The sequence below is a fragment of the Prunus dulcis genome, chromosome 2 (genome assembly GCF_902201215.1).
Source record: "Prunus dulcis chromosome 2, ALMONDv2, whole genome shotgun sequence".
Taxonomy (NCBI): Eukaryota; Viridiplantae; Streptophyta; class Magnoliopsida; order Rosales; family Rosaceae; genus Prunus; species Prunus dulcis.
In genome coordinates this window covers 21,664,761-21,720,192 of record NC_047651.1, presented here as the reverse complement: position 1 = coordinate 21,720,192, position 55,432 = coordinate 21,664,761, and the positions used below count along the sequence as shown (strand labels likewise).

Here is a 55,432-nt window from a genome sequence, read left to right as displayed (position 1 = left end):
TTTATGTGTGATTTTATAATTAATTAGTTTACTTTTAAACCAAGTAACCTTGGTGTTCAAGTCTTATAAAGCCTAATAAGGAGAGTGGATGTAATAGTTGTAGGGGAGTAGATGTTGATGATTAATGAAATAGTTTATTTGTGGCATTAATTTGCTATGATATATGTGAGTTTGCATTATCCCTAGATTTTGATGCTCGTATATATGGTTGGTGACTTGTGTTGTGTCCGAACTCCGATCCCCATCACTTATACTTAAAATAATAATACTAACTGTACGGATTATTTCAATAGAGGGGTATATTCACATTGGTTGAGGGAATATGATTTCCGATGTAAGAGTAAATGTTTTTGACTGCTTGAACCACGAGTTCTCTTAACATTACACAATCGGACACAAGGTGATTTTCATCCCTCCAATCAAAGTTAGAGCCATTCAAAGGCCAGTCCAATGTCTACTTCCACTACATGATTTGTAATAGCTTGTTCAAGCATTTGAATGACCTCAGCTGCCCAAGTGTATATTATCCATGTCATACCGTACGTCATAGATTCATAGCAGCCCTAAGTTTACAATACTTGAGCTCGTACTTTAACTTTTGTTAGAATTCAATTCAGTAGTCCAATTACGACCCTCGCACTAGCAAATAATTGGCAATGCAAAACCAATAATACAATATGAAAGATACCCTTTGTCTTCAATTCTATATCATTAGGATCAAACTTAATTTAGTCTTTTTCCTCACAACTTGTGCTAATTAATTTTGATTTTATCTATGCAATAACTATGCATGCGGCATGAATTTGGTGCGAGAATAAACGCTCACATACAATATATGTATTCACATGCATCAACGGCTCACATATATTAATTTTTACTTACACAATTATGAATAAAGAGTCTATTATATTATTGAATTAATGACATTTAATACAACTTTTGGGACTTCATTAAAACCGACCACAATCATTTTTAGTATGAAACACAAAGAACATGTGGGTTTGAAAATGGGTGGCAGCAAAAGATTCAAACAAAAAGCCAATTGCATGTCAATAAGATCCCCATTGTCTCCAACCAAACCACGAATGCATCCACACGTATTTGGCACACCGAAAGTAGATAAAGCATACACCACCACAATGTTTAGCCTTCCAAAATGGTCAAGAAAATTTAATGAATGTTGCACCTGGGCAACTACCATTTGCTTTGCTCTCATGGCATGGGACTTTCCGACCTTGTTTGGTGGGCATTGACACTTGCACATCTCAATATTCTTTATTCTTTGTCTTTGTTTTTCCATTAACTTGTTTTTCATCCGAAATAAAAACAAAAAACTTTATATATTATTTAAAACTACATAAATAAAACGAAAAATTGAAGAAAAAACAAAGAGGTTTGCAGCATGCGCGATAGTGCTCCATCATAAACTATATGTATAAACATGTGAAACAAACGTGTGTGTTTTATTTAATCCAAAAACAGAGGGAAAGTTTCTGCTGCTGATGCTGTACCAGAAAATGGACGTATCAAACAAACAGGGTTTTGTGGTGTCGTATTAATATAGTTGTCTTCTGTTGTAATGTAATATTTAAGGTGTCATAATGCAGTTCGACCTGGACAAATTGAGTTCAGCTTATATGCATTGTATGCCAAGCCATTATTATTCCACCATCCATAATCATTTAGAAAAAATACTTAAGATAATGGCTTATATGTGTTGGTTCAGATTGTCCAAGGGTTTTTGGTAATTGATAGGATTTTTAAAACCTGTGCAAATAGGGTTAAAATCACATAAAATACTTGCAAGAATACAAGGCTATTGTAGTATAGATGCTCATGCAAGGTCGTTCTCCTCAAGGACTATTTAGCAATTTATGTAAAAATAATTTTCAATTTACTACCTACAATTAAAAGTTGAGAAAGATGATTATGAAATTGATTGATACTAAAAATAGATTTTAAACAAAGACAAATACGATTGACGGAAAGAGTTTTAAATACCAATTTATAAAAGCACTAGGGTTTCACCATCACCTAGCAATCCTATGAATTTTTACCAATTACTTATGATTTGCACATGCCACTTTGAAGGTTAGGTTTTCCTAATTTATATTCTACTTGGAACCTCCAACATAGAACGTATATCCAACATGCAACCCGTCCAGACGTTTGGATCAAATCTGAACATGAAAGACTCATTAAGTTTTGTGAAAACCCTTTGAAAAACCATGCAACCCTTAAGACGTGATGTTCATCTTAAGTGAAATTACAATTATTAATCACAAGAAGTCAATGTCAATTTCAGGGAACCTTACGACCAAAATTGCATCCAATTACTTTTCTAAAGATCTTAATGGTGATCAGGCATTAAGACAATTAGATAGTTTAAAACAGTAATTAACAATTCAAAGTATGCATGCACTCAATCATAAGCAATTAAATAAAAATTACATATTCATGCTAAGGTTCAAGGCTTCATCCTAGGAAAAGAAAATAGCATATTCATAATTGAAATCCAAGAAAATATCATTGAGAAGAAAAGAATGAAAACACCTTAAAGTTGCAAAAACCCAAAACTCAAGCAATTGCTCTCCACGTTCAAGAGCCAAAAAGAAGTCCCTCAAAATTCATGTGAGAAAGAGCTTAAATACCCCTTAAAACTTAGCTTCCAGATTGAATTAGGAGAATCTGCCCAAGATAGCTTGTTTTAAAGATAAAAATATTCTGAACACTTCTCTAGAAGGCCACGAACCCATCCGAGGTCATCTTGAGCTCCAAAAACACAATAAAAGCCCAAAACGTCACTATTCCAACACCGCGCTACTCATTTATTTTATTGCCAGAAAATAACTGCTTGGTAGAAAATTTTGAAATTTTGATACGATCAAGCTAAGTGACTCACGTACGTCCTCCAACTGGAATCACTCCAAAAGTCGTCCATTTGATTATGTTTTGCTCCAGAGAAAATCAAAAGTCCTATATTGGAAATATAATACAAAGTATCAAAATTCTTCCAAAATATACTAAGAATGAGGTTAAATATATAATATAAAATATACCCATCAGTAATTGTGAAACGTCTTCTTACATTTCATATAGGAACACTCTTATGTGAATTATAAAAATTCACCATAAATACTATTATTATCCTGCATCGTGCGAACACCATATATTTTCTATTATCTTTTCTTTTTAAAAAAAATAATATACAGACATCAGAGAATATATATACATCATGTCTCCATGCACCCTAGGTTTCAATGGATATACTGGTGGACTTTATGTCCATCTTAATTCTTCAACTTAGTCACCATGACAAAGTTAACTTTGTGTTTTCACCACCAATGCTAGTGAGTAATGATGCATTTTTTTACGGATAATGCTAGGTGGGTTTGGACTTTAGGAAAAATTATTTGGATAACTCAACGTCAACGGTAAATAAAAGACATTCTATATTCAAATTCTTATAAATCCAAAAGAAACAAATGGAATTTTCCTGATATTATATATGCATTGTGTGCATGATTACAATTTACATGTATTGGGATGTATTTTGTGCATGATTAGATGTTTGTGGAAATTACCTTAAAAGTCGATTTTGTGGGTGGAGTTGGAAAAGGAAAAGGAAAGAAAATGGAAGTTGTGGAAAGTGAACCGACCTAACAAGTAACAACCATATGTGGTTTCAAAGAACCAAAGTTGGTGGTTGAGGCTCAAATGGCCTAGTGGTAAAATAGATTCAATCCTAATCAGTTATCTCATATGAAATACAACCCCGACATCCCCATATCATCTGCTTCTTTCTCTTTCCTTCCTCCACAACCAGCCAGAGCAACGCACTAAACAACTAGAAAATATGAAAAACAATTTCATATACACCGACACCTTAACCTAGCTAATCCAGCATAATAGCACTGGAACTCCATTTCCATCTGGTTCACAAACTCCGTTTCTCTCCCCTCTGTCAACTTATGGCATATCAAAGACTCATACTTTTCTTGGTTTTTCTCCTTTTCCTCACAAACCCAGTAAAATCTCAGCTTGATGAAGAGCTCCACTTCAATGGGTTCAATGGCGTTGGCAGCAACATGAGCTTAAATGGGGTCGCAGAGATCGAGCCCAATGGCATGCTAAAGCTCACAAACGACACTCTAAGAGTCTTGGGTCACGCTTTCTATTCATCTCCAATCAAATTCAAGAACTCAACTGATGGAAAAGCTTTCTCCTTTTCCACCGCTTTTGCTTTCACTATAGTCCCAGAGTACCCCAAGCTCGGCGGCCATGGCCTCGCCTTCATAATCTCACCTTCAAAGGAGCTTCCTGGGTCTCTTCCAAGCCAGTACCTTGGTATTCTCAACGCCACAGTTGTCGGCAACTTCTCAAACCACATCTTTGCTGTTGAATTTGACACTGTGCAGGACTTCGAATTTGGCGACATCAATGACAACCATGTTGGCATCGATATAAACAGCTTGGCCTCCAACAGATCAACTCCAGCTGGGTATTTCACCAGTCAAAATTCAACAAAACAGAGCCTCAACCTCAAAAGTGGTCACGTAATCCAGGCCTGGGTGGATTACGATTCAGTGAAAAACCAAGTAACTGTTAAGCTTTCCCCTAATTCTATCAAACCCACATCTCCAATTTTAACCTTCGATGTGGATCTCTCTCCAATTTTTCAAGATTTTATGTACGTTGGCTTCTCTGCCTCAACTGGGTTGCTAGCCAGCTCGCACTATGTCTCTGGTTGGAGCTTCAAAATGAATGGAGATGCCAAATCTCTCTCTTTGGATGCTCTGCCTAAACTCCCTGGGCCCAAAAAAACACACAGAGGTGTAATTGTGGGTGTTTCTGTTTCTGCTCTTCTGGTCTTGATCTTAGGCATTGGGTTGGCTTTCTACATCATTCACAGAATCAAGAACGCTGAGGTGATTGAAGCTTGGGAGCTTGACATTGGTCCTCACAGATTCACATACCAGGAGCTGAAGCATGCCACAAGAGGCTTCAGAGACAAAGAGGTAATTGGGTTTGGTGGGTTTGGTAAAGTTTATAAGGGAACTTTGCCAAACTCAAATACCCAAGTTGCTGTTAAGAGAATATCCAATGAATCAAAACAGGGTCTTCAAGAATTTGTGTCTGAAATTGCTAGCATTGGTCGTCTTCGCCATAGAAATTTAGTTCAATTATTGGGTTGGTGTCGTAGGCGTGGTGATTTGTTGCTTGTATATGATTTTATGCCTAATGGGAGCTTGGACAAGTACCTGTTTGAAAACCCCAAAGCAATTTTGAGCTGGGAGCAGAGGTTCAGGATTGTCAAAGGTGTAGCTTCAGGGCTATTGTATTTACATGAAGGTTGGGAGCAAACTGTGATTCATAGAGACATTAAAGCAGGAAATGTGTTGTTGGATTCTGAGCTAAATGGAAGGCTTGGTGACTTTGGTCTTGCTAAGCTGTATGAGCATGGCTCAAACCCAACAACAACCAGGGTGGTTGGCACACTGGGTTACCTCGCTCCTGAGTTGACTCGGACTGGAAAACCTACTCCCAGCTCAGATGTGTTTGCTCTGGGAGCTCTTTTGCTTGAGGTGGTTTGTGGGAGGAGACCCATTGAGGCCAAAGCCATGCCTGAGGAGCTCATTTTGGTGGACTGGGTTTGGGACAAATGGAGAGATGGTACAATTCTTGATGTTGTGGACCCAAGATTGGAGGGTGAGTTTGATGAGCTTGAGGCTGTTGTGGTGCTTAAACTTGGTATAATGTGTTCCAATAATACCCCCAAGGCAAGACCTACAATGAGACAGGTGGTGAGGTACTTGGAGGGTGAGGTGGCACTGCCTGAGGTGGTTTTGTCTCCTGGGGCGTATGATGGGAGAAAGGACAGTGAGCGTGGTGCTGAGTTTGAGGATTATGTGCATTCGTATCCAACATCTTCATATTTTGAGAAGGCAAGTGCATGGTCATGTGATGATGCAGATGTTGATTTTGAAGCTGCTTCTTCAAGCTCACCTCTCTCAGTATCTGGTAGAAATGGTGCTAGCTGCCCAAGATAGTATCAATTTCCTGTCTCTGTCTCTCTCTCTCTCTCTCTCTCTCTCTCTCTCTGTCTTTCTTTTTTCTTTTGGGTTTTGTTTCTCTTTTTTGGTATAATTATAGCTATGCTAGTATTTTTTTTGTTTCCATGTAAATTTGATTATTATGACACCCATTTTGGGTTGTAAATGTTCTGGTGTACATGATGTTTCTGTTCTTTAATCTGCAGTTATAGTGAGGCTTCCTCTTTCATCTTATAGGAGTATTTACATTATTGCTTCTGTTTTTCCCATGTGAAAGACAAAATTTGTGTCTCTGTTTGAATCCACATGTGGTGTTCAAGAACATCATGTTTTAAACTTTTTTGGGTGCTCGCATGTACAGATTCATTGAATCAAAATTCCCGAAGGTTCTCTGTGGAAATATTTCTGTGTAGTTAAAGTAGTGCAGAGAAAGACCAAGTGATGCTGATAGCTACGCGAGATTAGTTTATTTAGTGTAACTAATGAAGGGTTAGTTGCAAAGAGCCAACAACCAACAGTGACTTTTTATCGTACTTAACAACCTTGCAATCAAAGTCTTGAAAAGGAAGATTCAAGTCCAAAAGGCAGCTCTTCTTCAGCTAGCAATTAGCTTATCGAACGTAACCAATTAGATTTTTGTACCCAAACAATTAGATTCTCGAACCTTAGCGATTAAATTCTCAAACCTTAGCAATTAAATTGTTGCAGTGTTTACTCTGCAAAGGGAGCTATAAACACTCTTTATCTTCCGTTTGGATAAAGGAATTGAAAATTACATAGAATTCTAAAATGACGGAATTTAGATTTCCATCATTTCAATTTTCGGCAATTGTAGATTTCAGTGTTTGGATTTATGTATGTCGAATTTTGTAAACGATAGAATTTTGTTAATGGCACTATGAAAATTGTGAAATGACACATATTTTGGTGAAAATTAAACTCGGAAATTTGATGCCTTAATTTCCAAGATTTTTTCTGCTCGTCATTTAATAAATTTCGCGCTTAAGTTGCCAAATAAGGGAATTGTCAATTTCTCCTCTTAAATTCCCGACTTTTAGCTAAATTCCGAGTTATTTTCCCTCATCCAAAAGGATATCATGAAACAAAACCAGCTTCATACTCAATTCATCTGTGATAAAAGGTGTCGCTGGATGAGGACAAGATGGGAATAAACAACAATCTAGATTTCATTTTTCTAACGGTTCGAATGTGTAAATCTACAAACAGATGAGACGTATTAGAATAAACAACATTTTAACTGCTACAACTATATGCTTCTAATTATCAGCTACAATGCACTATTCTCTAAATTGAAAACTGTCTTGGACGCTTCAAAATTTTGCCAGACACCACGTGCACATCTACTTCTCTACATCTTCCTCTGCTTGATTGCAGAGAACAAGGTGACAATTCGTAACCGTGGGTTCTTGAGATACAGAACTGCCTCATGCACAAGGTTCTAATGATTTTCTACATTGTCTTCAACATTTTCCTCTTCAGAGTCTTTCCCCCTACCAAAAATCTCATAATCGTAAAACCCTGCATATAGACCAAGATAATTAGTGTACTGTGTAATTAAGAACAAAGTTTATTCAGTATTAAGCAACTCTCCACATCCAAGTATTATAATTACCGGAGCCCAATTCCTCAGCATCATCATTTGAGGGCCCTAAAAGCATTGTGCTAGCAGAGGGTGAATCCAGTGTCATCCAATCTGAACTTCCCTGGTCCTCTAAGCACATGTCCTTCCCTGAAACCCAGTCTTCAATAATGCTAATGCTGTCAAATGATATGGGATCCATAAAATCCTGTTCAGTGTTCTTACCAACCCTGCGGGAAAAACATGTATATTATTAGCAAAAAGAAAGCAACTTTTCTCCCTTGAAATTTTCGACCACCATTCCTAAATCCATACAGGGTCAATTACTTTCTGCTTACATTTGTCTTAGTCGTAAGTTGTACTGAACAAAGACAAGGTCACTGAGACGTTGACGCTCAAGGGAGTTTCTTATGTTGTGTACTTTCTCAAAAGGAATCTGATTTTGCCTACACCCAATCGAACAGCAAGTCTGACTGAGAATACGGATTGCCAAGCGTGCCAAATTTGGGCAACCTCCTCCATATGTTGACCACCATTCAGCTAAGACAAGTATATTACAGAAAAAATTAGCTAAATGTGTGAAAGAGGTTAAAATAATATGAGAAACAGAACACTTGCAATATGTGCCTGGAAGGTTTTGCCTTGGTGTCATGGTTACACTAAATACACCCAAAAGATCAAAGAGCTTCAATCTTTACCAGGACTAAACGTAATCGAAGACTTATTAAATTTGGAAGTAAAGCACTCAGTGATCTAATACGTAAAAATGCTTATATGCTACTTGAATTGAAAAGGCAATGTCATCTCACTTAGCATGCACGAAAGCATATCGAGCAGTTTCTTCAAAAGTGCTAATAAATAAACCATTGTGAGGTAAGTCATGATACATCAGCTAGAAATAACAATCAAATCTAATACAATGGGCACTCACCAGGAAGCAGAGTGTCTCTAGCTCTAATTGCCATCTTCCTCCGAAAATCTCCAGCAGCACTCTTGTACAAATTTATCTCTTTGATGATTTTATCTTGGATTTTGGTATCAGGAACCAATCTCTCTATGCAATCAAACATCCCTGAGAGGATATCATTATGCATATCTCCTTCAATACTGTAAAATATTTTGGGGTTAAGGTAGAAGCCTGCAGCATGAAGAGGAAAATGCCACTGCTGTTCCCATCTTTGATCTATAATGTTCCAATATACCATGTACTCCTCCCTCTTAACGAGTTCTTTTTTAATTGTTTCTTTTGCTCGATACATTCCAGCATAAATATATCCCATCGCAGGCCTCTTCTCACTACCAACCATTCTCAAAACTCGCAAGAGGGGATTTGTCAGACGAACAATCAGGACGCATGAGGACCAAAATGACTGATTGCTAATAAGATCTAACATCTCCAATCCCTCCGGTTCCTTTGAGTATGGGGAGTCCATCCACTCCTGTGAAGTAACCATGACCTGCAAACAGTGTTTCAGATCAACCAGTCGTTTTAATGTTGTAAAGTTTGTAGCATAGCGAGTAACTCCTGGTTCTACTATGTCATTCCCAAAAGTAGACCTTCTAACCATATTCAACACTACACTATGATTGTACACAAACTTTGTAAGAGATCTAGCTTGTTTGATTACTGCATTTATCCACTCAATGCTACCAAAATCCTCAAGTATTAAATCTAGGCACCGAGCTGCACATGGATTCCAATATAGAGTAGGGAAAGTATCAGTCAGCCTTCTCCCTGCAACCATATATTGCTCTTCGTTACTCGTAATCACTTGCAGCACATCTTTTACTCCAACATCTTCTACCACTCTCCTAAGCAATCCGTAAAGAGCATCGGAGGAATTTATAATGTCTGATGCATCCACGGATTCCAAAAATACTGTTCCTTCAGGACAGTACACCAAAAAACTTAGCAAAACCTTACCTGACTCCGTGTTCCACTGATCAACCAAAACTGAACAACCAGTTCTTCCCCACATGGCCCTATATTTATCAGTATTATTCCTCACTTCGTCAACCGAATTCTTCAATATCCAACTTCGAAGATCATGGTACGTGGGAGGCTCAACCACGGAACCTCCTGAAGCAATTGCATCAATCATCGGTTGGAAATAAGCAGAGTTTGCCGCATCTGGAGGTGCCCCAATATCATACAAAAACCGTCCAATTGCCTCGTGAACATAATTGTTCACTTTTCTAGAACCTAATGCAGCACTATTAGTAACACCAAAAGCACCATGGCCTGAGAAAGAATGTTTACCTCTCCCCCTTTTCCTTCTATCCAGACTCCTCTCACTTGTCATGCCCTCTTGATTCACTAACAACTCCAAATTGGGTTCAAGCGTCACGGGAGCTCCAATCAACTGAATCCCATTACTCACATCACTGTGAAGGGCAAGTGAGTCTACCTCACCATGAGGTGATGGAGTAATATTAGTAATCTCTTCATCAAGCTTTTGCCTATTTCTCTTCTTCACCACAACCCCATCTAAACTCTGTTGCATTAAAGCCCGAACATCGGGTGGAACCAGTAGACAAGTAGATGCATTACCCTTCTGACCAGCAAGGTGTTCTTTAATCCTATGAATCCCACCACCCTTAAACAATTTGCTACAATATATACACTTGAGTTGAACCCTCTCCCCATTCTTGAACATTTGACAATGTTTCCATGCAGGGTCGTGTTTTTGTGATGTAATCGGTACAGGCTCCATTACCAGACCCGAAGCCATATCCACAACCTCCAAAAACTCAACTTATTTGCAAAAAAGGCCAAAACCCATTACAACAAGACAATCACTTTCTTCTTCAATTCAAAGTTAAACCAAGTAATTCAACAGAAACCCATCAATCCCAGCATCAATATGGTGCATATACTTCACTCAATAAAATTAAACACATAAAAATTGAGGTTGAGAGAGGAAAAAGAGAGAGCTTACTTGTTTATGGTTCTTTGAATACTTCTGATAAACAGAGAGAAGTCTATTTGGGAAACAGAACCGAGTTGGGGTGGTTAAAATGGGGATTATAAACCGTGGGTGAGCGACCGGATGGACCGGTTAGGGTTTGGGCTCAACCGCTTATACTGACCATTATTTCTTTATTTATATTGGGCTTAACGGTTGATGATCTGGTCAGAGTGACATTCGTTTAAACGGTTTTGGAAAACGAGAAACCGAACCTTCCGGTTTCCTCGCTAACGAGCCGTGACTCAACTTGAAACTCGGACAGGCCGGCGCCCGGCAAAATCAAATGAACCGGCGATTCGCGGTAGTTACACTTCAGGTCTGGGTCTGGTTTCTTTTTCGGTCTGTCTTAAACTTTAAAATTCAATTTCTTGTTTCTAAAAACATATAAAGGTTCTTTTAATTAAGTATATAAAAAGCTTCTTCGATTGGATTCAGAGGCTATGGCATTTTATTGTTTTGGAGGAAGGTTTTTTTTTCTTCAGACACAAATGATTATCCTTCAAAAAAATTTAACTAGCTGAATAATTTACCAAAAAGAAACCCACATTTTCTATTTAAATATAGTTTCAACAGACCAATGTTTCTACTTGAATTTACCTATAAAAATAGAATTTTGACAGATAATTTGTATGATGAAAGTGACAGACACATAAAGACATTTTTATAATGAAAGTGATAGACGCATAAAATCGTATACATCCATCATAATACTTGACACATGTATGTGTTTTTTTAGAAGAGAATTTTATTCATAAGCCAAAACGGCATACAAAGACTTACACATGTATGTTACTAGCTAAGGAAATGATATAAAATGTGAGTGTGCATCAACCTACAACCTTCAAAGTCTAATGGACATTAACGGATGAAGATTAATAATTGTAGGTGAAAATGAGATTTAACATTGAAGCTGCAAATCCATTGGTAAATTTGAGGTTTGCTCCATACCACTTGCATCTTTGGAAAATCTAAAAAGTAAAGTCTTTCATTAATTTTTAATATAGATCCAATCCACAACAAAATTGCTATTATAATGGGACTGTGGTAGCAATAAGAAAAAGGGATGGAATCTTATGATGAAAGTGGGACTAAAGTGAGAGGCATCATGGGGTACTTTGAAATTTGAATTACTTCTCTTTTGTTTGAATTCTATATCTAAAGAAGTTTTTTAAAAAAAAAAATTATTTATAACGGGAATAATACTGTTTTGCTATTCACGGCCAATAACATAATAATATGTGGAAAAGTTATTCTACGTGTCATTGCTTTACATGATAGTTTCTCCCCTAAAGAAGAATAATAAAAAACCATCTTGGGCATGCCTCTTTGCACTGCAACAAATTAGATAATCCAAGAGGATTATAGAGTAAAACCGGGAAAAAAAAAACAGAGAGAGAGGACATGCAAATGAAAGTTAAACCCTAAACTTGAGCTTAGGGTTTACTTTGCCTAATGTCTGTGATGTAGGAAGCTGTCAATCCAAACTTGAGCTTTTACTTGTAAGTGGGTTCCTTGTAGTTTTTAAAATGAGTGTTTAAAAAGTAGCCTATATCTTTTCTGCAAACTTTGTATAAATATAAATTTACGAGTCTTGAACTTTGCAAACCGTTATTACATGTGCAGTTGTTCTTAAAGTTACCACTCCTTCCATGTTGGCGACAAAGCAGGAAATTCCTTTTCTCTTTTTTCCACACGTAGTAGAATCATAAACACACAGAGAAATAGCAGCACATCCCAGCCATCTCCATCATTCATATCAATTTCAGATGCCAATCTCACAAGTCTTCATCTTCCTCTGCTTTCTCATCTCCCTGTCCTTCACAGGTACTCCCTCTTTTTCACTCATAGAATCTGTGGTTTTCTAAGACTTAGATTAACAACATTTATATCTCTGTTGCAGATGGAACTCAACTTATTATAGTGAACAACTGCAAGGAGAGCATATGGCCCGGGATCCTTGGCACTGCAGGCTACCCAACTCCTCAAAGCGGCGGCTTCCATCTCCACAGCGGGGAACAGCAAGTCCTTGACGTGCCAGAAAACTGGTCAGGAAGACTATGGGGCAGGCAAGGCTGCTGCTTTGATGAACAAACGGGAAAAGGCTCATGCCAAACAGGGGATTGCGCCGGGCTCTTACAATGCAGGGGACTTGGTGGAGTGCCTCCAGCCACACTAGTTGAAATGACACTTGGGACCTCCAAATCAGACTTGCATTACTATGATGTGAGTTTGGTTGATGGGTTCAACGTTCCGGTTTCGATGAGGCCAATAGGTGGTAGGATGGGGTGTGGGGTTGCTGCTTGTGAGGCTGACTTGAATGTTTGCTGCCCATCTGCATTGGTGGTTATGAAACAAGGGAAGGTTGTAGGCTGCAAGAGCGCTTGTTTGGCTGCAAATTCAGACAGGTATTGCTGCAGAGGGGAGTTTGCAGATCCAAAGAGTTGCAAGCCAACTGTTTTTGGTTATCTTTTTAAGGCTATTTGTCCCAGGGCTTATAGTTATGCCTTTGATGATTGTACAGGGCTCAAGACTTGTAAAGCTCCTCGCTATGTCATTACATTTTGCCCTCCTAACTATGGATGATCTATTTGAGCAGAGACCATGCCCAAGGCAAAATGCTGGGTAATTTGGGGGTTCTTTTGTATTGTTGGCAACTTGGCACTAAATTTTGGTGCTATGTATCACTGGGTTTTTTGGTACAATGGTTCCAGTTTTCCTCTTTTTTCCACTTTTTTTTTTTTTTTTGGGTTGCAGTTTCTTTCCAGTTTAATTCAAAGATTCAACTAAAGAAAAAAAGTAAACTCAAAGTTATACAAGCCTAGTATTTTAGGGAAAAAGAACAGGTCCTGTTGCCCCTCATTGAGCCTCAATTAAAGCCTTTGGGAGAAGAGAGATTAAGCCCAAGAATAATTCATAATGCCATTTCAGGCAGGAGGAACAATCACAAATTGGAGCTTCAAAACCCCAAGTTTGGCCTCAAACATAACAAATTTGCCATGAAATTTTCTTTCCTTCCAACATATCAGATCAAAATATCAAGAAAATCAGCATGGAAAAGCATTAAATTTCGTGCAACAGCATGGCATAATAAATCTGGAAATAGAATCTCAGCTTGCTACTTTTTGGGGAAAAAAAGTTCCTTAATTAGAAAATCAATGCCATACATCAAAAAAAATTTATGGAGGACTCCACCTGGTAACATTTGTACAGTCACGACCACAAATTCTACTACCGCCTTGCTTTTTACACCCTTAAAACTTGTACACTAAATTTATCTCCTCTGCAGGGGCCTCAGGTGTGTTCACCGTCTGGGCCGCGACTACTCTAAGGTATATCCTCAAACTAACAATGTACAGTTTTAAGTACAACCAACAATCTTTATTTTCATTGCGCCTTATCCATCTCAATACATAGACTTTACTAGACATAAAGAAAGAGAGGGGCTCATATTATCCTCAGTTAGCTGTACAACTTCATTCTCGTGACCCATCTAAGCAGCAGAAGCATGCGGAGCCAGAATGCTAATCCTCCTCTCTGCAAAAGATTGAGCACCTTGTTAGCTAATTAAGACAGTCGGGATTCAAATGTCTGTAGCATAAGAGCCAAAGATTTGAAGAGGGAATGGCATTTACATATTATGCTAGAAAATTACATTGTTCATTCTTTAGCATGTCAATGAGAAACAACAATCAACTTCTTGCATTGGGGGAAAACCCAAATGAGGATTCATAAGTATTTTTCATGTATCGTGTGTTCAAGCATCGCTGAGATGTAGGATTGATATCAAATGTCACTTCTATTCCAAATGCTATTTCATGAAAGTCAAGATATTCTAAGGCAAATAGTGAATCCTACACTGAATAGGAAACAAACGTGTCTACTTCAACACCTAAATGACAATAAATATGTACAGGTATGGTTTTTAGAGTTTGATATTAAATTATATTTTTTTTAAACAAAAAGTTTCTATGAAGTTTGGATGTGTCATAAATTCTTTGTCTCTTATTAGTGTTCAGTAGAGCACTTTTACTTAAGGCACCCTAATATCAATCCATCAGGTGCACATTGATGTTTAATCAATTGATAAACATACTCTAATATGAAGCTGAGGAAAATTTAGAGAATCAACGATCTGCAAGTGATGCACTAATTTATGTATAAGCAAAGGTAAAGAAAAGAAAAGGAGACCAAGAAAAAAGACAAAAGGAGAAAGTGAGGGAAAAAGTACCTCCAGCAGCAACAAGTTTCTCTACACGTGCAACTATATGCTTCCCATAAGTATACTTCTTCAGAGCATTCAGATGAACCTTAATTCGGTTAAGGATTAGTTCAAGTTGCTGATCGTCACAAGTTTCCAGCACTTTCTGTACAACATAGTTTGCAAACTGGTCCTTCATCATTGCCTAAATTCAAACCACAAAAAAAAAAAAAAAAAAAAAAAAAAAAAAAAAAAAAAAAAAAAAAAAAAAAATCAGAAACTAGTATGAGACTATGCATATACACCCGTTTACAAAACCAAAGCCTGGCAAATCATTTTCCCAAAACCACATAGTATTCAAAAGATTTTACAATAACAAAGAGAAGAAGCTTAATGCTCTAAAAAGTTGTGTGTAAACCAGTCAGCCACTCCATTCATTTGAAAAGTAGTCAATGTTAACCAAAAAACAGATGGGCACTAAAACAACTCAATCTTTGAATAGTCATACTATCATTTTTGTGCTTTTATTATATACTAGGGCTACAATTCAAATACTTTGGCAATACAGCTAGATCCAAAAGTAATTGACTGGGATGAGGCCAATCGTCACTGAGAATGTTAGATATAATAGTTATAACTTTTATCTGCCATGTGATATAACACACATGATAGCTATTGATCAGAGAACTAAAGATAATAGCTGGAAGAAAGCCCAACGAGTTCACTAATATTCCAATGAATTCACAAGGTCATTTTAAGAGACCACCATTTCAGGTAAACAGATAAGCATAAATAGTAAACATAAGAGCTTGAAAATTGTACAGAAATGTTACTTCACAATGTAACAGTATTATCATAAAAGCACCAAAAGTTAGAGACGATTGCATGTTGAGGAAACCCATTCTTAAGATGCAAACTTGGCCAGAGTATATTTGAAGATTGCAAGTTGAGACAAGAAAAGAGTTAAAGAATCAAAAATAAAGAAAGCTATACAACAATAAAAGAATACATTCACCAATGCACACTGAAATTTAGAGAGACAAAATGCACATAGATCAGTAGCAAACCTGAAGGGGCTCGTTTTCATCAGTGGTACCGAGCATCTCAGTTACAAGGGCCTGGCGTTCAGCAAGAGTTCCAAAACTTAAACACTTTTCTATGACATTTGACGCAAATTTTTGCTGGCTCATTTGAACAATCTGGCCAGTTAGTTCCTTAATGATAGCTGATCGTTCATGTGGTTTTCCATGTTCCAGCACATGCTGTAAAATTAATCACAATCAATTAACTGAGTTCAATGTAAAAGAAGAATAAAACAGGCATTTTAGCATATACAGCATGATAGGGGCTATAAATGATTATTCCCAAACTAAACAATTTATAGTCACCACATTGGTTCTGTTGTAGTCACAGCTTATTTGTTTTTACAGTTAAGAGTGAGTTAGTTAACATACTCTGAAATGTAAAGAAAGTAAAATTGGGGCAAAATCAGAGACAGGCAGGTCTACCATATAAAGCTAATAAATTACATCACGAAACAATTAGGTAAGGGTGCATCAACTCATCCAATATGCCAAGTAAGGTATATAACAGAACTCAAAGCAAAGAAATATGAAAACACTAAATTGGTAGGGAGAGGGGAGTGGAGCTGAAATCATATTATTCCTCAGTTCCATTCAATCCCTCCATTTAATGGACAGATACCGTCCCGTTATAAGTATGAAACTTTAAGTTCAACAATGGATTTAAGTGAAGTCGCAAATGCATGAAGAGGCAAAAAAAAATTGGGCTTAAGATAAGACCTGGATGTCTAGAGAGAAATCAAATTGAACCTTTATACTACATTAAATAAGTATCAAGTTAGCATCTAACGAAGAAACTTAGTAGATTAAGTGAAGGTCCATTTGATACTTAAACAACAGATTGTATCTAACCACGGTGGGATTATTTTCTTTGACAATAAGAAACTGGAGTGAAAAAAGTTTCTCAGAAATGTGACAAACCTGTACAACATAATTTCCATATTGGTCTTGCGCCAAAGTGCAAACAGACTGCAGAATCTCATCCATCATTATTTGCTGCGTTCTGGGGTCATGGCAGTGCTCCAAAACTCTCTGTTACATCAAAGTTATTATACCATTCAGAATCGCAACAGTTGCATTGATAATGATTCATCTTCAACCTATCCAACTGATATGATTAGTAGATGCGCAAACATGAACATGTTTCAGAAAATGGAGCGGTTCTTAACCTGTATGACACGACAACCATATGGATGAGTTGACAGTGTCACGACTTGATCATAAAAAGTTGAAACAACAAACTGGATGGCATCTTCAGGTACACATTCAATACACTTCTGGACGACATGGTTCCCATTTTGATCACGTACACAACGCATAACATGGCCATCCAGTTCACCTACCATTTTAGTCTGCTGGTCCAGCTCAACAACTTCTATAGCCTGAACAGTAAAATGGAAGCACATGAAAACTGAATTCAATGCAATATGATGGATATCTGTACCTGTCAATGGTGTACAATTTCATTTACATTTTCCCCAAAAACTACGGAAAAAAAAAAATCTGTATAATTATGGAAGTAATGTTTTTCTTTCAACTTATACGATTTATATCTATTAAGCTGTATTCCACTTCCCTGGAAGTACAAGAGCAATGAGTTCATCCATTGTGACTCATGAAATTCAAACTTGAGAAAATAATTTTCCCAGAGTAAAACCCAAAAGTTTTGTTTCTCACAAATAATTTCTAAGAAGACCCCCGAACATATTAGATAACATAATTAGCCGGTCTCCCATAACACGTTATGATACAAAAATGTAGAAGGTAACCCTCCTGCTTTTGTAGGAAAGCCAGAAAGTAAAACATGCAGGAAATATCAATATGACAGGTTACTGTCAGAACTTTGGTCAACTAACTGAACATACCTTCTGGATCACTCGACAGCCATACATTTGAAGGCTAAGGGTCAGCACATGCCCAGTGAGCTGGTCAGCAAGTTCTCTTATTTGTGATGCAGTTCCATGCTCAAAAAACTGAACTCAAAGTGAAAAATTCAGTCATAGGGAAGAAATATTCCACATTTTTTATCAACCACTTAACCAAAGCATATTATGAACATGCTGATACAAAAGAACACATGGAATTGGCACATAAAGCCAAATCAATATAAACAGGAAAAAGTACCTTCTGAATCACATAATTACCAAACACATCGGTCATTAGAGAAAGGGCTTGGGGCATTATTTCATCAAAGACCATGTTCTTTTCTTCAGCTGTGGCAGTTTCAAGTTTCTGTTGAATAAACCGACTTCCATACTGGTCGGCACTGTTCAAGGAAATATGAGCGACTTAATCCCTGGAGATCTGGATAGGTAAAAGACATAAGTTTTTAAAGAAACAGCAACAAATATATACCTGAACTCAACAACATGCCCTGCAATCTCTGAAAGTTCAAAACATTTAGTCTTATTGCTTTTGAACTCATCTAGTAAAGTGGAAGCAAAATTTTCATCAAAATTTCCACCAGTTTCAGAGTGCCAAGCTCCCATGAGACCTCCACCCATGTTCCTCATCCCAGAAGAAAAACGCAAGTTCCGATCACTGTGCCTGGCAGGACTACCTGGTCCAACAGGAGAGTTTGGAAGAAGGGGGCCACCCAATGCTGTTCCAGAATAAGACATGCCAAGCCCATATGCTGGATTTCCGTAGTAACCATGATTCAAGCTACCAGACTTACCAATGTAGGGAACACCAAATTGTGATTTTTGAGGCGAAAGCAATTGCCCCAGATAAGCTTTTTGCAAACCCAGTAAATCCATATACATATTACCCATGCCTTCCCTATCTTTTGTGGGGTCATTCAAGGCTGCAACCTGGGCAGCAGCATATTCATTTGATCTCAAGTACTGCAGATACAATGGGTCCATCATGGGCACCTGGACAGCACTCCCAGCAGTGTGATTTCCAAGCCTGTTCATATTCTGCAATTCAGCAGCTGCTGCCAACAAATTTGGTCCTAGAGACATACCTCCTCCAAATGCTCCAGAATCCAAGCCACCCATTGCAGATGCAGCAGCAGCATTTTCAAATAAGGGTGGTAAACTACCATTACCAAGTGGATTTCCCATCATGGATGGAGACGAAGGACTAACAGAATACCCACCTAAGCCATAGTTAGGAAACGAGGTACTGTCTACATTCTGATACTGGGAGAATGAGCTTCCTCGGCCATTAAGACCTGGCACAGGTCCCCTTAAGTATGAGTTAGCAGATGCAGGGGGATTATTAATTTCAACTGGATCATCAGACATATATGAAGGGTGGTTCAGATCCCTCCCAAATCCACTGCCTCTCCCCATATTCTGATAAGAGTTTTTAGAAGATTGGGAAACAGAATGCAAATGAAAATTCCCAGAATCAGGCTTATTCAAATACGAATTTTGTTTCATATGGCTCCGATCACCTTGAATATCAAAAAGGTTATGGTGATTATCAATTTCATGTTGAAGTTGTGAGCGTGCATGATTCTCTTCATCTATCCTGCCGTTTGCCGACAGGTTCATACCAGATAAAGCAGCTGCTAGATCTGCAGACTCATTCACATTGGGTGAGGCACCATTGAATGAGTTTTGACCATTGGCAATTTTTTTATCCATGGAGGAAGCCCTTCCTCCACCAACAGGTGGAATCCGAGGACTAGGAGCCCTAGCTATAAGCTGAGGGTCTGGGGTCGTGCTTCTCGACAATGAAGCACCCAGAGCAGAAGCATATGTATGAGAACCCGATGAGCCGACATTCTGGACAGCAGACATTCCCTGCTTATTTCCACCAGAACGCAAAGCATCTATAGATGCCAAATCACGATGCAGATGAGCAAACTGGGTTTCTGAAGTTTCAACACCATCATCAAATGCATTCCGGCTAGCTGGACGAGAAGGGTGTCTTGAGACATTTGTATTATGTATATCATCCTGCATTGAAATACCAAACGTTTTACACAGCAGCTTTGTGCTAAAAAAGTAATACAAACTCAATTTATTTTACAAAAATTGTAGCAGACAATCAAACTTGACCAGGAAAGGAAGTATACAACAAAAAGACCATTAGAGCAGATCTACCAACAAACCAAAATAAGGGAAGGTTTAAATCAACTCTAATCATGAAAAACACAAGTAAAAATAACCAGAAAATGTAATAAAATGCAATTTATATATAGTTATAACTTGTAACCGCTTTCACATTCTACATGCTAATATAAAGTTTCAAATATGCATCTACATATGCAAGACAAAGTGTAGAGCGAGAAGCAAACATCAATCACCTAAACTAGATCCAAATACCTCCAGCATTCCACATAAGCAGCAACAGTTTCCATTCCAATTAAGTTTACATTCTATTGGTGAGACATTTATGCAAAGAATGAAAACTATACTTAAGAAGCAAGATTATAGCATGACTGAAAACCCAATATCAATGTCAACAACATAAAGGCTAATAATTTAAGAAAACTGAGCTAGTGTCAGAAGAACTAGTTCAATTCCTCATCCCAATGAGCACCTCCATCTCATGGAATTATTCAGCTGACAATTGAGAGAAACCACTGTCAAAGGCACTAATTCATGGACTCCTTCCACTTCATGGGTATGACCAAAAGGCGCACCCTGCTTAGAGGAGCTGAACCAGATATCGAGTAAATCATCTAATGAATGAACATAAAGACTTAGCCCATGTAAAACACATAAATTAGAGATGAAAAATAATCACTTGAAACCAGTAGGCAAAACTTATCACACTATCATTACAAACAGAAACACTTACAGGAGTGCATCTAATTTTTCCAATAGCAAACAACATTCAAGATAAAAAGTTTATTATATAAACCAGTTAAAGCAACAAACTTCACTAACAATTCACCTGAATGATCTCTGCAATACTCTTCTGCCTACTCCCAAGTCCCAACCCCGGCAACCCAATCAACCCATCACCGCCCCACTCCGCCGGAGCCTTCCTCCCGGCCACCCCATTCTCCTCCTTCCCTCCAACCCCTGGCTGCACCGAGAAAAGTGACCTGTTCACATCCCCACCTTCGCCACCACTCCTACCTCCTATCCTCCTATCTCCAATGCCTCCAACAGCCGAACCTCCACCTCCACCTCCACCGCCCCCGCCTTGGAACCGCTGCGCAAAACGCCAGTCCTCCTTCGAAACCAGCGGCGGCGGAAGCCGCGGATTGAGATTCACATTGGAATAGTAGTAAGTCACATAAGCTGGATCGGCACGAAGCTCCTCTTCGGTCGCAAAGCCTTTGCTGCCGTTTTTCGTGAAACCCGACAGCGCCGAGTCCTCGAACAAGCCCCCAACCGCGTTTAACGAGCCTTCGACTGTGGGTGGGGCCGACCCACTTCTGTACAGATTGAGCTCCTCCTTTTCTCGCTCACTTGCTTCGTGTTGACGCCTCTGTTCGCGAATCAACATACTCAAATCTTCGCCGTTCTTCAACATGGAACGCATTGACATCTCGGACATCATCTTCGAGTAAGTATCGGTGACCATGTCATATATCACAATAAAAAATCATCAAAATATTCAATATAAACAGTGAAACTGAAGAAAAATCAAAACTTTCAGCTTGGGTTTAGCTTAAAACTGCTAAAAACCAAATGGGATTGTTCCTAAAGCTTCGGATAAAACGATTTTTCTGATCAAAAACTACGAACCCATATCTCAAAATTTTGCACTGAAAGTAAAAAGATTGGTTTTTTAACGCCGAGTATGGATTCTATACTCAGTAAGACGAGGATCGGATTGTGCTGAGATGATCAAATATGGATTCAGCCATTTTTACAAAGAGAGAAAAGAAAGAGGGAGGGAGACAGTGAAGTGAGGAAGAGGGCAATGATAAGCACAAGCAGTGGGAAATTCTGAGCCGTAGGATATGAGAAGTGACGGTCAGGATATGTTCATACAAAGATGTCTTTTAGGGTTCTATTTCATCGTCTAACTGCTGCGGTGCTACCCCGTTTGCATTGGATTAAATTTTTTTTATAATTGAATGCAAAGGTTTTTTCTTTCTTTGATTTGATTGGGTTGAGTTAAAGGTTTTAATACGCCCGTTATTTATTTATTTTTGTGTTGGTGTCTTGTATTTGGAAGGAAATGTCAAATCTGCAGTAGAGATCTAGACTTATACGTATGTATAAATCATATCATAAATTCTCTTTGGACCCAAAAAAATAATAAATAATAATTCTCAGTTTTTGCATTCTGCATTTAATTCGTTTTTTTTAGGAATGATAATCTGTATCTGCATCGTTATGGAAATCTCTTCATTGTGAGAATTAGGTTTTCAGAAGAAGAAGAAAAATAAGATGTGGGAATCAATATATGTTACATTTTTTTTTTTACAAATATATATTTTGTTATACTTTTAAATATTTAAAAAGTCTTTAAAGAATTTGTCAAGAATTTGAAACCAAAAAAATAGGAAGGTAATTGTGATTAGATCCAAAAAGAAAGTCAATATCAACTTTCCATGTGGATTAAATTGATAGGTTATTCTCTAAATTGTGTTGGGATGCTGGTTAATATCCACATGGTACTAAAAACAATGAGTAAGGTGAAGAATTTATACAAAATTTACCAAACATATAGTTTCCAAATCATAATTTTGAACTTATAAAAAAAAAATCATAATTTTGATGTAATTAATATATTGGAATTTAAATAAATAAACAAACAACAAGATAATAAAATAAAATAAAATAAAAAACTAGACCATCTTAAATGGGAGATCCTCTCCGCAATATAAGAAGTAAAATTAAGTATATGTGAGATTTTGATTTTCCTTTGGTAATTCATTCCTAATTAGTTTATCACGCATATAATTAATGACATAATACATCGAATTACTTAATTTAAGGGCGAAAATATATAATAATAGTGGCAACAAGCAAGAAAACAAAAAGTAACCACCTAACCACATTGAGTATATTATTATTAGAATTTCACTTTGACTGGCTTATGAAACCCTAATTTGATTTTTCAGACAACAAAAAAAAGTGAAATGTATGAATCTGTTTTTTTTTTTTTTTTTTTAAAGAATGTGATCTTTACAAAACCTAGAACTGCAAAAGACAAAATGTTGTATGTCACATAAAAGATTGGATTGGTTGGCATCCGTAAGTTTAAACTCGGCGTCAATTTAGTACATGTGACACTTTAAAAAGTGTATAAAACGAGATTTTTTTTTACATTTTGTGATTGTGCCCAACATATGTATACTTTGTCTCACAAGCTTAAACTCGGCGCTTCTTATATCAAATTAGTATATATAATAGTGTATTTAAATCGTAGAAAAGAAGATCCTTTCACGTTTTTAACTGCATTTAACATATATGTGGACAATTTTATCTCACACACTTAAACTCGACACATGTTAAATCAAATTATTACATTTTACGTATTTAAAATGTAAAAAATAAAATTCGTTGACACTTTATAATTGCGCCTTAAATATAGACACTTTTATCGCACACTAAACAACAAACACAACAACATATTTGACACAATCCATAGCTTGTGAAGAACATGTGGTGGAACACAGATACAAGTTATACAACTTACATCTGGCTTGGAATTTGTGTAGAAAGCTTAAAATAAGTACATGCGTTTGATACTAAGTTTAATCTAGTTGATTTTTGACAAGCACAACAATACTATGCGTAGAGACAATATTGAAATTCAAGGTTACGTACGGTACAGGTAGAGAGGAGAGGACTATAAGCAGTAACTTTTTCCTCTGTTCCTGCAAAAGTTTAACCTAATTTTAATACACAGACACAAAAGAGCATGTAATTACAATGATTGGGTACAAAATAGTTTCACTTAAAAATATATATATATATATATATATATTGCAAAAGACCCACTAGTGTAGTGGTTGGAGTAATTGCTCCTCCATGCAAGGTTGGGTTCGAGTCGTTCGCTTGTAGCATCCATGTAATGTGTGTGAGTTTAATATATTATTGTCTCTCTCAACAGAAAATGTCCACACAAACAAAAAGTTGGAGATTTTTTGAATGGTGCATTTAAGCTTGGGGCTTCCTTACCAAACCATCTCAACCACAGTAATGAGGCAAGTACTTGTTCTGAAATGAATGAAAATGTTTGGCACATTCATAATGGTGGGTAAGATTTTAGTTAGGCAACAAATTAATAAGAACAATTGATTATTTGGTGAGGAAAACTAACAGCCATCAAGATGTAAAGGCACTAATCACCCAAAGCTTGTATATAAGCTTCCCCAAGAACTCTTCAGTTATATACACACTAGTATTTGATTGGCTTAAAACTTTTGCTAATCTAGTTTTAGACAACCTTTTTAACAAAAACATCGAAAGATTGTTATTCGAAACCACATCGATGTCACTCTAATGGTCATTTTGATGCCTTAGAAGATTTATTTTTTTTGTAACACCTAAGGAAGATCGAGTTATGAACATGTACTAAAAGTAACTCATTACCTCACCATCCCTCACAACTTCAACCAACCCTAAATAAAACCGATCTCAACAACTGCCCTGGTGGAATATAAAAATTAAACTAAACTTTTGCATAAATAAAATTTATAATAGAATGATGATTAGCTTATTTAAAACTTTGGCTAATACTGCCACCCACTATAATTAGAAGCTAACAGAATAAACTCCAGTGAATGCGGCTGAAACCAGCTACCACACAGACACCCCAAACCACGGGCAAAGAAGATGCCTTTTCTTTTTGCTTCTTTTAATATAATACAGAAAGCATGTATTTATATAATGGTGACAATGTTCGTTTTGTGATTATGTCAGCCGCAATTTGTTTACAATTTGTTTACATGTTTTGTAGAAACCAGTGGATAACGATGATTTTGCAGACATGTGCTGTGTGGCCTCTCAGTCACGTGACTTGTCTGTGCTTTGCCTCTACATGAATCATAAATATATGCAGTCCACGTACGTTGTTATCAAATAAAACTATTAATCTGTCTGCAGTTTCTGGATTAAACCCAAGAACCTTAATTGTGCTTAAGCATGCCCCCCAAAAGAAAATTATATTTGGGTGTTTTTTTATAAAATTTTGACTGCCAAAAAGAAAAAGAAAATATCCCCTTTTATTTAGAACGCTGTTAAACGAACTCTAAAATTAACTGAATACACAATACTACCAAACTATTTATTGAATTACTAATTTATCCTAATATACAATGACCATAAATGATATATTGAATTGTGAAACAAATAAAATTTTAATAAGTACACTTTACTCACTATGTTCAACCCTTATCAGACATAGAAAAGTCTTCATATTGCTTGGTGCTCACGAATAACGTAGCGAGTACTAGTTTAGGATTGGTATTACGAAATTAAAGATTTTGATGAAACCCAAAATCTGAAAATAGGGCACAGATTCATGTAAAAAGAGAAACCTAGTTTAGAATTGGTATTAGAGTGTTGTACTAGGGCTATTTTTGGTAATTAAATAGGGTGTAATTGGTTAATTTTATATTTTGATTAAAATATTAAAATAAACTTAGATTATAGAGTGTACTCAATTAATTTTAAGATCCATTTAGTAGCACTCTTTATTTATGTTATCTTTTATTCCGATATTTCAGTGTCAACTCGTATACAGATAATTTATATTTTAAACAAATAGAGGAACAGATAAATCATAAAAATATAAATAAAATGAATAGATGAGAGGTGAGGCATAACCTCGAAATTTGGCAAGCGCAATTCATGGCTGATGTGCATGTATGTTTCCCATAAATATATTATCCTTGTTGTGGTAAATATATAAGGTTAGGTAAATCATTATTTTGATTGCTACTGTTGTTGCTGACTGTTAGGTTTGTTTTCTTTCCCTTCTCAACTGTTCTTTCTCGAACCGTAATTAAAAATAATCCAATTATAATAAATTTAAAATAATTTTTTTGAAGTGTCAATAATATATATATATATATATTTTTTTTAATTTCGGTTTCAATAACTATGATGAAATGGCACTGTTATCAACTTCTGCTATGTAATGTGATGAATTTGTCCACCATCATAACTATATTTAGCACCTTCTGAATTATTTTGTTCTATTGTATGTCAGCTTGCTTTAGGCCATCCATTGTGTCAACTTGCACACTTGCACCATTGCACCATTGCACGTCAGGAAAGATCATGATCATACCTACAGTAGGTCAAGTTGGATTATTGGGCGAAAAAACTTTCCTCTTTCAAGGCCCGGCCGGCCTGTCTTTGTTAGGCCAATTTTGGGATTTAAGAATTTGAACCAATCGAACATTGCTTCTGCTAACACCTTCTTAATTTGGGGTTCATCTTGCAAACAACGTTTGTGTTTTCATCTTCAAACCAACCTTACCTAACCTGTAGCAGAAGTTTTCCGTGTGAATCTGATAAAGCAAAAGAAAATTAACCAGCGGTTTGTTTGGTAGAATTTGCGTATAAATAATTAAACAGAAGCGTGTGATATTACCGGAGAGGTTGAGCAACATACATACCAAGACCAAGGCAGGAGGAAGGAAAGCTGGAGATGGCAAATGGCTAGGTTTTCTAACCTATTTTGAATTCCTCTTGCAAGCTTTGCCAATGCCAAAAAGTCACCACATCACATGCATGCAGCTTGTTTTGAGATTCAGTATGACAGATTGCCCAAATCATTTTTAAGACTCACGTGATTTTGAAAACTTGCCAAAGTGAAAGATACATTACGTACCATTGATATAAACAAAATCCCAAAAGATTGCTTATGATCAGAAAGGATATCGTAATCGAAAGCACCTCGTATCCGATTGTTACTTGATTTCTAACCTTAAACTATGCATGAAAATCTTTAATTTATTTTTTTTCATTATTTATGCACCTCGCATACCTAGTTTACACAAAAAATGAGTAGAAAAGGAAATTCGTACGATGTCATATTCTTATCCTTAATCTCCATAATGGGAAAAGCAGAAACTCCATTTATCTATTAAGAACAAGGAAAAACGTATCCATAAAGAACTATATATAGCAAAAGCTAAAACGTGGCAAGACCCAATCAAAACCGAAATTTCCCAGAAATTTCCTAATCAGGCAGCCAGCCAGGCAGCTGATCTTAAACCCCATGCAACACTAAACAGATCACAGAAACTTTTTGCAAAACCTTATATAGGAAGATTTAATCGAACAACATGTTTGCTCCTCACGTTATGAGCGAAAAGTCAGTGGCCTAAAGGCCCAAGTTTAGACCAACTTTTTAGGTGTGTACAAATGGACTTTGTGTCGCAAAAAGGTCCACATCACCGTAAGTTGTTGGGGTTAAGTCATCGATCTTTTGTGTGTGTATTTAATTACGTGGCGTATTGAACTTTTTTCTTTGCAGATACATCTACTCAAAACCCAAAACGGATCGACTATTTAGAGGGAGATAGACTGATCAGAGAGTAATTATATAAAGCAGGGTTAGTTGTAAACAGATAAACTAATTCATTCCTACATTCTAACCCAGACCAATTTACAAAATCCTGAGCCAAATATAGTACTTATAGCCAGATATAAGTCTACGGCATAATATCCCAAACCGAAAAAACCTGGACAAAATGCAAACAAGTAGCCTAATGGAGACTGTGGCTTCTGAGCTCGAAGGAACACTTCTCAAGGACCCCGACCCTTTCTCCTACTTCATGTTGGTGGCATTTGAGGCATCGGGTTTGATCCGGTTTGCTTTGTTGTTGATGGTGTGGCCGATTATTCGGTTTCTTGAGATGATTGGTATGGAGGAAGCTGGGCTTAAGCTTATGATTTTTGTTGCTGTTTGTGGTGTTCCTGAATCGGAGATTGAATCGGTGGCCAGAGCAGTTTTGCCAAAGTTTTACATGGATGATTTGGATATGGAGGCTTGGAAAGTGTTTAGCTTATATGATCGGAGGGTTGTGGTGACTAAGATGCCGAGGGTTATGGTGGAGAGGTTTGTGAAGGAGCACTTGAGAGCTGAAGTTATTGGCAGTGAGCTTGTTGTGAGCCGATTTGGGTTTGCCACAGGCTTTGTTAAAAGTCAAGTTTGTTCCAAGAATATATATGACCGAGTGGCAAAGGTGTTCATAGATGAGGAACCAACGTTAGGGTTGGGAAGGCCTTCGTCATCAAGTTCTTCATTTCTATCACTATGCAAGGTAAGTAGATAATATGGCAGCCATATTAGCGCAACTTTTTATTACTAACTGATGTGGCACATAACATAAACTTTTGATTACTAATTATGTGACACATAAAATTAACAATTATTTAATTTGTCTTTCAAGTTGTTTTAAACGTACACAATTCACTCTTATTAGTTAAGTAAATCATGCATATGCATGTCTTGTCACTACAGGAACAAATGCACCCACCATTTACCATGACCAACCAAAAGCATGAGCAGCAAGTCCTCAGACCACTTCCGGTGATCTTCCACGACGGCCGATTAGTCAAGCGCCCGACGCCCTCAACCGCCCTTCTAATCCTACTATGGATGCCCCTAGGCATCTTACTCGCCTTCATTCGGATAGTCTTGGGGTTGATATTGCCAATGACGCTTATTCCCTACATATCCCAACTATTTGGCGGCAAAATAATTGTGAAAGGGAAAACCCCACCGCCCTTCTCTGGTGGCAACTCCGGCGTGCTCTTCGTCTGCACTCATCGAACACTAATGGACCCCGTTATCCTCTCAAGCGTACTCAAACGTAAAATTCCAGCAGTCACATACTCAATCTCTCGATTATCGGAGATGTTAGCACCAATCCCCACCGTTCGGTTAACCCGAGTTCGACACGTGGATGCAGAAAGAATCAAGCTTGAACTATCCAAAGGGGACTTGGTGGTTTGTCCTGAAGGAACAACATGTCGTGAACCTTTTCTCTTGAGGTTCAGTGCACTCTTTGCTGAGCTTACGAACCGAATTGTTCCTGTGGCCATGAACTACAGGGTAGGGTTTTTCCACGCAACCACGGCGAAAGGTTGGAAAGCTTTGGACCCCATATTCTTCTTCATGAACCCTAGGCCTGTTTATGAAGTTACGTTCTTGAACCAGTTGCCTATGGAAGCCACGTGTTCGTCCGGAAAAAGCCCTCATGAAGTTGCAAATTACGTGCAGAGGATTTTGGCCTCCACATTAGGGTTTGAGTGCACTAACTTCACTAGGAAGGACAAGTACAAAGTGCTTGCTGGGAATGATGGAACCGTTCCGTATATTTCATTCGTTGATCAACTTAAGAAGATGGTGAGCATCTTTAACCTTAAGACCACGAAAGAATAAGATTTCTTTGTTTGGTGGCCCGCCGTCGATGCATAAATACGTTAATTTCTTTGGGGGTTTTTGTTTTTGGGCATTAGATTCGGTGGGGTTAATTTGTGTTTTTGGTTTCTTTTTTTTTTTGGTTAATTAATTATTATTTTGTTTTACGACATTCTCATACCACCTTATGTGGCAGATGAGGTACAATCACATCAATTAAAAAGTGTCAATAAATTATAAAAGAAAATAAAATAATAAATTAGTTTGAATAATGCTACACTTACTGCATTTTTATCATACATTTCTATATCACATGATGTGACATGTCTATATCATATGCTACATCAATTATATGAATGAAATGTATTTTAATAAATAAAATTAGAAAAATAAAAACTAATATTTTACATGATGTGGCATGTATACATTAGCTGCCACATCATGTGATATAAAAATTAGTATTATTCATTTTTCAATAAAGTACCATTGTAGTCGATGTTGATCATTTTGCTTGTAAATGATTTAGGGACTTGGATTGGAATGAAGTATATAGGATTTTGTCTTGGTGTAGCTAACCTCTCTATCTAAGGTGTGTTAGTTGCTGTTTCTATTTCCTATGACATTGAAAAACTAAAAAAGAGAGATAAGGAGAAAGAAAACTATGCTCGGAACATGCCGTCTCATCTCATCGGCACACAAGAAGACATTTAAGTGTAAACGATGTTGCATTTTGGGAGAGTTTTTTGAAGGGTTAAAAGTACTTTTGACAGTATTTGATAGAAAAATTTAGAAGCGATTTTGGGTTATAAAAATGCTTTCTAAAGAAGCACCTGCTATGTGCTGAATATGTATTTTAAGTGCCTTTTCAAGAAGCACTTGGATTAATTTTTATGAAAATTCAAAATTTTTATAATAAAAACATTTTTATTAAAAACACTTATGAACATAAATAAATACTTCCTATAAAAGCAATTCCAAACAAACACGTAAATTGCCTTGCCCTTGTGTTGTTCTTCTGCACAAAGAAAGCGACAGAAATATATCATTCGTCCTGGGCCTAAATCTGTACGGCATGTGGAATGTTTAGCTGTTATTTGTAAGTATATTCGTAGCATTTTTCTAGTGAATTTGCTTGTGTCATGTCAATAAGGCCCAGATAATATTCGTTTTATCATTTTAGGCCCACTAGCGTTGCCTGTGTGAATAGCACTATGCCGGCCCGAAGTTTTATAAGTTAATAACTCCATTGATTTGGATTTTGGTTGGGGTAGATGTTAGGTTTCATTATATTAGTCAAAATACTTAAGTGCACCCTAGCTTAAATTTGTAAAAAATTAAAAAAATTGGAAATAGTTTAATGCCTTGTATTTATCAACTACTTTCATCACGATGATGTTAACTGTTACTCAAATTACCAATTTATTCAATACTAGTCTCATTACACGCGCTTTCGTGCCTACAAGAGATTTTTTATTTATTTAAAAATTCTAATTTTTTTTAGAATTAAAAAAAGATAATGGGTAGTTATATTCCATAAAAATATGATCTATTATCTTATTTTTCTTTTTTTTTAATTTTTTTAATATGAACAAATGTTAATTTATCATATTATTTTTATTTAATTAATAATTTCAATTTGTAATGTTTGCATTATAATCAAGTGCATTTTCTGGTATTTTAAATGTTTTACCATTCTCAGCTTTTGCTTTATATATAGATATACAAAAATAATCTCTAATTTAATTTATTTTTTATTATAGATGATTTATAAAACGAACGTATAATTAAATAAGCTCATCCTTAGTCCCGGCTTCGACTAATTTACAAATATATATATGATTCAAGTCTAAATTTTGGTCAAAGCCACAAATGAAAGAGATGATGCTGCTATTCGTTTCTTCTTCTTTATTTTCCCGGTTGGGTTTCCATAGAGATAATGGAATGAAGAATATGAGTGGGGTAATATATATGCTTTTTTACACGTAAAGTGGTAAAGTGGTAAAGCAGAAGACATTCATGTCGCGTTCAAGAATAGGTACGACTTGGAAAAAATCTTATTTACCAAAACCTGCGTATGTGCTGAGCTTCACATGCAGATGCAGTCAACTTTTCTGCTTTCCAATGCAATTGCATGCTAAAAGCACACCCAAAGAAAAAGAAGAGAGCGCCGTATCAGCTGTAAAATTAATCAAATACTTATATATTAAACAATGTATTAATTATAATTAGTAAGACAAATGGAATTCAGATGCAAAGTTAGATCCCAATAATTTCGTCATTGCAGATGGATTGTTTAACATCATAGTTTGTCAAGAAAGCAAACTTGGTTAATATCTTATGACTAGTTGATCATGCCGAGATTATTTTATTTATATATAAAAAACATCAGAAAAATTGTAAATAATCATAATCCAGAAATGAATGGTCGGTTTGCCCAACATTTACTAATTAATAAAAGGCAAATAATTACTAGTTGCATGCACTTTCAACTGAAATCATAATAAGAAATTAAAATTCTTATTTTGTCGCAAAGGTTCTGAGTTCGAATCATAGTATTCAGATAGTATGTATGAATTTAGTATGCTATATCGGTCCTCTCAATATAAAACATCCTCAAAAAATTATTATTTTGTTTTGAACCCTCATTGTGAGTTTATTTAGAAATTAATATATTTGTACCTAACGTATGACCCTTCACAAATACATTGGACTTGTTCAAGAGAAACCAATAAAACCTTTTCTTTGATTAGAATTGAAAAAAAAAAAAAATATATATATATATATATATATATATACTGTGAATAAATACAAAATGAATGTTTGAACTTCGAAACATAAGGAAACGCAGCATTCAATGAAAAGAAGACAAAGAAGCATGCGCTGTGTTGGGAAATGATGATGATGACGTGTTGGACAGCGAACTGGTTGTTCTCTCTAAAATCATGACTCAGCTCGCGAGGCGTGCCACGTCACTACCCCCAGCCGAGCCGCTTCTCACCTGTAGCTGTAGGTCCCTCAGTTGGATAGCAATGCCTTTTTCAAATAAATAGATATATAATCGAGTAATAAAAAGGAGGAACATAAAATATCAGAACGTGCAATGTACAGCCGCGGGTGAGCCCAAAAGTCAAAACCCTTTTTTTAGGTGATACCAACATAGAAACGATGACAAATTTTAATTTGTGACCGTCACACGTGATGTGATGTAGTACCATTAATTCATACATTACAATATAGTTAAATAATATGGTTAATTTGTTAAATTAGAGATCTCAAATTTAAATTCTCACGACATCATTATTTTGTATGTGAAAGAAATTTTCATCTTTTAGTTTAGATTATCGCTTATAATTCCTAAAATAAAAAAGTATAATACTAATATGTAAATGTAAGTTTTATAACATAAATGAATTGATAACACCACATAATGGTATGAACAACTCACCATCATTGAGAAATTAAAAACTAGGTGTTTTATAAAGATTTCACGTAAGACGAGTAATTTTGGATTATAGCATGAAAATATTTATTTTTAAATACTCTAATCTATGTACTGAAATAGAAATAACACTTGTACATCCTTTATTTTACATAATAGTAGATGGAGCCCAAACACCACGAATAGTTTATGTGGACATTTCTGATCTTATCTATCTTAAAAAAATGTTGTTTTTGTTAATATTTCTTTAATGTTTAAGTTTATTTTTAATTATTATTTAATATTTTTGGTTTCTTAAATTGCCATCAGTTTATTTTATATATATATATATATATATATATTTTTTTGGAGTCAAAGTTCATTACAATCTGTTAACTTGTTGTTTTGAAGTTTGGCATAGGGTCATAGTTAGAACTTTTGGAAAAATAGTTGACAGAGTCTCTTTTCCAAATAATAGTAAAATCCTCTCAGTTAAGAAACGAATATTGCCACGTCATCCTGCATAGAATATTCCTCTAAACTCTTCGCGCCGGCTCGCGAAGCTCAAATTGAAAACGGCGCAGCCCTCCCTTCCTTCCCGGGGCTTTTCTAAGATATTCCGTTCCGTTGCCATTGCCAACTCCAAAGCGCACCGTCTCATCTCCGCTTCCCGCTTCCTCCAAAACCAACCGACCCTCACAAATCTCTCATCTCTAACTCTAACGCTCACTAAACGTCGTTATGCGCTTCGCCCAATCAAGCTTCACCACGTGGGCAAAAGTTCCGAGCGTTCTCGCCACGCTAAGTCGCTAATAACAAACGCGGTTTTGCTGTTAATTACACCACAAACCTTTCTGTCTTCAGTTTTTAACACGCAATTAACAAATTTGACAACCAGAAGAAACCCTTTTGTAGTTTTTTCTCTCGGGGTTTTATTCATTTTCCCATCTCCCAAACAGGACTTTTACCGTTGGGAATTGTCATTTCTCGGATCGAATTCAATTGATTTGGACTGCTAGAGGCGTTTTTTTTGTTTCGGATCCGCAGTATTGATTGGCCTTCCATGTCCGCAGCGACGCCATCTTACTGGTGCTACAGATGTAGCCGCTTCGTCAGGGTTTTAAACGACGTCGCCGTCTCCTCCTCAGTGCTGTGCCCGGACTGCGGCAGTGGCTTCGTCGAGGATATCGACAACCCGACCGGCTCCGACTCGCGCCGCGTTAGGAGGATTCCAGCTGCCGCGATGTACATGATTGGCGCCAACAACCGTTCTGACTCCAATCCGGATCACACCGCTCCAAGCCCCTCGGGGCCCCGAAGACCTCGCCGGAACCACGGCGACCGCTCGCCGTTCAACCCGGTCATCGTCCTCCGCGGGCCAACCTCCGAAGGTGCTACTTCGAACGAAGAAGGTCGCGGATTCGAGCTGTTCTACGATGACGGTGTAGGGTCGGGGCTCCGACCCTTACCTACAAGCATGTCCGAGTTTCTACTCGGGTCGGGTTTTGACCGCCTTCTCGAACAGCTGTCCCAGATCGAAATCAACGGAATCGGACGGTACGAGCAGAGACCCGCATCAAAATCTGCGGTGGAATCGATGCCGACGATCGAGCTCGACGAGTCTCACATAGCGGCGGAGCATCACTGCGCGGTGTGCAAAGAAGCGTTCGAAGTAGGAACCGAAGTTCGGGAAATGCCCTGCAAGCATATATACCACTCGGATTGTATACTCCCGTGGCTCTCCCTCCGAAACTCGTGTCCGGTATGCCGGCATGAACTGCCGGCCGATTCGGAGGCCGAGACGGGTCAGGAGGAGGACGAGAACGCGGGTCTTACGATCTGGAGGCTGCCCGGCGGCAGTTTTGCGGTGGGGAGATTCAGCGGCGGGAGAAGAGGCGTCGAGAGAGAGCTTCCGGTGGTGTACACGGAGATGGACGGCGGTTTTAACGGCGCAGGAGCTCCGAGGAGGATTTCGTGGTCGAGGAATGGAGGAAGAGGGAGGCAGAGTGGTGGGTTGATGCGGTTTTTGCGGGGTTTGTTCGGTTGTTTTGGCGGGGTCCAGTCGTCGGCAGTTTCGGGTTCGGATTCGGAGAGGAGGTTGGGGACGCCGACCCCCCCTCGAACGACGAGTCGTAGGAGGGTGAGGTTTATGGATTTGGAGCAGACGACGACGTCGACTCCGAGGCGGCGGAGGACTTGGTCGATGGATGTGAACAGTGGGATTGTTAGATGGTGAGGTTCGTTAATTTCACTCGTGGTGTAAATATTGGGGAAAAAATATGAGTGAATGCGAATGGGGCCTTGAAAATCCCATGAAATTAGTAAGCTAGTTAATTAAAAAGAAGCAGAGCATCTGCAGAAGGAGGAGGACCAGCTCCAAGAGAGACAAAGCCAAAGTGAGTTTTTAAAGTTCCATGGAGTGAAATCTGAACCAGGAATTAGACAGATTTGTAAGTTTATTTTTATTTCCTCCATGAATTTGTAATTGGTAGTGACATTCAGTTTGTATAAAGTGTAAGCATCTTCTTCTTGTTCATGTTCTTGTTCATGCATTGCATGACCTATTTCTTGTCATGAAAATTGTTGGGAATTACAGTCATTCTGAAATAAATGTCTTTGCTCACTCCACTTCACACTCGACATTTTTTTTTTTTTTTTGGTGTTTCTTTCTTACATTACAACTGTGTGACAAAGATTGAGGTACTTGCCCTTAAACTCCATAGAGATGTTGACAACGGGAAAACGACAACGTTTTTTGCATTGATAATGGGAAGAGGTCATTGTTTACTGTTTAACGTCTGCTGGGTTATCAGGCGTTTCTGTTCCCCTTTCTCTCTTGGGTTGCTTTGAAGTTTGAACTAGGGATGACAAAAATTTCCGCAGGGGCGGGTCTCCGTCGGGTCCTTGACTTTAACGGGGGGAGATTTCGGGCTAAATAAGTATTGGGTACGGGGATTCCTGTACTTGAAAAATTCCCGACGGGTATGGAGAGGGGATGGTATTGGCGTCCCCATCCCCGACCCCGACCCAAAAATATATGTTTATATTTAAATAAATAAATAAATATTTATAATATTTATGTTTAACCATAAGTTAACTTCCCTCTCCTAATTCTTCTTAATTTTTCATGGAATTTTATATTGATATGATTTTGAATAGTTGAGTTGAACTTTATAGTTAATTTGGATGTTTTGAATGATAATTTAATATGAAACTTAATGTTAAAATGTATGATAAATATTTTTTTATGCAAAAAAATAGGGGATTTGGGGCGGGTATAAGGGATAGTCCCCCGACGGAGACGGGGACGGGGATTTCCCGAAACTTAATAAACGGGGATGAGTTCGGGGACGGGGACGGGAATGGAAAGTGGGGATGAAGATGGTATTGTCATACTCGGTCCCAACCCGACCCGTTGCCATTCCTAGTTTGAACTTCGAGCTGTGTCATCAATGGATGCAGTACTTTTTTCCCAAGATGCTTTCTTTATAGTACTTGATTCATAAACAACAAATGGGTAAGTAAAACGACTTGCCGTTCCACAGAACATGGGCAGTGCCATTTGTTCTGTCCTTGTGTTTTTTTTCGGTTATAATTTGTTATTTGTTCTGGTCTGAGCCTATTTAAGGTAATTACATTTGGTAGCATAGTTGACTAAAAGAAGCCTCACCCACAAAAATGGTCGCCTAGAATTACGAAGAAGCCAAATCATGGCACATGCCATGCCAACACGTGTCGCTCGATCCAAGCTAGTAAATATCTTCGGAAGGGATTTGGAGCTCGATTTTATTCCATATTTTTAAGTGTTTGCAAATTGCATGCCATGTGGTATTCAGTGAGATAGATGCCATGCACACATTTTGGAGTTTGATGTAGAGCATATACCATTTTCACATAAAAATCTTTCCTAATGGGTTGTGTGCATTCAACACGTGTCCCATTCATCACCTATCACGGTCACCTCATGTATTATTCATGCGAACTAGTTGTTTTTTATACGAGCGATATTAGATAGGGAGATTCAAATACAAAATTTTGGATATGAGTTGTTGTTCTTAATTACTTGAACTTCAAACTCATTGTCACGTGACTAATTTTACAACGGTCATAGGTAGGATAGATTTCCTCCAATGTCACACCATCGCAAAAGAAACTTTGGCATTTTTCATTTCCCTTTATTCTGAGAAGCAGCTCAAATCAGCAGAATTTGATATTTGATGTAAATTTCTCATGTGGGAATCGAATCTTGAACGTGTGTCGGAGTCTGCTCTAGATGCCTATCTTTTTTATTCCTCCTCTTAAAACTTCAAACTTTCATTTGTCTGCGTAACTTTGAGAGCTGTCGCAATGCCCCATCTCTCTCAGTTCTATATAAAAGAAGATGGCCCAACAGTTCCCCACGTCAACCCAGCAACCCATGCCTCCCTTATCCTTCCTGAAGAGCCCAAACGTGTGAATTACCCCACCCGTCTGCCCTACTCTTTTGGGTCTTTGGGCTTGTTCCATGAAATCTCTGAATTACAGGGTGTGGTTCTGCAGCACAAGATTGAATTGAAAAGTTGATGTCTAACAGATTGAAGTCATAGTTTTGATCCCTTCCCAACAGATTATTGGAAAAATGAGGAGATTAGAAAATATAAAAAATTGGCCCCTAGATAGCAGACATCAACCACCCATCATATGCATATATTGTGGGTCACCCATCATAAATATATTGTGGGTCTTCGTCACTAAGTTTTCGTAGAGTGATAATTGTCTTCGTTTAATTAAAAGATGTTTCATGTTCTATTTACTTAAAATTAAAAGATAGAAAATTCAGCAAAATGCCTCTCTCTTTCAGAGGCTGAGACTGACAATTAACAATTCTTGGAGAAGCAACAAAATTCGAGTCGGTGATTGATTGCCAAACCGCGTTAGCACTTGAGATTGCTATGAGGGTAAGAATCCAACTCACGTCACATAAAGCTTTGCATGCAATGCAATTTACTTACCTGCTTCTTCTTCCCCGGGTCCCTTGGGTCACTTGTGTGGGTGATTGAGAAAGCATACCAAATTCATTTCTTTTTTATTATATTGACTCATCCAAAATCCAGTCTTGTTAAAAGCTAATCATCATTGTTCAATCATCTACATCAAATGCCAAACTATCCATTCCGCAATAAATTTTTTAGGACACGGTCAATGGTGGACTCAATAATGTTTTAGCAAAGGTGTAATTTTGGCCATAATTATTAATAAATAAATAAATACAAGCACGATGCTTAGCATAACACAGTGCAGTGCAGTAGCAGATTGACTTTGTTTAGGTTTTTCGTCGAACACCTAGAGTGCACCTTCTAGGTTGAGTAGAGGTGTAATATGCAACAACTATAATGACTTTTCTGGCGAGAGAAAATGCAGCTACACCTCCTTGCGCTTTAATAAGTGTGTCACCAAACACAATTGATATTCAAACATTATCTCAAATAATCAACAGTTATGATTCATAGTCTAATATAACAGTATGCTTGGTAATTTATGAAGAATAACAAATTTCCTCTTATCTAGTCGACCAAATCTTTGTCTTGTTGTCTAGGAATAAATGAGTAACAGACTTTTCTGTGTTTCCATTTCAATCGGGTCCATGCTCATAATTTAGGTTTCTGTCATTCTACCAAAGAAAATTTCAAACCCTAGAAAGGGAGATATTTCTCTTTTATTGGAACTGACAATGCAGATGGTCCCAAAGGGTAACTAATGGACAATTTGATGGATGGCACACAGGGACATGTGGTTGGACATGAGGGCTTGAGTGCTTGACTTGAACTTATGCATGTAACTTCCTTCAACTGTTGGGTCTAAAATTATCACAGCTATATACCATTCTTTCTTGTTAGATGTGTCATTGTTGCCATCAAGGCTATGTCTTTTTATTAGTCCGCAAAGCATGCTTCAGACATTGTATATCAACACCCGCACGAATCATGATTCCAATTCAGTCACAATCCTTTTTGGTATTAGGTATGCTTCGCATTTATTTGAAGATTTTGACCCCTAATCCTTGTGGAAACCAGCAAAAAGTGGCAATCAATCAAGGCTTGTGAGACTAGTATGCACGACTCCTCTTTGGTGGCTAATTCATTAGTCAATTATTCATAAATAATTTAAAGAAAAAAAACACATTACATTTACCTAATAATACAACAGTAATGTGACCCAATGCTCAAAAGGCCATTGACTACCTACACAGAGACAAAAAATCAATGACAACACTCAACTAAAACCGCAATGACGCGATTGATGTTTTATTCGTATTCGACCACAATTAAATTGTGGTTTTTGTTACGAAAGATTAAACATGGGCTAATATTGAAGTTTTCTAACAGTGAAATAGTGAAAGCAAGAAAGCATTTTTGAGTAAATCAGAAGTTCGAAAAGAGATTTAAGTTGACTGACTAGTATATTAGAGTGGCTGCCCCCAATACCAAAGTTTTTTGTATTTTACGTGCATGCCCAAAGTTTTCAAACATTAGTTTAATTATTAATTAATGCCTGGTTGACAATATAATACACACTTATGAGTTGTTAATGAAATAATTGTCTATAAAAAAGGTTCAAGAGTCAAGGCTATAAATTAATGAGCTTTCTCACCTCCATGCATCTTAGATTTTTGTGGGTGTGGTGTGTTTTGGGTTCTTTCCGACTTTCATGAAGTTTGTATTCATATTTGTCTCCAGTTGTACCTTCCAGATAATGCCTTTTGAAAGAGCATGTCGGGTCCTCACGAATCACAAGCTCACGTAAGTCAAGAGTGATTGTTAATCACCAGCTCATATGTGATGAGATTAGAGAGATTAAATCTTATATAACAAAAGTGGGTGAAAGCAAAAGAAAGTACAGTATAAAAATGAACTGTGTCTTCCATATATATATTCTCGATGGAAGCTTACAATTGAATCTATATGAATAATAGAAGGTCGTATTTTCGCGTGATGATTTTAGTATATTTATGTTATAACACGTGTATTTATTTATTAATATTATATTTTACGTCATGACATATCAATCATGTCATCTATTTACATTATAACACGTCGGCTACCAATGACAAGGAAAGAGTTGGAATTAATCCCTTTTTTGGATTGATGGATTCGGAGCTTAATCAATGAGGAAGCAAAGAATTAAGCACAGTGCAGCCACTTATACATATATTCATGACTCGTGGAAAATAAGCGAATTGCAAAGCAAATCCAGTAGAAGAGCAAAGCAAGCTGTCGATCATGGATGAAATCTTCCAATTTAATATTTGATTAGTGATTGTATTTCCCTCTAACGTGAAGCCAAAAATGCAGTAAAAACATAAGTAAAAGACCAAAATATTATGTGAAAGAATCAAGATCAACTGATGAAGACAGAACGAGAGAGAGAGAGAGAGAGAGAGAGAGAGAGAATCAAAACTCTTGATTGGATCATACGCTTTGCACGTAACAAATTTCTTAAACCAAAATTCAAAGAGCATGTCATTATTCACACAGCTAGCTTCTAGTATTTAAGAAACCAGAAAGAGTAGCTTTCATTTCACTGCACATACGCACCAAATACACAATACAAAGACCCCGCCACCACCACAACTCTCTCAATCTCTCTCAAACCAACACCACCAAACACAACCACACCACTCAAAACCCTCTGCATAAAAGCATTCAAATCCCAACTCAAAACCAACCCAAACCATTCATTTGAATTTGCATTTGATTTTCCCATCTGTATTTTTTTCATCTTTTTTTTAAAAAAAAATTTATCATAAATAAACCATGCCCATTGTTCTTCCTCTTCTTCTTCTCTGCTTCTTCACCCACTGCACACTCTGTTTCTCTGCTTCAAAACCAAAAACACTCATTCTACCTCTCAAAACAGAGACACTTCCACATGGGTTTGCCCCACATTCAACAAACAAGCTCTCTTTCCACCACAACGTCACCTTAACAATCCAACTTTCCGTGGGTTCGCCCCCACAGAAGGTTACCATGGTCCTTGACACAGGCAGTGAGCTCTCTTGGCTCCACTGCAAGAAAGCCCCAAACTTGAACTCTGTTTTCAACCCACTCGCCTCTAAATCTTATTCTACCATACCTTGCTCTTCGCCCGTTTGCCGGACCCGAACCCGAGACTTCTCCATACCCGTTTCCTGCGACCCCAAAAAGCTGTGCCACGCCACTCTCTCCTACGCCGACGCTTCTTCCATTGAAGGCAACCTCGCATCCGAAACTTTCGGTCTCGGGCTGTCCACACAACCCGGTACGATATTCGGGTGCATGGATTCCGGGTTCAGTTCCAACTCGGAGGAAGACGCCAAGACCACCGGGTTAATGGGTATGAACCGCGGGTCGTTATCCTTCGTTACCCAAATGGGGTTCCCGAAATTTTCGTACTGCATATCGGGTCGTGACTCGTCCGGTATTCTACTTTTCGGGGAAGCGAAATTCGCTTGGCTCCGTCCCTTGAACTACACCCCTTTGGTCCAAATATCCACCCCATTGCCGTACTTCGACCGAGTCGCTTACACCGTCCAGCTCGAGGGGATCAGAGTTTCGGGCAAAGTGTTACCGCTCCCGAAATCGGTTTTGGTACCGGACCATACCGGGGCGGGTCAGACAATGGTCGACTCGGGAACCCAATTCACGTTCCTACTCGGTCCGGTTTACACCGCTCTAAAAAACGAGTTCATTCAGCAAACCAAACCGGTTTTGAGAGTTCTGAACGACCCGAATTTTGTTTTCCAAGGGGCCATGGATTTGTGCTACCAAGTCCCGATGAACCGGCCGAGTCTGCCCCAACTGCCAACGGTGACCTTAATGTTTCAGGGGGCCGAGATGAGCGTATGGGGCGAGAGGCTGTTGTATCGGGTACCGGGAATGGTGAGGGGTAGTGATTCGGTGTACTGCTTCACATTCGGAAACTCTGACTTGCTAGGCATCGAGGCGTTCGTGATTGGACATCACCATCAGCAAAACGTGTGGATGGAGTTTGACTTGGAGAAGTCCAGAGTGGGAGTGGCTGAGGTTAGGTGTGATCTTGCAAGTCAAAGACTTGGGTTGGGGGTCTAGCTGGGGCCCCCCAGCTGGCAAATTTTTTGTGAGTTTTTGGGTCACCTTGATCAAGGGCCCACCACATTGGCTGAGTTTGTGGGCCCATTTGGTTCAGAATCTTCAGATAGTATGTGGTCATGGATGGAAAATAGGGTAAATATCAGGATTAGTTTGCACTGTGTTCAGCTGTTGTTGTTAAAAAAAAATTTCTTGCAACGGGATAACACTGTTTTGTTATCCTGATTAATAATATAATGACATGTGTAAAAGTTAGTCGATGTGTTGTTGCGTTATTGACAAAAATAGCAAAAAATGTTATTCTCTGAGAGTGTTTTTTGTTTTTGTTGCTATCTTAGTAATAAAATTTTTAAAATTTAAATTTTTTTGGGTTTTTACAAAACTGTGAGATTCTCTGGATCTCTGTGGGTAATACGTTTGGTGAAGTGGATTTGTCCTATTTGTTTTAATGGTGAGGGCAGGTGGGTTTTGAATTGATGGAGAGGATACGGAAGATGAAAGATCTAGCAGGGTCCATTGCCCAAGATTCCAACTCCAATGGTTTGATTTGGGTTTTTTCTTTCTGTGGGACCAAATAAGGTGCATGATTCGAAGGGTCCATAAGTTGCTGGTGTATCAAGACTCATTTAGTGGGCCACATACATTTGGGCCATGTGCATTTGGACTTAAATATAAGAATTTGGGCATGATATTTTGAGTTTAGCATTATTACATATGGCCTTGTTGGGTCTCTAGGTCAAATAGTACAACATTTTTACCCCCTACATATGTCGTTCAATTAGGGCCGGTCCTGAAATTTTGAAGATCCAAGGCAAAAATAAAAATTAAGCCCTTATATATAATTTTTTAAAGTTAGTGATGAATTCACTCTTATTTTTCAACCAAGATCTAACCTCTTCAAACTTCAACATGATTTTGTTGTTAAGATTCATTAACTAAATCATTATCAATTCCTACAAATTCTTCAACATAATTTTTCTGTTCATATTCATTAACTAAATATTCAGTTGAGTTATCAAGTGAACTATTTGTTTTGTTAAGAAGAAATATATCCATAGCTCCCTTTTGAGATTTAGTTAATTCTTCTCTCTCTTTTTCATTTTCTATTTTGACTTTCAGAAACAATGCAATTTTAACACTTCAAAGAATAAACAAAGAAAAACATACCGTGTAATTTGAGAAATCCCCATCCACAGTAACAAACTTGATATTTCCAAATTTGCAATCAACTATAGCTTAGAAAAATTCATGCAAAGAGAATGCGTAAATCACGAATCTACAAAAAAATAATTATTATATTTCCCTTTTCATTTGATATCAAATCATGAAAAATTACCTTCAATTAATTTTTACAAGGACCAATTTTTGCACTGAACAAAAGCCCACACTTCGGATTTTGGAATCTCCCCAATCTACCAACAGAAAAATTAATTTAGGGATTCACAACTTTGGAAATAGTAGGAAAGGCTTAGATGAGATGAGAAGAAGAAGTAAAATTTAGAATAGATAATGTTAACCTAGAGGAGTGGAATGGGTAGCCCAAAAGGGTTCTTCTTGAGGAGCGGAAGAGATGTGCATTCTTCCATAACGCGAATGCCATTTTTGTTTTCTCAAAAATATTAAATTAGTTTACAATAATATAATATAACACAATTACACTTCTAAAAAAAATAAATTTAGCCCACCTGAATAATGGGCCCAGTGCAGTCGCACTGACTACCCCTGTTCAGGGCCGAGCATGTGTTCGACAATCATCCTTCCACTTCTAAACACGATCATGCTCTTGATCACACACACACATACACACACCGCATTTCAAAATATATGAAAATGGTAATGCATGATTTCAGTCACAGCATTTCAAAATATTTGAAAATGGTAATGCATGATTTCAGTCAATATACGATTAACATAGTCACGAAAATTCAAATCGAAAATCAGTACACAATGAATGAAGATTTTTTGTTTAAAAATTGTTACTTGGATATTGATCGTGAAGTCATGTATATTAGTGCATATAATTCATTAATAGAGTGATCAACAACATAGTTTACACCGTCCACTTATCATAATAAACTTTTCAAACATCACGTGATTCTCTCTTGTAAAATGATGTTGGTGAAATTGCATAATGGATTTTCTTTTTATAAAACCAATAACATTTCCTAAATTGTAGACAGAATACAATAACTCTTACAAATTTTCATTTCCCAAATTCAAAGGATTGAAAAGAAAAAAAAAATCGCGAGTAACAAATAAATATGATTTCGCTATGCAAAACGGTGCGTTTCTTAGGGGATGTGTTGTGTGGAAGCTAGAAACTCCTCGAATGGAGTCAGATGTCACAGTCAAAGAAGCCGTTAAGGACGACCCAGAAGAAACGGTGTCGTAACGGCAATAGTAATTTAACTAATCTTAGATTTAACCGGACAGTGACGATAGACAAAGCTTTAAAGCTTCCGCGGCAAACGCGTCCGAGTCGAATCAGATCTCTCTGTACATTGCAACTAGCTCTTTCATCTCCCGCAGAGACGTCGCATGGCGTTTTCAAGATAACGCCGCCGTTTCCCGGGATCTGAACCATCTGAAGTAATTTCTTTTTGGTAATTCTCCATCTTTTGCATTTCTGTCCCGTCTTTATTCTGTGATTGCTTTAATTTTCTTAATCACAGGCTTTTGAAAGCTTCTTCCAATCAGCCTCTGTTATTCTTAATATTTCCCAGCGTGCGATCGCTACCTGAATTACTGCTTTTATGTGAAGACTAATTTTTTTTTGGTTCATTGTGTAGTTAAGGGAATGTGATTTTGGGATTAGGGTTTTCTTGATGAGTGATTCTCTATCCGAAATTTATAATAGATTGGATTTTTTTTATTTTTTATTTTTTTTGGTTCTGTGGCGGAAACTAGATCAGCTTGCTTAGTTTAGTTCGTTATATACACTTAACAGCAGGGAATTCTTAGGGAGTTCACAGCTTGATATCTTTTTTTTATACGTTATTTAAGGGTTCTACTTTGTTTAGCTGGGAATTTTTAGTGTAATGCGTTTTATTCCAAATCATGTGGGTCATTTCCAGTATTTGCTAAAATGGTGTCTAGGTTTTTGTGACCCATAATTTGTTTATTGCATCTTAATTGGCACTCTTGAGTTTGGTTTTACCATGGTTTCCCGTAAACTAGCTTCTTTTGGTTTATGAATTATGACGCTTACTGAATGAACATTTTGGCGTTTTAATTTCAGCGAACTTGAAAATCAGTGACTTAATATTTTCAGCAGAGCTCTTCTAAACCCTACAGATATGAGTTTTGTTTTCCGGGGGACAAGAGCAGATATTGAAAGTGGATTTCCAGAATTTATACCAGAGCGGCGTGCAATGGTACATTTATTGTATTTCCGAAATTTTGTGTGTGCAGTTTTTAGTGAAAGTTGGGGCAGTTCATTTTCTGTCTATTTTATCAGTTGCCATTGCCTTTGGACACATTTGCACCTTCTCCCCCTTAAGAATAAGGATGGAGGGTGAGTTCTGTGGTTTATCCATGGGGGGTTTGTGTATGTAATCTCAGAGCAAGGGTGGAGGGGTGAGTTCTGGGGTTCAATCATTGTGGGTTGTGTGTGTAAATTTCCTAGGGGAAAAGAGGGTAGAGGTGTTATTATCTATTAATTTGTATTGATATTGGCTGTTTTGTATCAGCGCGTTCATGCATCACGTTCTGTCAATTCCAACTCACTTGCTTTTCTTGTCACAGGTACATTTAATCTTACCCCTTTGTCTTATTAGTTTGTAATTTTGTTAGTTATTACTAACTTCTGTGTATATGTTGTCTTTCCAGTTCTTTTGTTATTCATGATACTGAACTCGCACCAGATGTCACCTAATTTCCTGGTATTGTCTTTCTCTGAGCGTGTAAATTGGTTTGTTAGTTTTACTGGTCAAGTTCGCTGTTCGTTTGGGTATTTTTATGAGAAGTTAAAAATCCTTCTTTCAAACTGATGTATGTAGCTCTGGCCAGTTCTTGGTGTCTTTTTGATGGCCACAACGTTAAGGATGTATGCAACCTGTCAACAACTTCAAGCTCAAGCACAGGCTCATGCAGCGGCAGCCAGCGGCCTTCTTGGTCATACTGAAATGCGGTTGCATGTGCCACCATCCATAGCCCTAGCAACAAGAGGGCGCCTTCAAGGCCTCAGACTTCAGCTTGCACTTCTTGATCGGGAATTTGATGACCTAGGTTTGGTAGTTATATCCATCTAGAATGAGTTTTATGTCTTGAAAACCAATGCATGGAGATTATAAATTTCACTAGCCAAACCATGGCCTTATATTTAGTTCTCTTAATACTTTTCTTAGGCCCCTAGTTTTATGTCAACATTTTCTTCTGTTCGATACCAGATTATGAAACTTTGCGAGCTTTGGATTCTGATAATGTTCCAGCAGCTTCTTCTATGAGTGAGGAAGAGATAAATGCCCTTCCAGTCCATAAATACAAGGTTATGGGTCTTCAGACGTAAGTTCTCTAGTTTTATTTGTGAGCTTGGTTGTTGCACTAGCGTTTTGGCAGATGATAAATAGATTCCTTATTTTTGTTGGTTTTCCATCCTTCTCAAAAAGACATTTTGTAATTAACTAAGTGAACTTCACATCTTAATAAGTTATGTTTTGTCTGCTTATTTGTGCATGCACCTGTTTGAACATATACATTTGGCTTGAGTTACTGTTGTATCGAATATGTAGTGTGTTTTTTACGCTTATGATACATTATTGAATTTAGTTCCACAAATTTGGAGCTGAGAGTTAAGTTTAGTGTTGTAGGGTTCCACTCTGTTTTTCCTGAGTGGTTGATTAGAGGCATTGACAACTAAGGGGATTTGGACCAAAAGAATTGAGAGATTTTGTTCTGTTATTTACATGCTCATATTATTTTGGTATGACGGCTTGGCCGAAGCCCCACATGTTCATACTATTTTGAGGCAAATGGAAGAATGAATTGAATCATAGTTGCCTAATATTTTATATGGTTCTGTTCTGAATGCAGTGGTGCTTCATCGATTCAACAAGCTTCATCTTCAGTACCCTCTGAGGTATTCGCTTTAAACTATCCCTTTATCCTTTCGTAATTTCCGCCCTTCTGACAGGAAATTTCTAACATACTATATAATCTCATATCATATGATAGCATTCCATTTATCTCTGTACCATTGTATTTTCTCTCTTCTATTTAGCAGAAGAAGCAAGAAACTGCTAACACAGTTGGGAGCACAAAAGCCTCAGAAGATGAACTGACTTGCAGTGTTTGCTTGGAGCAAGTTAACGCGGGAGAACTAATCCGCAGCCTTCCTTGCATGCATCAGGTTCAGTTTGTTTTTTCAGTGGCTTAACATTGTTGGTATTATATTTCCTACATTTTTCAGTTGTGGGATTTTTAGGGAGTTCTTGCTAGAGTAGATTATTTGCATTGATTCCACAAAATGCACACGTGCAAGCGCATACCCACGCACATGCACACACTGTCACACTCACGAAATATGAACAGAAAACACAGCTTCTGAGGAATAACTTTAGCTAACTTGACTAGTGGAATCATTTTGCATACCAAAACCTGTAAGTAACTTGAGTTTAAAATGTAAGGGGTTGTCTTTGTATGTTTTTGTGATTCACTTTGTAATGATGTTTTGTATTCTAAAATCTTGATTTGATATAATTGTTCCGTTGCTTTGCTGCAGTTCCATGCTAGTTGCATAGATCCTTGGCTGAGGCAACAGGGAACCTGCCCAGTGTGTAAATTCAGAGCAGGATCGGTGGGGTGGCATGAAAATGGACAAGGTGGAATGGATCCTTCGTACATGGTTTGATTATTAACAGTGTAACTAGTAGATGCACTACCTGCATAGTTAGGCACATGGTTAAGATTGAGAGCTTATGCCCAGCATTGCTGTAATTATCGTGACATAGGCATTGGAATGGCAGAATATTATGTCCTCACTACAAGTTTTGTGTATTTGATTTGATTTCTTCAAATCTGTATTAATAGAATTATCTGATCGGTCTGAAATTTATGACAGAAGCTTGTTTGCTCGGGACTTGTATCGGACCTAATGGTTTGAGTTTCCAAGAGGTAGACACATTTGATCTGAAAATTCCGAAATTCAATTAGAATTAAAACTTCCAAACTCAGAAATTTATCAGAATCAAAATTTTCAATCTAACCCGGCGGTAAAGAAAAGCAATTACTCAGCATGGGTAAACACTAGCATGGATTTGAAATACATCTCAGATATTTCCATACTAAAAAAGGGAAGTACAATAACCCACTAGTACCTCGAATATGCTTGACATAAGCTTATAGTAGATAAAATAATAGGTCATTCAAAGTCATACTGTGAAGTTGCACAAAGGTCACGGTTCTGTCTAACTCATGCATAAAATTTTATTGATTGTATATATAGGATCACGTTCATGCAAAGATGCATTTACGCGCCTATTTTCCTTTGCCTTTTCCCTTTCCACCCTTCTTGGCATCTAACTTAGCTTGAATACGAGCAGCAGCAGCAGCTTTCGCCTCTTCTCTCTTCTTCTTCTCTTCCTCTTTGTTTGCAGCAGCCATCTCCCTCTGCTTCTTCAGTTCTCTGTTGTGAGTACCAATATGCAATTTAATCCATCATACTGTTTATGAAAGTTGGTAGATCTCAACGGAACCAACAAGAAGAATAACGATAACAATATGACTTGCACTATATCTCGAGAACAAGTCACGGAACAGATAAAAGCATAAAACTTACTCTAGCCTGGCCCTTTCTTCTGAGGCACTACCCAAACTTAATCCCTTCCGTGGATTGCAAGCCACCAACTCCACCTCAAATATAAGGGTTGCCCTGCAGGATATATTTGAAATGGACTATGCATTAGTTACAAAGAAATGGTAAAGAGACACCATTTGTGATAAGAAATAAAGACGATTGACAAAGCAAACTGATGCAGAATTTTATGAACATTTGGATGTAATCATAAACCAAAATGCTTAATGCACAAATTGAATGTTTTGGGTGGGTGATGACCCCCACCCTAAAGGAGCCTTACCACCGGGATTTTTTTATACTTTTCTTTCCAACATGCTTCTGAAGATTCTACTTCTATATATTAGATATCTTGGTTTAAAGTTGGGTGTCGAAGATCAACAACCTAATAACTCTTATTTCATATTTCAAGGCTTGGATGTAATTGTTGCCAATAAGTATTATACAATCCCACGTTTGGGACGGAAATAAGCCTGGTCAAGGTCCTATCATCATATAGAACTAATCTCTCCAAAAACGTTGTTTTGGAATATCAATGGACATATATATCTATAAGTTCACAAAGTTACTAGCATCTTTGATTGTTTTCTCTAAGAACAACTTTGATAGAAAAGTTAGAGCAATGAAATTACTCTGGTGGAATATCTGGTGGAGAACCCGCACTTCCATAGGCATATTCTGGCTTGCAAGTGATTTTAGCAATCTCCCCAACCTGGTGAAACCAACAAAAGATAAAACATGTAACAGGAGACTTGAACACCTACTAAATTTCTTAAAGAGAAGCTCAGAAACATATTTTGACCTTCATGGTTTTCACTGCAATATCCCAAGCCTTGATTACACTGCCCTTCCCCAGCTCAAATGAGAAAACCGTGTTATCTTCATGTGTCGTATCAAAAACTTCGTTGGTTTCCTCAAGAATGCCTTCATAATGAACTGCCCAACATAAAGTACGTGATGATAGGTACAGAGTAAAGACAAGTTTGCTAGGTCATTTCGCTCGAGTTAATTATAAAATGTTGTTACTACACCATTAACAAATAAACATCAGCAACAGCACTATAATATAGTTCATACCATCAACGAGGGGAAGGTCTTGGGTCGGAGCAATTGCATCTGGTTTTGCATGCCTTACAATTTTCTTGAGGACCCCTCCATCCCCGCTCAAATCAATTGCATCACTCATTGCTACAACACTTGCAATCTTCAATGGTCTGTTCGTGTCATAAAAAGGAAACATTGAGCCACAACAATATTAAATGGATAGGAAATAAGCCCAATTTACAGGCGAAGCTACCACATCATTACTTACCCATCAAAAACCCTCCAAAAGGATTTATCTTTTGGGCACAACTATTATTAATTAAGGATTAATTAATTTAATTCTATGGCATTCATACTACTAGAACAAGTGTATTAACACTATATCTCCTGTAATCTAAGGTTTATCAAAACCCCAATTGCAAATAAAAAAATTCCAAAAGAAATAATTTTCTTCTTCTAAAAAGATATGAACAAGTAAATTGAACAAATCAATCAGATTAAGGTTTTCACTAGAGTTCAACAAATACTATCTTTCAATCCCAAATTAACAAGGAAAGCAAAAATAAATAAATAAAAAGTGGTTTTGAGAGAGAGAGAGAGAGAGAGAGTTGAGGGGAGGACTGACCCGTTCCGAGGGAATATAGCAGCTTCCGAAACGGAGCAGGGCAATCGGGTTGTCGGGTTGAAAGGGAGACGATGAATCGGGTCGTATAGCCGGGAGCTTCGGTGGCCATGGGCGTTTGGTAAAGTTTGTGCTCAACAAGGAAACCTGGCGTTCTTATATTCACGATGATTCGATGTCAATCCCACGCGCACTTTGTGGCGGGTGATTTAGCAGATGCTCGAGTGAGGTTAGAAAAGTACAAGTGGCTTGAGCACACGGATGGAGCTATAGAGACTTTAAATTTAGTCTCTCTTTGTTTAGTTGAAAAAAATTTTAGGGTGTGATTGACTACTCTCATTATCAACGTCAGGACAGATTTATAATCTCGAATCGAAAGAACTTACGTGTGGCACCCAACCCAACTACCAGCTGTCATCAGTATGAATTTATGTATGAAATTATAGATCGCACACCAACGAGGACTGCTGGCAACGAGACTCGAACACTACAAGAAACTTACCAACTAAACCAATCCTCATTGGCATTTAGTCAATTTTTTAACAAGAGCAAAATTAGCCTATTTCTAATTTATGGGGAAGCCCCAAAACATCATGCATTCTTAAGATTTAGAAAGGGCATGAATATAGGGGAGTGTGAATTTGTTTAATTCTTTGACCAACCAACAACTTTTGAATTTTACTACTATAATAAGTGATGAAGCATGATGATGATATTGATTTAACATTTTTTTTTAAAAAAAAATTCAGAATTCAGACTTGAGACTAAACCTGAATTAGGAACTAATTGATGAATACAAAGAAAATTTTAGAACTCATTTTGAGAGTGAGGAAAAGAACTTGAGATGAGAGAGTGGTTTAGGGTTTAGTGGAAAATAGAGGCCCAAAACACAATAAACTACACAGGCACAAAAAGCATGCCCTAGCAACTCTTGCAAGCGTCCCAAACTACTCTTTTATTTTCCGAGGAAACGCAACCGTATGACATAAAGCATATCCCGAGATTCGAAAACGACTACTCTTCATCCGTCGTACAAATTAAAAGGCTTGACTATGGCCCATTAAGAAGTTGTTGGACTAAACCTAAATGCGGCCCTTTTCTCTTCTTTCTTTTCGGCCCTTTTCATTTCATATAAAGGACTAAACTCACGTAGATATTTTGACACTGCATGAAGCATGCAACACCAACACCGGGACCTACGTAGGACCCTAGTACCTATCCTCAAGAAAAACTTGGTTGTAATGTAACGAGAGTAGCTTTATTTTGCTATCCTCTACTAATTACGTCGCGTAAAAAAGTTATCACACGAAAATAGCTAAACAATAATACCCGGCTTCATGCAAGTGTTCCTTCCACACCCCACCCCCAGACTCCCGCGTGACCTTGAGTCCCAGAAGAAACCCCACAAGAGAGAAAAATGGTCCAAAATTGGGCCAGGACGTTTCTTTGATTAGGGTGATCATCTAACGATAAGGTGCCACGTGTTGAGATACACGTGTCCAAGATTAGATTCCATGCGTTTATCATGTCGTGCACGCTGGCGTGTACCTGATGTGACCATTGACCCAACGCTCCAGAATGTTCCACCAAGGCACCCCTACATCATGTCATATCATATCAAAACTCATGCCAATTGCCAACATTATACTTAAGGGCCTTTATTTTTCCTTTTTCTTTAGATTCGTTTTTATTTATTTCTTAGATTGGAAAACCTTAGATGGGCCCACAACCATGAATATATTGATCATTGCCAAGAGAAAGGATAAGAGGGTGGGCCAGGGCTTGTAAACTACCAGACATTGCCAACAAGAATCTCGTACAAGCTTCCTAACTCTACTCCGGCCCACTTTTGGACCAGTTTCATTTACTGGGCTTTTAACGAAGCTGTCACTGTTACTGTAAATTTCCAGCAATTGAGTAACGTTTGGGTCAAACTCTAATTCGCACGTGGGAGAGACGGTCTCTATAAAAATCTGACAACTATTTATATAAAAAATCAATCACAGTATTTCATCCCCAAAAAAAAAAAAAAAAAAAAAGGGTATTGGGAGTGGAGGTACTAACCGCTCTAGCGTATGAAGATGATTATCAGTCGTTGATGTAATAAGTAGGTCTCACAATACGTTGATGGTTGGCAACTATTGGCACTAGCTCAACTCTGGCATTTGTATGATATTAACTTATTAAATAGTGGTTAGATAGGACATTGTTCACCTTCTTGTGCTTAACATATCCTTATCAACTAAATGGACGCTTAAATATATGATTCGTAATTTTTATTAAAATTGTCGATTTGTTCGGTGCATATTGTATATGAATTATTAAAGTTAATGAAATGGTAGAAAAAGAAACCCATTTGACATATGGTCCAAGGGACATCCACACTTCCACTAATTACATTTCTAATCATCTAAATTAAAGTGGGTTTAGATTTGCGTGAAGATTTGATTCTCACTTTTCCTTGTTGAATCTATTGGGTTCTTTGGACTGCCTCTCCAAAAAAACCAATGTGATAACATTTTTTCCCTTTGTTTTTGTTCTTTTTCGGTCCTTTAGCACGCCAAGCTGAATTCCAATGATTAACATTCAAAACCTTAATCAAATATAATCTTTTGAATTGATGTTTGTTTGATTGCCTCAAACTAAAGTGCATTAAAAAAGATCATATCGAGGAAAGCAAAAGTTTATGTTTGACCTCCTCAACCGATAGTTACAACCATCACATAAATAAAGGCAATAACAAAAAAAAAAGATAAAAAAGAAAAGAGAGAGAAAAAGAACAAAGAACAAAACAAAACAATAGAGAGGCGACCTTGTAATCTTTGTGGCGTTTGATTCGGTACTAATAATGAAGTAAGAAAAGCGTGGGAAATGGTAATGCATGAGTTATGATTAGTTTGACTCAACTATACCTACTACGAGGAGTCCCCACATTCGAAGTGTGAAATTAATTCATGCTCGAGATTCGACTTGTCCCTGTTCACAAAGTGCTTTCAACGGATTTCGAACCCATGCCATTAAAGCACTAGATAGCTTACCAACTGAAGTGGCAGTTTGTCAATCGCATTACACCTTGTGGCTACTTAACCTCTGGTTATTTTAGTTTTAAAAAGATGCGAATCTTATTGTAGGGTCAAATCTAAATATATAATAAGTCTTAATTTGATAGCGAAACTTGTACAAAAGAGAGGGTAAATAATTGCAGCTCGCAGCAATGCAATCACAATAGTTGAAGATTCGACTCTTTCCACGTCGGGCTAAGTTAGTATGCATAACAAGTTATACCGGACTCTTATCAAATATAATCTCATTAAAAACTGTGGGGATAGTAGACTTAAAGGGCAAATTATCTACTTACGGCAACATTAGTGCTTTTTTCTTCTCATTTTTTCCTTAACAAGGAAGCGCTTTTGAGTGTGTGAAACCATGTGTAGCTGTTGTGCGGCCTTGTCAGCCATTGTGCCAACTTGCCAATCCCAGTCGAGCATAGCCATAATTCACCTAATTTTTTAAGCAAATACCAAAAAATAAAAAATGCAATTGAATTTTGTGACACTTTTATTTATAAAAAAATATTTTCAAATTTCCAGAGTCTGGTATTTAACTGTGCAGCGTACTTATTTTAGTAATTTTCAGCTTTAAGAGATTTCTAAAAGCTTCCTTATTTTAACGAATGGTCAGATCCATGACGACACACTACACACAACACAAACAACACAACACCACGAAACCCACAGTATAAAAACTACAACGAAGAACCAAAACCAGCTGTAAATTGAACAAAATGACGAAAATACCCCCACACATGCGTGCTAATCAGACACGTCACATGTTGAGCAGAGCAGTTTGGGAATCTGATGGCAAATATACACAAACGACGAAGCCACAGGAGAGGGTTCGGAACTGCCCCTGCGCAGATACACCAGATAGGAGGTCAAAGTGGTCCTCAACTGGTCAAACCCAGGACAAATTGGTCATTTCGACCACCAGCAGGCATTGGAGGCAGAGCCTTCCCAATTACTTCTCCAGCAATATCAGCCTTATTCATAGAAATGACAGATTTTGAACACAAAATTTAATTTAATTTTACCAAAAATTGTACAACATTGAAATTGTAATGTAAGAAAGGAGGCATCTTTTGTGCAAATTCTGGAGAGCCTCTCTCTCTCTCTCTCTCTCTCTCTCCCCCATGTTGCTCCATCTTCTACTGAGACTTTGCCCCCATTTTTATATTGATCTCTAACGTCCATGATTCAATTTAAAACTTAGAAAAATGGGAAGATGCAAATTTAATAATTGATTTAATACTACTTGTGTCAGCCAAGCTCACCAGATCCACAATTCCATCAGCTGCAATATAGTTGAATGGAATCTCCCACCTCTTTTTGCTGAATAAAATATTTGAACCAAACCCATCACTTCAAAATCCATTTCAGAATTCAAGTAAACCCAGAAAACCAAGAACTAATCAAAACCATAATGGCAAAGAAAATGAAAAATAAAATAAGGGAATGGCGATGGGGATGAATTAGAATTAGACCACAAAGTTCTAATTGACTAATTTTCATTGAAATCCTTCTCATGATTCTCAGATAGTCACAGTGGATATAACATAAAGAACCCATCTCCTTTGTTTGGAGATTGACAGCCCAAAAAAAATCTAACCCATAAACGAGAAAAACAAAGCAAAAATTTATGTACAAGTATAAATCTATCTCTTCCTGCCAAGTCCTCAAGAAAAAAAGGCTGAAACTGAACTGGGTTTTCTGCGGCAAACAAACCCCAAAAAGATCTAACACAAACAGAGGAAAAAGATTGTGCCTTTGCCCTTTTCTCTCTCTCTCTAGACCCTTCTCTGTTTTCCCTCTGTTTTCTTCGTCCATCAAACACTCTCATGAATCGCTGTAATCGTTCCAGCAGATGAGCATGGTGACACAGCGCCTCACGATATAGAATCGAGCCCTCTGTTCCTTCACCAACTTCGCACACTTTCTGCTAAAAGAACACCTTCTCCGCGACTGCGATGAGCTTTTCATGAGAGGGCAAGAAGATGAACGGCTCGATCTCGACGACCCTTCTTTCTTTGACAGCTTCCACTTCTCATCGAAGTAGAAAGGCGGTGGATGGTGATGAGAACTTGTAGTGGCAGCAGTAGAAGTTGCAGTAGCAGACAGAGAAGCCATAAATGAAGGAAAGAACGGATTTTGTTTGGAAATTGAAAGGTGGGTGCTTTAAAGTTGATATCTTTGATCTCTTGGGGTTTTTTTTGGCTTTGGCTTTGACGAACAAAGAAAGAGAGAGACAGAATATAGCAAAGTG

The 55,432-nt window shown here is 37.6% G+C and overlaps 9 protein-coding genes and 1 long non-coding RNA gene across 12 annotated transcripts; 6 read left to right on the top strand and 4 right to left on the bottom strand.

The window, feature by feature from the left end:
• Window positions 1-3,717: 3,717 nt before the first annotated feature.
• On the top strand, window positions 3,718-6,285 carry LOC117620113 (L-type lectin-domain containing receptor kinase S.4). The gene has a single exon (XM_034350224.1). It carries the CDS (start codon window positions 3,972-3,974, stop codon window positions 6,048-6,050), a length of 2,079 nt encoding a protein of 692 aa, XP_034206115.1. The 5' UTR covers window positions 3,718-3,971; the 3' UTR covers window positions 6,051-6,285.
• A 931-nt stretch (window positions 6,286-7,216) lies between these two features.
• On the bottom strand, window positions 7,217-10,712 carry LOC117617079. Its single transcript, XM_034346329.1, has 4 exons — window positions 8,585-10,712; window positions 7,992-8,193; window positions 7,687-7,883; window positions 7,217-7,592 (listed from the first exon to the last, which is right to left on the bottom strand). The coding sequence occupies exons 1-4, from the start codon at window positions 10,383-10,385 to the stop codon at window positions 7,513-7,515; spliced, it is 2,280 nt and encodes a 759-aa protein (XP_034202220.1). The 5' UTR covers window positions 10,386-10,712; the 3' UTR covers window positions 7,217-7,512.
• A 1,635-nt stretch (window positions 10,713-12,347) lies between these two features.
• Window positions 12,348-13,350, top strand: LOC117619664 (thaumatin-like protein). Of its 2 annotated transcripts, XM_034349663.1 has the most exons (3): window positions 12,348-12,446; window positions 12,523-13,027; window positions 13,144-13,215. In XM_034349663.1, exons 1-3 carry the CDS (start codon window positions 12,389-12,391, stop codon window positions 13,157-13,159), a joined length of 579 nt encoding a protein of 192 aa, XP_034205554.1. In that variant the 5' UTR covers window positions 12,348-12,388; the 3' UTR covers window positions 13,160-13,215. The 2 variants fall into 2 exon arrangements, with proteins under 2 accessions (XP_034205554.1, XP_034205553.1); XM_034349662.1 differs by having other exon boundaries at window positions 12,523-13,350.
• Window positions 13,351-13,741: 391 nt separating this feature from the next.
• On the bottom strand, window positions 13,742-21,858 carry LOC117617492 (pumilio homolog 1-like). The gene is made up of 9 exons (XM_034346877.1): window positions 20,757-21,858; window positions 18,258-19,813; window positions 18,027-18,168; window positions 17,768-17,875; window positions 17,072-17,284; window positions 16,824-16,934; window positions 15,888-16,082; window positions 14,851-15,025; window positions 13,742-14,156 (listed from the first exon to the last, which is right to left on the bottom strand). The coding sequence occupies exons 1-9, from the start codon at window positions 21,393-21,395 to the stop codon at window positions 14,113-14,115; spliced, it is 3,183 nt and encodes a 1,060-aa protein (XP_034202768.1). The 5' UTR covers window positions 21,396-21,858; the 3' UTR covers window positions 13,742-14,112.
• Window positions 21,859-23,478: 1,620 nt separating this feature from the next.
• Window positions 23,479-24,602, bottom strand: LOC117620038. The gene is made up of 2 exons (XR_004584653.1): window positions 23,771-24,602; window positions 23,479-23,646 (listed from the first exon to the last, which is right to left on the bottom strand). It is a non-coding gene; the product is annotated as an uncharacterized LOC117620038 (long non-coding RNA).
• Window positions 24,603-27,349: 2,747 nt separating this feature from the next.
• Window positions 27,350-29,267, top strand: LOC117619280 (glycerol-3-phosphate acyltransferase 5-like). Its single transcript, XM_034349195.1, has 2 exons — window positions 27,350-28,050; window positions 28,251-29,267. Exons 1-2 carry the CDS (start codon window positions 27,478-27,480, stop codon window positions 29,172-29,174), a joined length of 1,497 nt encoding a protein of 498 aa, XP_034205086.1. The 5' UTR covers window positions 27,350-27,477; the 3' UTR covers window positions 29,175-29,267.
• A 4,003-nt stretch (window positions 29,268-33,270) lies between these two features.
• On the top strand, window positions 33,271-35,201 carry LOC117617827 (E3 ubiquitin-protein ligase RDUF1-like). The gene has a single exon (XM_034347396.1). It carries the CDS (start codon window positions 33,635-33,637, stop codon window positions 34,805-34,807), a length of 1,173 nt encoding a protein of 390 aa, XP_034203287.1. The 5' UTR covers window positions 33,271-33,634; the 3' UTR covers window positions 34,808-35,201.
• A 4,908-nt stretch (window positions 35,202-40,109) lies between these two features.
• Window positions 40,110-41,982, top strand: LOC117617826 (aspartic proteinase PCS1). The gene has a single exon (XM_034347395.1). The coding sequence runs from the start codon at window positions 40,365-40,367 to the stop codon at window positions 41,655-41,657; it is 1,293 nt and encodes a 430-aa protein (XP_034203286.1). The 5' UTR covers window positions 40,110-40,364; the 3' UTR covers window positions 41,658-41,982.
• A 2,106-nt stretch (window positions 41,983-44,088) lies between these two features.
• On the top strand, window positions 44,089-47,735 carry LOC117617838 (E3 ubiquitin-protein ligase SDIR1-like). Of its 2 annotated transcripts, none has more exons than XM_034347418.1 (9): window positions 44,089-44,260; window positions 44,896-45,031; window positions 45,347-45,401; window positions 45,486-45,538; window positions 45,656-45,884; window positions 46,046-46,160; window positions 46,689-46,734; window positions 46,876-47,004; window positions 47,377-47,735. In XM_034347418.1, the coding sequence occupies exons 2-9, from the start codon at window positions 44,954-44,956 to the stop codon at window positions 47,503-47,505; spliced, it is 834 nt and encodes a 277-aa protein (XP_034203309.1). In that variant the 5' UTR covers window positions 44,089-44,260; window positions 44,896-44,953; the 3' UTR covers window positions 47,506-47,735. The 2 variants fall into 2 exon arrangements, with proteins under 2 accessions (XP_034203309.1, XP_034203310.1); XM_034347419.1 differs by having other exon boundaries at window positions 44,092-44,260; window positions 46,879-47,004.
• Window positions 47,736-47,866: 131 nt separating this feature from the next.
• Window positions 47,867-50,251, bottom strand: LOC117617840 (peptidyl-prolyl cis-trans isomerase FKBP20-1). The gene is made up of 6 exons (XM_034347420.1): window positions 50,117-50,251; window positions 49,525-49,661; window positions 49,250-49,383; window positions 49,080-49,159; window positions 48,433-48,525; window positions 47,867-48,279 (listed from the first exon to the last, which is right to left on the bottom strand). Exons 2-6 carry the CDS (start codon window positions 49,631-49,633, stop codon window positions 48,132-48,134), a joined length of 564 nt encoding a protein of 187 aa, XP_034203311.1. The 5' UTR covers window positions 49,634-49,661; window positions 50,117-50,251; the 3' UTR covers window positions 47,867-48,131.
• Between the last annotated feature and the right edge of the window lie 5,181 nt (window positions 50,252-55,432).

Coding starts and splice junctions, on each gene's coding strand:
- LOC117619664 (XM_034349662.1), top strand. CDS start 12,389: ATGCCAATCTCACAAGTCTTCATCTTCCTCTGCTTTCTCATCTCCCTG. Junction 12,447..12,522: donor CATCTCCCTGTCCTTCACAG/GTACTCCCTCTT, acceptor TCTCTGTTGCAG/ATGGAACTCAACTTATTATA.
- LOC117617827 (XM_034347396.1), top strand. CDS start 33,635: ATGTCCGCAGCGACGCCATCTTACTGGTGCTACAGATGTAGCCGCTTC.
- LOC117617838 (XM_034347418.1), top strand. CDS start 44,954: ATGAGTTTTGTTTTCCGGGGGACAAGAGCAGATATTGAAAGTGGATTT. Junction 46,735..46,875: donor CATCTTCAGTACCCTCTGAG/GTATTCGCTTTA, acceptor TCTTCTATTTAG/CAGAAGAAGCAAGAAACTGC. Junction 47,005..47,376: donor GCCTTCCTTGCATGCATCAG/GTTCAGTTTGTT, acceptor GCTTTGCTGCAG/TTCCATGCTAGTTGCATAGA.
- LOC117620113 (XM_034350224.1), top strand. CDS start 3,972: ATGGCATATCAAAGACTCATACTTTTCTTGGTTTTTCTCCTTTTCCTC.
- LOC117617826 (XM_034347395.1), top strand. CDS start 40,365: ATGCCCATTGTTCTTCCTCTTCTTCTTCTCTGCTTCTTCACCCACTGC.
- LOC117617492 (XM_034346877.1), bottom strand. CDS start 21,395: ATGGTCACCGATACTTACTCGAAGATGATGTCCGAGATGTCAATGCGT. Junction 18,169..18,257: donor GGGCATGTTGTTGAGTTCAG/GTATATATTTGT, acceptor TTCCTTGAACAG/TGCCGACCAGTATGGAAGTC. Junction 14,157..14,850: donor GAAACTTGTTGCTGCTGGAG/GTACTTTTTCCC, acceptor AATCTTTTGCAG/AGAGGAGGATTAGCATTCTG.
- LOC117617840 (XM_034347420.1), bottom strand. CDS start 49,633: ATGAGTGATGCAATTGATTTGAGCGGGGATGGAGGGGTCCTCAAGAAA. Junction 49,384..49,524: donor AGACCTTCCCCTCGTTGATG/GTATGAACTATA, acceptor TATGTTGGGCAG/TTCATTATGAAGGCATTCTT. Junction 49,160..49,249: donor TTGCAGTGAAAACCATGAAG/GTCAAAATATGT, acceptor TGGTTTCACCAG/GTTGGGGAGATTGCTAAAAT.
- LOC117619280 (XM_034349195.1), top strand. CDS start 27,478: ATGCAAACAAGTAGCCTAATGGAGACTGTGGCTTCTGAGCTCGAAGGA. Junction 28,051..28,250: donor CATTTCTATCACTATGCAAG/GTAAGTAGATAA, acceptor TTGTCACTACAG/GAACAAATGCACCCACCATT.
- LOC117617079 (XM_034346329.1), bottom strand. CDS start 10,385: ATGGCTTCGGGTCTGGTAATGGAGCCTGTACCGATTACATCACAAAAA. Junction 8,194..8,584: donor TAGAGACACTCTGCTTCCTG/GTGAGTGCCCAT, acceptor TACTTGTCTTAG/CTGAATGGTGGTCAACATAT. Junction 7,884..7,991: donor AACTTACGACTAAGACAAAT/GTAAGCAGAAAG, acceptor TTTTTCCCGCAG/GGTTGGTAAGAACACTGAAC.